The sequence below is a fragment of the Eufriesea mexicana genome, unplaced genomic scaffold (assembly GCF_001483705.2).
Source record: "Eufriesea mexicana isolate 0111107269 unplaced genomic scaffold, ASM148370v2 scaffold3780, whole genome shotgun sequence".
NCBI classification, from domain to species: domain Eukaryota; kingdom Metazoa; phylum Arthropoda; class Insecta; order Hymenoptera; family Apidae; genus Eufriesea; species Eufriesea mexicana.
Window position 1 is genome coordinate 626,188 of NW_016911795.1, and position 70,156 is coordinate 696,343.

At 30.6% G+C, this 70,156-nt stretch overlaps 9 protein-coding genes and 1 long non-coding RNA gene across 19 annotated transcripts in view; 4 read left to right on the forward strand and 6 right to left on the reverse strand.

The window, feature by feature from the left end:
- Positions 1-4,410, reverse strand: part of Ms (neuropeptide receptor myosuppressin) — a 6,676-nt gene extending 2,266 nt beyond the window's left edge. Inside the window, exons 1-2 of the mRNA XM_017905364.1 lie at positions 4,344-4,410; positions 3,941-4,252 (exon numbers count right to left, since the gene is read on the reverse strand). The gene's annotated coding sequence lies outside the window, so the exon portion shown is untranslated. The remainder of the gene's footprint in view (positions 1-3,940; positions 4,253-4,343) is intronic.
- LOC108551141 (acyl-CoA synthetase short-chain family member 3, mitochondrial) overlaps positions 1-13,309 on the forward strand; it is a 13,765-nt gene extending 456 nt beyond the window's left edge. Inside the window, exons 2-14 of the mRNA XM_017905182.1 lie at positions 3,898-4,077; positions 7,098-7,254; positions 9,807-9,972; positions 10,133-10,422; positions 10,582-10,678; positions 10,756-10,964; positions 11,457-11,685; positions 11,827-11,937; positions 11,999-12,198; positions 12,274-12,419; positions 12,522-12,744; positions 12,821-12,996; positions 13,214-13,309. Coding sequence (XP_017760671.1) covers positions 3,898-4,077; positions 7,098-7,254; positions 9,807-9,972; positions 10,133-10,422; positions 10,582-10,678; positions 10,756-10,964; positions 11,457-11,685; positions 11,827-11,937; positions 11,999-12,198; positions 12,274-12,419; positions 12,522-12,744; positions 12,821-12,996; positions 13,214-13,309 — 2,280 coding nt within the window. The remainder of the gene's footprint in view (positions 1-3,897; positions 4,078-7,097; positions 7,255-9,806; positions 9,973-10,132; positions 10,423-10,581; positions 10,679-10,755; positions 10,965-11,456; positions 11,686-11,826; positions 11,938-11,998; positions 12,199-12,273; positions 12,420-12,521; positions 12,745-12,820; positions 12,997-13,213) is intronic.
- A 1,048-nt stretch (positions 13,310-14,357) lies between these two features.
- On the reverse strand, positions 14,358-18,884 carry eRF3 (eukaryotic translation release factor 3). Of its 3 annotated transcripts, XM_017905209.1 has the most exons (8): positions 18,785-18,878; positions 18,261-18,714; positions 17,029-17,216; positions 16,608-16,728; positions 16,057-16,519; positions 15,682-15,988; positions 15,172-15,604; positions 15,015-15,058 (listed from the first exon to the last, which is right to left on the reverse strand). In XM_017905209.1, exons 2-8 carry the CDS (start codon positions 18,499-18,501, stop codon positions 15,015-15,017), a joined length of 1,797 nt encoding a protein of 598 aa, XP_017760698.1. In that variant the 5' UTR covers positions 18,502-18,714; positions 18,785-18,878. The 3 variants fall into 3 exon arrangements, with proteins under 3 accessions (XP_017760699.1, XP_017760697.1, XP_017760698.1); XM_017905210.1 differs by having other exon boundaries at positions 14,358-15,058; positions 18,417-18,884; XM_017905208.1 differs by lacking the exon at positions 18,785-18,878 and having other exon boundaries at positions 14,361-15,058; positions 18,261-18,501.
- A 566-nt stretch (positions 18,885-19,450) lies between these two features.
- On the reverse strand, positions 19,451-23,549 carry Dis3 (exosome complex exonuclease RRP44-like protein Dis3). Its single transcript, XM_017905250.1, has 14 exons — positions 23,490-23,549; positions 23,192-23,365; positions 22,925-23,082; positions 22,654-22,841; positions 22,363-22,589; positions 22,001-22,279; positions 21,546-21,830; positions 21,243-21,480; positions 20,898-21,156; positions 20,588-20,831; positions 20,290-20,510; positions 20,054-20,222; positions 19,698-19,976; positions 19,451-19,615 (listed from the first exon to the last, which is right to left on the reverse strand). Exons 1-14 carry the CDS (start codon positions 23,541-23,543, stop codon positions 19,451-19,453), a joined length of 2,940 nt encoding a protein of 979 aa, XP_017760739.1. The 5' UTR covers positions 23,544-23,549.
- Positions 23,550-24,592: 1,043 nt separating this feature from the next.
- On the forward strand, positions 24,593-32,181 carry Sara (Smad anchor for receptor activation). The gene is made up of 13 exons (XM_017905463.1): positions 24,593-24,704; positions 24,938-27,199; positions 27,285-27,364; positions 28,911-29,088; positions 29,532-29,750; positions 29,828-29,950; positions 30,012-30,176; positions 30,237-30,396; positions 30,514-30,929; positions 31,002-31,245; positions 31,306-31,426; positions 31,513-31,674; positions 31,824-32,181. Exons 1-13 carry the CDS (start codon positions 24,647-24,649, stop codon positions 31,977-31,979), a joined length of 4,344 nt encoding a protein of 1,447 aa, XP_017760952.1. The 5' UTR covers positions 24,593-24,646; the 3' UTR covers positions 31,980-32,181.
- Positions 32,182-33,859: 1,678 nt separating this feature from the next.
- LOC108551226 (peroxisomal N(1)-acetyl-spermine/spermidine oxidase) lies at positions 33,860-36,155 on the forward strand. Its single transcript, XM_017905311.1, has 3 exons — positions 33,860-34,196; positions 34,596-35,136; positions 35,215-36,155. Exons 1-3 carry the CDS (start codon positions 34,013-34,015, stop codon positions 36,047-36,049), a joined length of 1,560 nt encoding a protein of 519 aa, XP_017760800.1. The 5' UTR covers positions 33,860-34,012; the 3' UTR covers positions 36,050-36,155.
- A 2,745-nt stretch (positions 36,156-38,900) lies between these two features.
- LOC108551320 (excitatory amino acid transporter 1) lies at positions 38,901-46,665 on the reverse strand. Of its 2 annotated transcripts, XM_017905455.1 has the most exons (9): positions 46,209-46,665; positions 45,984-46,107; positions 45,079-45,364; positions 41,204-41,604; positions 40,712-40,906; positions 40,426-40,609; positions 39,883-40,311; positions 39,674-39,808; positions 38,901-39,588 (listed from the first exon to the last, which is right to left on the reverse strand). In XM_017905455.1, exons 3-9 carry the CDS (start codon positions 45,096-45,098, stop codon positions 39,441-39,443), a joined length of 1,512 nt encoding a protein of 503 aa, XP_017760944.1. In that variant the 5' UTR covers positions 45,099-45,364; positions 45,984-46,107; positions 46,209-46,665; the 3' UTR covers positions 38,901-39,440. The 2 variants fall into 2 exon arrangements, with proteins under 2 accessions (XP_017760944.1, XP_017760945.1); XM_017905456.1 differs by lacking the exon at positions 45,984-46,107.
- On the reverse strand, positions 44,473-45,067 carry LOC108551321 (uncharacterized). The gene is made up of 3 exons (XR_001890472.1): positions 44,992-45,067; positions 44,814-44,892; positions 44,473-44,726 (listed from the first exon to the last, which is right to left on the reverse strand). It is a non-coding gene; the product is annotated as an uncharacterized LOC108551321 (long non-coding RNA).
- Positions 46,666-52,300: 5,635 nt separating the features above from the next.
- On the reverse strand, positions 52,301-56,531 carry Atg10 (Autophagy-related 10). 4 transcript variants are annotated; one of them, XM_017905428.1, is made up of 5 exons: positions 56,461-56,531; positions 53,540-53,661; positions 53,205-53,445; positions 52,470-52,638; positions 52,301-52,391 (listed from the first exon to the last, which is right to left on the reverse strand). In XM_017905428.1, the coding sequence occupies exons 2-5, from the start codon at positions 53,645-53,647 to the stop codon at positions 52,301-52,303; spliced, it is 609 nt and encodes a 202-aa protein (XP_017760917.1). In that variant the 5' UTR covers positions 53,648-53,661; positions 56,461-56,531. The 4 variants fall into 4 exon arrangements, with proteins under 4 accessions (XP_017760917.1, XP_017760918.1, XP_017760921.1 ...); XM_017905429.1 differs by lacking the exon at positions 56,461-56,531 and adding an exon at positions 54,893-54,959; XM_017905432.1 differs by lacking the exon at positions 56,461-56,531 and adding an exon at positions 54,897-54,954.
- The window catches only part of Ssdp (Sequence-specific single-stranded DNA-binding protein), a 17,387-nt gene continuing 2,240 nt past the window's right edge, over positions 55,010-70,156 (forward strand). The window contains exons 1-14 of one of the 4 annotated variants that reach the window (XM_017905425.1): positions 55,010-56,048; positions 57,089-57,161; positions 57,240-57,301; positions 57,515-57,599; positions 57,678-57,719; positions 57,936-58,022; positions 60,501-60,608; positions 61,343-61,417; positions 61,508-61,556; positions 62,303-62,332; positions 63,494-63,705; positions 63,826-63,996; positions 64,170-64,370; positions 65,837-66,202. In XM_017905425.1, the coding sequence (XP_017760914.1) occupies positions 55,993-56,048; positions 57,089-57,161; positions 57,240-57,301; positions 57,515-57,599; positions 57,678-57,719; positions 57,936-58,022; positions 60,501-60,608; positions 61,343-61,417; positions 61,508-61,556; positions 62,303-62,332; positions 63,494-63,705; positions 63,826-63,996; positions 64,170-64,370; positions 65,837-65,845 (1,260 nt within the window). In that variant the 5' untranslated portion in view covers positions 55,010-55,992 and the 3' untranslated portion in view covers positions 65,846-66,202. Of the gene's footprint in view, positions 56,049-57,088; positions 57,162-57,239; positions 57,302-57,514; positions 57,600-57,677; positions 57,720-57,935; positions 58,023-60,500; positions 60,609-61,342; positions 61,418-61,507; positions 61,557-62,302; positions 62,333-63,493; positions 63,706-63,825; positions 63,997-64,169; positions 64,371-65,836; positions 66,203-70,156 lie in introns of those variants that run through there. The other 3 variants (XM_017905423.1, XM_017905424.1, XM_017905427.1) reach the window with 3 other exon arrangements.

A 70,156-nucleotide genomic window follows, 5' to 3' on the forward strand; every position in this document is an offset into this window, starting at 1 on the left:
TTAGCTATACTTCAACTTAAACTTGTTCAAGAACATTCAAACGTTTCTTTTATGATAAATTGCCTTAATACATAATCATCAGCTACAAGTTCTTCCTTCAATAAAAAAAAAAAGAAAAAAGGCAACTGCAGTAAGAAATTAGGAAAAGAAGAAAAGTCACTGGACTCGTATCCTTTAAGAGGTTTTGGCAATATGTTTCGTAACAGAGGGTCAAGATGATACATTAAATAAATAATTCGGACACGCAACAATAATTAATCAACGGAATGGAATTACTTTGAATTGCTCTAGTGACCTTGTACACTCCATCTCCTGTGGCGACATCAAGAATTGTTTGTTTTTCCTTTCCACCCATCTTACTGGTTCAATTAAACCTATACTTTCGTATCTAATAATCAAACTTATTAATTGTAACATTCAAAAGGACAAACTACTGGTCATAAAGTATCTTTAATTTACAACCAACTTTTTACAACTACTGAAATAGGAACAAACTTTGTTTAATGAGAAAAATGTAATTTCGTAAAGGAAATCATTTCCACAAGTAGCATGGTTTTTATAAATTTCAATTTGCCCAATTGTTTTTATAGTTTCTTTCCAATTCCATGAAATGTAAGATTGTTAATTTACTTCACATAAAACAGTCAGCGATAATTGCATGACAAAAGAGTTATGTGATCTTTTAACAGCTGGAATAGCTTTTAATCAATTTAATCTATGAAATATTAAAAAAAAACACACGTGAACATTGTTGTAAAGAACTGAATTTTTAATGTAATTTGATATTTATAAGATACTTTTTCCCTACTTATTCAATCGAAAAATTTGTTCTACGGTACAGAAGTAAATAAAGATCTATGATGGAAGTCATGCAAGTTTTATGCTGTGGATTCAATTAAAGAGAGAAAAGTGGTTGAGACATACGAAACCGGCTGACCTAAGCTAGCGTTTACTACTTAATTTCATCAACTTTCAACGCCAATAAAATAAAACACTGTACGTTTTACGATTGCCTGTTACTTTTCAAAATAATCATGCACGTCCATACAAGATCTTAAATATTTGTAATTTATCTTAATTTAAAAAAATATTGGAAATGATATACAATTAAAGGACGTACGAAAAATAGATCTATAATTCATACCGCATTTATAACAAGAATAAAAGTGCTCAGTAGTCGACTGTTTAACTTATGATATCTATATATAACAGATAAAAATGTATAAAGGCGTGGGCACTGCGCTCGTTACGACTGAAAAACAAGTTCTTCTTCCTATCGATCTATTTACTATGATCTTCCCGTGCGCCCAAGACTTTAATTTCATCACTATTCATCCTGCACGTGTTGCCAATGAAAGATCCACGATTCTCCTTCACGTAGCATCCTCTTTCTCATAAAATTTCAGATCGAATGGAAAAACAACGGGCGTTTATCCTCTAAACACTTTAAACCGAGCAATGATTAAAATCGGAAAGAGGGAATGTGTGTAAAGGTTCATTGGGATTACTTACAAACGGGGGTTTTAGGAGGACCTATGTAAATCTTGATGAACCGAGACATCTGATGAGCAATTGCTCGACCACCCTTGTGACAGATCGATTAAGAAGCCTGGGAGATAACGCTCGAGGGATTTCAAGAGGAAATGAATTTCAGTTCTTAATCGAGTTTGTATCTGAAATATCACTGCAGTAGTTCATAGTCTGCTCTATTGTATGCTGAGAAGACTGGAACAAAATGGAGAAAGAATGGAAAATTAGGGAAGAAATTTGAAAGGTCTTTGGATGATGATTTGTAATAAACTTAATTTGAAAATTTGATGGAAGTAAGTGTAACACTGTATGTACATACTCACTGATATATAGATAGAATTAAAAAGATATATACACAAGTATTGCATAATGTGCAAGATTGAAAATAGATAGTGATCAAATATCCAATAAATTTTCAGAAAACAAATAGTATTAAGTATTAAATAAGTTTTTAGAAATATATAAAAGATAGTGAGTGATCGTGATTATTAAAGGAAGTACGAATTCGCATAACAAAGGCAGTTAGGATATAGCAGAAATAGTGGAAATATTTGGAGCAACGATGTAGAGTCTTGCAGAGAAATCGAGGAATGACATTTTTCATCGTATGATTTCTCTCCTATAAGATACCAAGGAGTTGCCTGGAATATCAGCACTGTACAAGTCATGATACGGGCACTTATGACATCTCACTTATATGCAGTTTAGCAGACTGAGTCCATCTTCCGTTTTGAATCTTCTTTTATTATTAAATTATATTTTCCTTTATGCTACGTGTTAAACTTTTCTAAAAAATTTCAACACAGATGGTGCAATTAATAAATCATTTAGAAAGTTCAAGTAAAATTGCTTATTTCTTGACTTTTGCCATTAAATATTCGTTACAAATTTTTTAATATACACTTTGTATAGATTCTGCGGCTACAGCTTTGAAACTAATTAATCCAATATCACATTTAATCTAATATTGCCAGTGTTCAAAAATGAATGAACACTGGCAGTATGGGATTAGGCAGATTTATGAAAGATTGTTGTAATATAATGTTTAATAAGGAATTATGCTTAAACCATGTGAATTTAAAGTTTTAATCGTTGTAATCTAAAAGTTCAGGGTAGGTACGCTTACGGGGAAATTGAATATTAAATTTCCTCGGAAAATCCCATTGTAAAACAGAACTCATAGGGAGGAAGTTATAATTTGTGTGCATCCGTCCGATTTTTAAGACCACTATGAGATGACTTCTACGTGTCAAAGAATATCTTCATAATCGTGAAAGATTCGACCGTGTGAGAACTTTGTATGGGATTTATTTAAAACTCACGACATGCATAATGACATTTCTCGTAAAACATATTCTCCTTTGCAATGCGATGAAAAGAAAAAATGGAGATAATGGAAATCTGTATAGTGGAATTATATGATTTTATAAATTTGCTCGTATCAAGAACATTTTTATTTTACTTCGTTACAATATCTAACACTACAAAAGTTGCAATGGTTTAAAGAGCATTAAATTTCTATCATTTGTCTTCCTCATCAGGGATAAGAAGGGAGATAAGAGATAAATTATGAATTGGAAAATGTTCGTTGAACATATGTGTCTGCGATAATTCAAAATAATAGTAAATTATAAATTATATATAATTATATATAAATTATCTAATATGAAATAGATAAAGGATAAAAAGACTACGAGATATATTAACATTGCTTTCGATGAACAAACATTTCACAAATATGCGTTCAGTCTTCCTCCGCATCTTTTATAAAGACAAACTACGGTGCAAACTATTCCTTGAGATAGACTAAATAAATATTTCACAAACGCTGTCGACCAAAATTAATGTTTGCATTTGGAACGAGCTCACTTTTTATCTGTCAAATAAAAATTGATTCGTGCATGGGGGTGTAGCTTCGAGTGCAATTTACGTAACTCCAGGACCAGAAATTACAGAAGTTGTGATATTAAGGCAATGAACATGTTAAAATATTTAAGAGATAGTACGACAATTTCGTGCAGTAAAATCTGCATGAAAGAGACACGTGAAACACCTAACAGAATTTTTAATATAAAATTGAATCAAAGTTTTAAAAGATTAATAAAAAGCAAGCTTGGAACTTGAATGTGGAGCTTAAAGGAAAACCATTTCGTAACTCAATTTAAAAAATTCATTACAAAGCTTAACTAGGGTTGGATAGTGAGACGTGACAAGTTTTCTTATGCAACAAGTAACAAGCGTCAAGGCTCGATGAGATACCTCGCCCAAACTTTCTGTCACGTTTGGCGATGAGAAAATATCCTCTTTTCGAGTCTGCTCTAAAAGAATGTCGATATCCTGATTTCAGATTTAATTTTGCGGTATTAGATAGAACGAGTATCGGGTATTTGGGAGCAAGAATACTACTCACCTGTTGCCTGTTCACAAACACAGAAGTCCAAGATATTACACGACTGTCACAGAAACTGCGAAGGGGATGGTCCTTCTGGATGCTGGCTCACTGGACACTTCGTGACAAATGGAGAATATAAGGAAAGGTGGTTGGTGGTAAGATCCAAGGCAACGATGATAGTGGCGACATTCGCGAGGGATCAGCCCTTAAATATGTACGCGCCGTTTCCTTGGCCATGCGCGTTTCAATAAGGCGCCAGGCGAAATCGCACGCATATCACACCCTCTCATACTACGGTTGATGTACATTTTCAATTTTCCTGTCGACATACTGAATAAAAGTTTCATGAAAATGCTGGTGGTTGCGCAATACAGGGGGTCTTTTCTTACTCAACCCCCTTCGTTCCAGCCTGTTTTCTTACTTGAACGCGCAGCTTGTAAACGAGATTTTTAACGATCAAATAGTTGTTCTGAATGACAGAACTTTGGAGACAAGAGGCGTCTTATCAACTCTTGATTAGATCTGCTTGCATCCTTACTGCTTCTTACGGGATTTCTTCTTTTTCGCAATTTCATATTGCCTCATTAAAAATGCTTATAAACAATACTTCAACTTCTGGTACTACCTGCAAAATATATTTTATATTAAAGGTACTTCTTACTGCATTTCCCTTGATCTTTTATTTTACTTTAATTTTTAAATGGTTTTTGTTTTTACTGAACCTGTTGATATTTTATTTCACCATTGATCAAGACTATTGAGTAACTTACGAAGAGGTAATAAATTTAACGAGGTGATAAAAGTCGTAAAAATTACAGGGCAATAAAACAATAGAAGGAATTAGTGGAACTTTATGAGTTGTCATAGAATTTTAATATTCTCTTTTCTAAATTACCTTTCCTTATTTTCTCTCTACCTTTCAAGGATATTGTTTCATTCTTAGAATATGAGAGAGACGTATTAGAAAGAGTTACCCCAAATTTTGGACGTGCACCGAAAAAGCAACAGGTCCATTTGTACTGCAAAATTTGTATTCTATGCTTGTTTCTTCTCACATTTGTATACAACTTCGTTTCTTTGTACGTGATTCCGTGTTTTCCTTTTATATTTTTGAAGAAATTTTCTTCGTTTCTCACTTGAAGTTCATACTACAAAGTTAAAAAATTAATTACATTAATACATGAAATTTTCTTATTTTAAGGGTGGAATTATTTAAACAAGGAAATCATTAATCGTAAATCATTCAATTGTATGTTATAAAATAACTTTATAGGTAATATACTGGTATTATTAAAAGTTGTCACATGCATTTGATATCTCTTTTGTTAATACCTGATGTAACAACATATGTAATGGAAGAAAGAAGAAAGTACAAAACGTTTGCCATAAGTAATTTAATAGTTCTGAAGAAAATAATCTGAAACAAAAGAAATATTTATTTTCCTAGCAATCAGGATGTTTATACAGCCTTTTACATGTCCGGACAGATTCCATCCTTCAACAATTTTCCAATGTGTTAGACAGTCGAGGTAGAATTCGAATCAAAGAACGAGGACCACCGAAGCAAGAAATATGAAATGAAGTCTGTCCGCTTCTATGGTCATTGTCTTCGGAGAAAACGAATTTTTTAGAAGAATGATTTTATACGACATGGCTAATGACAGTCATCCTCAAGATAAAAATTACGGTCGTTAATTGTAAAATGCATTACAATAAAAAATACACTTAACTTTAAAAATTTTAGAAGATTGATTTAAGAAACGGAATAAGACATTGTTGAATAAAATCTCAAAGTGGGAATCTTATTCAATGGATTTTAATTTATTAACCATGTTTCTTTTTTAAATTAAATGCAACGACCCTTGGATCAAGATTCATTTAGGAAGTAGATAGGTCACGTGACTACGTCATTTTAACATATCAACCAACTGGAATATAACAGCGACAATTCTCAGTTTCAATAGATGTATCGATCGTGTTGCAAGACTCTGTGATTTCTTTGCCAAGTTGAGCGTTATTTTCAACAAGTGTAGTTATTATTTGAGTTCCGTTTAACACTTGGGGTTGACTCTCAAAGAGTTTAAATTTAATCATGATGGATTACTTTTGTAATAATACTCAGGGAGTTTAAGCGGAGATACCTTAAATTCTTTTGATTCAACTGTGAGAGGTTACAGTTTGTGAAACGTGAAGTTAAGAACGTACAAAGACGTCGGTTCCCTTGGTCCTCAATAACAGTTGCGTTAACGAAGTAATAATATACAGAAATTTTCGCGTTATCCTCCCACACGGTCAACTTCTGAAGTTTTGTTTAGCATTAAATATTAGTCTACGACAATCCTGAATTTCCTTGATAGTACAAGATTAAATGTACAAAATCGTATCGCAATAAAAGAGCCTAATTTTTTGCTCTGAGTATCGGCAAATATTTTCCCTTTCGCTGTTAATTATGTTCGTGACCGACGAGCCTGTTAAGATAAGAAAAAAGCCACAGTAAAAAAAGTGTTATTTATTTAATAGAAGGCGATAACATTTATTTAATACACGGTATTATTCAATTACCTGAATAAGTGATCGTTAATTGTACAATTATAATTGCCTGCATTACGAAATTTGTCATAAATTCGAATTCAGTGCGACATTTGATGAAACATATTCTTTGGCTTTGGTATAGTTAAAATTGTGTGCTGAAACATATTTTAATATCATTAATATAACATATCGATGCATAAATGTACACCTGTGGATACAACGAACATTATTGTATCGTACAAGGAATATATATGTAGTTTTAACACAGAGGGAAAATTTTGTCATATTATAGTCTATCATTTTTTTCAAAATGCGGAACCTCAGTGAGAATTTATGAAATACATACACTCGATCAAGAAATTAAGGAGGAGTTACTTTCGGCTGACCTACAATTTGATAGAATCCCATCAAAATCTGAAGGTGGAGGATTCTATGATTAGATAAGATATTGGTCTTCCCATAATATAGCCGGCCTCTTGTCAGGGTAATGTTTGCTCAAGAAGAATTGCACGAAAGACGTGTTTATCTGTTTATTCCTTTAGTTGGACATTCCGCAAAATAATTAAGGTATCACGTGCACGAAAGTTTTGTAACGTGGTTTACAGCATATTTCCAACAATCCTTCCAATTTAAAAAATAAAAGTTTACTAAGGTGAACCGTGAGTGGATTCATTTTCAAAGCGGATATATAAGTGTTGTACGTTCTGCATCGATACCGATTACGTCTCAGATCTCCAGCACAATGAGTTTTCCGACATTAATCAGCAATTCGAAGGATCTGCAAAACAATGATGGGTTAGGTAAATATTGATTGTATAATTCCTGCTTTTAAAATTCAGATTATATTAATATATTGACAATCGATAACGGGAATTGTCAATTTTCATACGACATGCGTCGACGACCGGAAACAAAAAATTGCGTTTTCAAGCATGCATATTTTTTCTTTATTACTTTCCGGATAACGATATTTATAATCTGTGTGCTAAACTATTACACGAAGATAGCTGATTTGCTATACGTATTTTAGAGCGACTAAAATTACTAATTCCACAATTTTCATAAGGTTTTAACCGATGTCAATGTGTTAAATGGAAAAATACCCTGCTGGCTTCATTTGAATAAAAGTTCTATAATGTCTTTAACGAGTCTTCGATAAAGGAAAATGAGACCAAGGAACCACCATTTTTATCATCATAAAGTTCCTATCGCGGTAGAACTAATTTTCTCTGGAACTGAGGTGTTTTTTCTAATAACTGACGTTCATATTTGCGACACGTTTTATCAGTAATTAGATTTCTGGGAGTTGGAACATTTTCGCTTACAGGTGCGATTAATGTCGACGTGGTAGGTGTAAGAGTTCCCGTTCCATGAACGTCGAAATTTCATTGTTAAGGAAGTCTACGGATAATACCCATTACTTTGATCAAATTATCTGACGCAGCTGCTATTTTCCAGATGCATTCGCAGCTACTAAATGTTGACGTATAATTAAATGTGCAGAGAGGAAAATGAAAGAGAGAAGAAATTCCTATATGGAAGCCGTAGTAAACAAAATTGTATAATACTTAATCGAACGAAAAAGATCGCATGTCGATCATTACGCATTCATTGTGTCAGATTATGATACGAAAAACATGAATGTTTAAATTGGATATTTTTGGGTCACATATTTATTTAATTTCGTGTAATTATTTAAGCTATTATATAAATATATAATATTAACTATAAAATTTTTAGTTTCTTAATTTTAATACTTCTGAATATATTTTTCCAATTTTAATATATTTTTAATCCTTAAACGATTTAACTTTCAAATTAATAATTCTTTTATTTAACAAATTTTTTACGAATTCAAAAAGATACGTTGGATTCTTTTGCGCGCAAAATACAATACTTTTTCATATAATCTGACACTCATTATTTACCCCTGCCTACATAATTATCGTGATTTATAGTTTGCACATATACTCTATTTATTTTGTTCAACTATATATGTTACTAACACGTTTGTCAAAAATTCATTATCTTTTTTGTTATTATTTTTCGAGTTTTATCCATAATTTTCTCTTAGGGTCTTGGAACGTTATAAGTTCCTTTAGAAACTTATGTTGCATCGGTAAATCCATTTCGAAAAACGAACAAGTTATAACAATCTAAGAAGAAAGAAAGATATGTTAAGGTTTATCATACGATAAGCAAAGTGAAAGTAAAATTTCGATGTGTACGGTGGCGCTAGTAACGAAGTATTAAAATTGTTTTCACACGATACTCGTAATTCACGATACACACGGAAACACAGACACTTAGAAGACATGTAAAAGGGGCGCGTATAGCATAGGAAATTACTATGAACTTGGTACCGGCGACTTGTAATGAATTATTCATTGGTGAAGGTAAAAAATATCGGTAAGACAGCAGTTTCAACGCGGGACTTTTAAATATTCATGAAATATAATCACATGACGCAGATTATAGAAGTCAATGTTACCTTAATACATCGCAATGGAATCTTCATGCGATTAAGTTTACGGAAGGGCGCCAAATTGTCACAAATTATATTTTTGCATATTTACTCTAACAATAAGTTTTACACCTGTTATAAGAAATACTGTATGAAAATTAATTGATAACTATTTTAACAAAATGTTCTATTTACCTTTGAGAAGAATTTATCCCTAGGGATTGTATCATGGCGCTTAACCTGCTTAATTTCAACAAGTGTAAAACGACTGTTTTCCCTTCTATAATGTTTATTGGTTAACCGGTACCTACATAGTCAAGTTCATCTATAAAAAGCGACATCTTTGTTCTTAAAACTTACAGTTAAATTTTTCAATAAAATTTATTGGTTAATAATTACATATTATTTACGAATAATTTTTTTCCTCAATTTTATGAGCCCTATTTACAAACAATACATAAAACTAAAGAGTACATACTATTATAGAGGTGGTTTGAAACAGCAGGGTCCAAAGTTCCTTAACCTTTTAACGCGTTCCTTAACCCTGAACGCGTAGTAAAATGATTAACTTTTATTATATGTATGTAGTCTGTGTTCGAGAATAATAGAATTAATTATTTTGTACCTCATAAGATGTCAATGATTTATTTCCAAAGCATCAATCTTCAATGAAAGAAGTACTAAACTTGTGTATTCAGAAAGTCTAATGTAAGGGATAAAACACCGATAGATGGCACCCTTTCTCAATTCTAATTTCCTTTTAGATCTGTATTAACATTTATCGATATCGTATAATATAGTTCATATTAATTTTTTAGCGTTCCGGTCTTGTTCCTTATTAAAGAAAGTATTTCTTAAAAGAAGATTTTGTAATACCTCTTTCCATAGATTACATCGTTAATCCTCATCACATTCCCTGTCCGAAGTATGATGAAGCTTATAAAGAATCTCTAGAGAATCCAGAAAAATTTTGGGGAGAGGTTGCACAGTGCGTAGATTGGAGTAAACCGTGGACAAAAGTATTGGATAATAGTAAACAACCGTTTACAAAATGGTAAGCATTTACTTTTTATAAAACTTTCACATTTAATGTAAATTTAATTTAATATTTAATTTGAATTCTTTGAAATCTTTAAGAATCTATATCAGTATTTAATATTTATCATTGTATAATAAAAAGTGAAAGAAAGTAATATGTTGTGTTTATTTTATAGGTTCATTGGTGGAGAATTGAATGCCTGTTACAATGCGGTAGATCGTCACGTTTACGCCGGAAACGGAAATAAAACAGCGTTGATTTACGACAGTCCTCAAACATCAACGATTCGAAAAGTAACTTATAATGAGCTTTTAGAAACAACATCCTTATTAGCTGGTGCACTAGCTGATATGGGTGTAGGCAAGGGTGACGTAGTGATTATCTATATGCCATTAATTCCTGAAACCATAATGGCGATTTTAGCAACTACGCGACTTGGCGCGGTTCACTCTGTTGTATTTGGCGGTAAAAATATTTCAAAATTCATAAAAGTAATACACTACAATATATATTAATTGAAATTGGTACATACTAAAATTTAAAACGTTGCAAACTGAAAGAGATTTTAAATCATAACATTAAGCTATTTAAAAGAATAATGACAAAGAATTATATTTATTTTAGGATTTGCTGCGAATGAATTGGCTACCAGAATAAATCATGCAAAACCAAAAGTAATAATTGCAGCCAGTTGTGGTTTAGAACCATCCAAAATTATTCAGTACGAATTTTTATATTCTCTGAAATTATAGTACATTGCAAAAATCCATAATTATACACATTTTATACTATGCGTAGGTATACTGTTATGTTGAATGGCGCTATGAACCTCATTTCTGTAAAAAAACCAAAATGCATTATATTTCAAAGAAAAAACATCTGGCAGAGTCCTCTTTTAGAAGATCAGTTCGATTGGGATGATGTAATAAAGAGGTCGAAACCTCATTCGTGTCAACCAGTTGAGGCAAATGCGCCTTTATATATTTTATATACTTCAGGAACAACAGGTAACTTCCTGGTATTTACATTATAACAGGAATATCACAATAAAATTAAGTATATTAAATTTATGAAATAAGTAATTTACAATACTGAAAGATGTAAAATTTATCGTTGCAGTATAATAGAGAATTTGCCTTTCTTTTCACATATTATACCGGAATATGTGTTTCGTGTAACTATTTTGAATTGTTTCCGAGGCATTATTCCATCGAAACTCATTAACTTTCAAATTTGAATTATACGATGTGAATTTCACTCGCCGTGAAACTTTGTATCAAATGTATATAAAAATTCTTATTACGCTTCGCAAAAGTCATTAAACAGTTAAATAGGCAGGCGTGACGTACTTTTAATTATATGCGCGGTTACTGATTGTAAGGACGTTTCAAAGGAAATATTCGTTCAGAATAACAAATACAAAGACTTCACAGTGAAAATAGAAGCAATAAAATTTACTTCACAAAAAGTATTACCTCAAATAAACTATCTTACTAAAGGTCAACCGAAAGGAATTTTGAGGACAGTCGCAGGACATCTCATTGCTGTTTGTTGGACGATGAAAACTGTTTATGGTATGGATAAGGACTCCGTTTGGTGGGTAGCCTCGGATTTGGGCTGGGTCGTTGGACATTCTTATATTTGTTATGGCCCACTAATCTATGGTTCGACCAGTATAATGTATGAAGGAAAACCTGATAGAACACCAGATGCAGCTCAATATTTCAGGTTTAAATATATAACATGAATTATGATCAGTTAATATCAAAATACAAATCTTATTCCATTATTAATTTGCTTGAAATGAAACGTTTCACTCATTCAGCTATCTGATATATTAGACCACATAAAACGTTTGTCTCTTTGTAGGCTAATCGATCAACACAGCGTGAACGCATTATTTTGTGTACCTACCGCACTTCGCGTTATAAGACGTGCCGATCCAGATTTATTATTGGGTCGAAAATACTCTATGAAGTCGTATGTATTTTTATAAAATGATATATAATGAAAGTTCATTAAAATATGTTTACTTTTTTAGTTTGAAAACTGTATTCGTGGCTGGAGAATTCTGTGACTATGAAACGAAAACATGGGCAGAAAAAGCGTTTAAGGTACCAATTTTAAATAATTGGTGGCAATCGGAAACAGGTCACCCTATTACAGCATTGTGTTTGGGATACGGACATAATTCTAGTTTACCAAGATACAGTACCGGTCTCCCAATTCCTGGTTATCATAGTAAGCTTAATACTTCATTATGATAATGCGTGTTTAAATAAAGTTTTGTACAAACAAAATTTGCATATCACCTAGTTGACATTTTACGGGAAAACAGTTGCAAGGCAGAAGCTCATGAATTAGGTAGAATTGCAATAAAGTTACCATTACCACCTGGTTGCCTGTCAACACTCTATGAAGACGATAAGAAATTCGAAGAAGTATATTTCTCCAGATATCCGGTAAGTCTTATTTATGATATCAGGAGCTTTTGATCTTACTCTTGTATTTAAAAAATATGTTGACAAAATTTCCTGAAAATGATTTAATTTATGAGAAAATAGGGATACTATGATACGATGGATGTTGGCTATAAAGACGAATTCGGATACGTTTATGTGATGGCACGTGATGATGACGTTATCAACGTTGCTGGTCATAGATTATCCACGTCTGCCCTGGAAGACGTTGTCTTGGCTCACCCCGACATTGTAGACGCCGCCGTAATCGGCGTACCAGATCCGACTAAAGGAGAAGTACCTTTGTGTCTTTATATAATGAAACAAGGCAAATATCCAATGCAAATATTTTACACTTCATTGTTTGAATACGTGAAAACCATCATATTTATCTTTGCATACAGATTCAACGAAAAATGAGAGACAAATTAATGAAGAACTAGTAGCACGAGTAAGAAACTTAATTGGTCCCATTGCGTCTTTTAGAATAGCTGCCACTGTGAGAGCACTGCCTCGAACACGTTCAGGAAAAATAATCCGTAAATCTATCGCAAATTTAGCTCGTTCTAAACTAGTTAAGGTAAATGTAATCATTTCTATCGGAAAATTAATGAAAATTTATTCTATTGCATATTGAAGTTTATAAATATGAAAAAGATGAAAAATTTCTATATCAATGAAAAGTAAATATATATTGGAACGAAGAATGAAAATTCCCACATTTTTGTACAAGATAAGAGTATGTTATTTATTCATTCATTATTTGCCAATGTAAAATATCTGTTCATTTTTTTCAGATTTCAAGTACAATAGAAGATGCATCAGTATATATTGAGATCAAAGAAGTACTTCAAAAACTTGGTTACGCCAAATTAGCACCAGATCCTCAATGATAAGTGTAATTAAGCTTTTACCATTTTTATTATAAACGTTTTAATAATCATATATAAAATGTAATAAACCTACGTACGAAAAGATCGATTCAATAATTATTTCTGCCAAATGCAAAGAATAGTAGAGTTCAACATCATAAATAACAAATGAAGTTGAAATCTAAGCAACCTATATAGTCTCACTCACCGTTAGGTCTTTGCTGCAATTATAATTTTCATTAAATAGCAAATATAATGTATTTTCAATTATAAAAAATCTAACTAGAACTGATTTTTCAAATTGTTCTAATATTATAAAAGAAAAGAAAACAAAAAACTAGTCCTATAAAATTCGTCACCTTCGATGTAGAACGTAATGTATTCCATGCTACCATTTCTACTTTGTATTACTAAAATTATGGTAAATAAGAGAAAAGAAAAATGTATTAGCATTTTTGTTTAATGTTTCGACTGTAATAATATTAACAATTTAAAAAATGTAACAACCATAAAACAAACGTTGCCGATCAATTTATAGAAATAAAATTAATTGCTTTTGAAATATGTTTTGTTAGTAAACAGATTTGATACAGAACGTGAAATAAAATATAATAAACGTAAAAAGTAAAAAGAATAGGACAAAAGATATAGATGTTTAGTATCCATAGAAACTAGCAGCAAAGAAAAAAAGAAGCAATAATACATGTAAAGAAAGCACTCACAAAATGTCTGCTTTGAAAATTCTCTATATTAACTTCCTTTCGATTAAATCTCGACATTAATTTTCTTTTATCGCATATAACACTATAAATCATCGAAACTTTTTTCTGAAAAAGCACAGTGTAAGAATATCTGGTGTTATAGACACGTAGTACATCGATACAATACACGAACCTTGGCGCTGTCAAACACCAATCATATTAACAGAAACAGTACGTGCAAGAAAAAGCAAATCAACCATACACATGAAACCTCTTATCAAAATTAGTAGAGCACATTTTTGTTGCAAATTTGTTTTTAATGACAATGTAATAAGAAACAGTATAATAATAGTAATAATAATATTAATTTTATAATTATAAATTGTCGTGTAACACTATCTGGCTGATTTAATAAATTTCTGTTTTTTTTTTTTTCATTCCTTCACTTCTTACCACCAATTTAATAATAATTATTCAATAATCATTATAATAATATTAATATTTTTCCTTAGTTTTTATCTCGTAATCGGTATCCTCTTCTTTTACGTTCATTAATGTCTCGCACCTCAGAAGAATAAAAATATCGTGTTTTACAATATTAAGGAGACACTGTTCGTCATTTGATCATTAATTCATTTGTAATGAACTCAACATGAGTGCTGTCGTTCGGCTTACCTAGTTAGAAGGAACACGCGCTCTTGAGTTTTTTTTAGTGGTTTTGTCTCCTTATCTATATAATCAAATCTATTTGCTTTTTTATTTCAGGTTATAAATACCCACCCTCCCCCCGTAACCCCAAACCCCGACCCAACTGTCTGTGCATACGATGTATGTGCTTTTCTTTGATGTAGAACTTTTTTTGCTTCTTGTGTAAGATGAGTGTATGTTACATTAACAGTAGTTCGCGAGTAATCACGCTAGTTCCGTTTTTTTCTCGTGCGTACTGTATTCGGCTTGCGTCTTTTGCGTATTCTTCGTTATCAAAGTTGATTATTATCCCAATCTGTGGTCACAGTTGAGCAACTTTACTCCACCACTTTCAGCACCTTGCCAATTGCAATAGTCTTATCTGAAAATTGCAAAATCAAACCGGTTAAAAGTTGATCATTGATAGGAAGACATGTAATCAGCTTAAAGTTAAAATATATCAATTTTATTCAATAATTAATGATAAAAACTTACTTTCATCCCTAAGGGTGAAACGTCCCATCTGTGGAAACAGTTTAAATTTTTCAAGGCATATGACACCTGCACATTCGATTCTCATTATTGCAACTTGATCCTGTTTGACAAACCTTGGCCTGGTTTTACTTTTATCGCCGGTTTTTTTATCGACCAAACAGATCAATGCTTTTACTCTAACTTCTTCTGCGGCACAATGAATATGCATTACAGCACTATAACCAGCACAAATAATGCTCTTATGCTCCAAAATTACAACTTGAGCGTCAAACACTTTTCCTGTTTTTATCGGATTGTTACTGTCACACAGAACAAATCCAGGACTTACGTCTTCTTCTTCGATACCTTTTAACTTGATCTTTACATTTTCTCCAGGTCCAACTGATGTTACTTCTTCATCATCCGACCACAATTGATCTACCGTCACTGCCGTCTAATAAAATATAATGAAACATAAGTTATGATTGAATAATATTCAAAGAAATATATATTAAAATAAAGAATGTATACCCTGTTTGGCATAACCAATAACGACTGTCCTTTCTTTGCTTCTCCAGCTTCGACCTTTCCCATTACCACTGTTCCCATATCCTTATACTTATCAACGATTGGCATAATGAAAGGTCCGTTATTTTTACGATTAAGTGAGGGTAGAGAATCTATGAAAGATATGAATGGTGGACCAGTGTACCACGTACAAAGGTGTTCTGGTATTGGATCTTTCAAACCATATCCAAGTTGCCCTGAGACTGGCATAAATGTCAGATCCTTTGCAGGATTGAATCCCAGTTTACGAAGGTATGGCAGTATTTTGTCCCTAAAGAATAAAATAATTAGTTTACTATTATAAAGGAGTATTAATATCCCAAGTTTTATACAACAAACCTGCACTCATTGTATCTTCTTTCATCCCATTCTACAGTTGGATCGTCCATTTTATTTACTAGCACAACCAGATGTTTAACACCAGCAGTTTTAGCCAGCATAGCATGTTCTCTCGTTTGACCGCCTCTATCGAAACCAGTTTCGAATTCCCCTTTTCGCGCGGAAATAACTAATACCGCAAGATCAGCTTGTGCCGCGCCACCAATCATATTAGGTACAAAACTCTTATGACCAGGTGCATCTAAAATTGTGAAATGCTTTCGTTCAGTTTCAAAGTACGCTCTACCGACTTCCACCGTTTTTCCTTTTTCTCGTTCCTCTTGATTTGTATCTAGAGCCCAACTCAAGTACCACGTTTCTCTACTTCTTTCTTTTGCTTCTCTTTCATATTTTTCTAAAGTTCTTTTATCAACCATTCCCGTTAATGCCATAATTTGACCTCCAATTGTTGATTTTCCTGCATCTGTAGTACAAATAAAAAAATGATTAATGTTTATTCAAACTTATTTTTATTTATTTTTTCTTTACCTTTTCATAGAATCAGTACATACCAACATGTCCTATAAAAACAACATTAACATGTTCCTTTTTACTTTTAGTATCCTCTGTTACTTTAACAGGCTTTTTCTTAGGTACTTTAACAACCATTTCTTCATCTTCTTCATTTTCAGCCTAAAAACAGTCCAAATAAACAAAGTCAAATGTAATTAATAAACAAAGTGATAAATATTTAATTATTTATTCAAAGGTGTTTTCTAAGCAATTCTTTTCTAAATTTCCAACAAAATATAATTTATATTGCATTTATTTTCGAAAAAGTACTATTTTTTGCAATATAGTATATATTTTTTTCTATTGTTGTTAGAAACAATAACAGAAATAAATCTATATCACAATAAAATTTAAATAAACGAAAGTTTTTAAAAAGTACCTAGTACATATGTTAAGTTATTTATAAAAGCTTTAGCATACTTCTTCATTTTCAGGAGTTAAGAGAGGATCACCATCTACTGCTGCTTCTTCCCATGAATCAGCTGGTTGATGTTCAGGGCTACTATTTATTTGATCAGTAACATTCGGAGGTGGTGCCCCTCCTCCAGCAGGTGGTTCTTCTACACGACTACCCACTGGATCTAATAGAACCTCTGGTGTAGTATTGCCTGCAATAAACATACACAAAGTTTAAATAAATGTAAAATTTTTTGACTAAAATAAAAATAAAAATATGTTTACTTATTCTTAACAAGTTAGAAAAACATTAAAAATGTTTTTTATACTTCACACTATTTCTATAAAATATTCCATATCATTTTACACAATTAACTTTCCATTTTCATTAATGTTAATGGAACACCTAATATAGTAAGTTGTTGTCATTGCTAATACTTATTTATTTATTGATCACAAAAATAATACATTTTTTTGAAAAAATACTTGAAACAAAATCAAAATATAATACTTTATTGAAATCTAAAGTTTGCAAAATATTTTAAAATTGATTGTATTGAAAATAGCATTTTAGAATTTATATCTTATTTAATAATTATCAAAACTTCTTTTTTATCCAAATGTAAATAAATCAATAAATTTACTAATAAAATACATTCATAAATAATATAGGATTATGTTAATCAAGATATTTTTTTAAGTTCATCATTAATATTTTGTTACTATACATAATACCTTTTCTTATCTATCCGAGGTATTTTTATTGATGAAGTATTAGAATTGGTACATAAATGTTTTGATTAGTAGCAATTTCATTACATAGGAAAAAGTCATTATACTATACATAGGTAACTCATTTTCATGCCCTTGATGGCATGAATAAATGCTGTGAATTTAGTATTAGTTTAAGCATTGCACAATATTGGGTTAATGTTAAACATATATGTATCATGCCTAAACATTTTACATTTACATTTGTCCTTTTTCCAAAAGCATGTTAGTAATGACAACTTACAATGGGAGTATAGACATTATTCTAAATCTAAAGATCATCTGTCAACTTATATTCTATATTAACAAATATATAAATGGTCAAAACTAGTATGCGAGTTAAGTATTGGGGGTTAGCCGCAACAGTTATATTACAGATGACTTATAATAATAATAAGCTTAATGCTAACTCTTTATGTTAAAACCCTGTAAATTGTTTAAAAAGACATAATTCATGGTTAATCGAGTTTTATCTCAAGACTAACCATGATGTATTTCAGGAGGCATAGAAGTGGTTACAGTATTCATCATGACATCGACATTGCAGGAACTGTCGGCCGTATTACTGTTCCGCGATGAAGAATTAATGCAGAAGGAAGGCACGAATTCCGCAGCATTTACGTTCAGGGTAGAAAATTTACTTTCGATGGACTTATCCTGTGGTGGAGCGATGTCTCCGTTATCCGCCTGCTGTTCCCATGAATCTGGTGCTACACTGTTCGCCATATTTATTAGAGTTCAGTAGTCAAGCCGGCCTTGTAGATTAATCGAATACGGAAATCACGCTACGCTACGTGCAGGATTTCGATTAAACCGCAATTACAATTGGGACGGGGTTTAAAAAAATAATTATTTATGATATCCGCGCACACCGTACACGCGTATCGGTACTCCGCGTGCGACCCCCGTGGTCTGTTTCGTTGTTCTACTTCGCCGGAACTGCAAACATCAAAACACCAACTTTCAACTCGAGAACGTTCCGTCGTTTTACCGCATTCAACCGAATTACCGTCGCCACAAATCGACAAGAAATAAGTGGCACGTACTACGCCAGCACAACAAATGACGTTCTAATTTTTAAGTTCGATTTTGCTAAAATATCTCTAGTCACGCGATAATGTTGGTACTACGAAATTCCATTCTTAGCGTATCCAAAAAGTATCATAATAAGGTGGAAGTTTCCACAAAAATATATAGGAAAAGAAACATCTCCTTTTTACGACACTGCATTTTGCTGGAAAAATAAAGACTTTTTCATATATTTTAATTTCAAGACAATATAGTTTAATTTTACAATGTGACATCAAAATTAAGTTACTTATGTGCGGTGTACGCACGCATATACATATATATATATATATATGTATACGTATACGTGTAAATTTTCTTATCAACTTATGAGTAATCGACACATTTATGTTATAAAAAATAATATTTAATCTTTTATTTTTAAACTAGAAAAATATTTTTATTAAAAAGATTCTGTTTTTTATATTTCTTAGTCATTTTTTATTCACAATAAAAATATTCTTTTTTACCATTTATATTTTTTATCATACATAAATATATATAAATATATATATATATATATACACACACACACACACACACATATATATATATATATTTATTAGTTTTTATATATTTATCTTTAAAAGTAAAATGTATAATAGAGCTAATGTTTCCTTTTTTTTTGCTTTTTTTTGTGTGCTTTACTTTTAGTATTATCGTCTGATACTTTCTTTGTTTCTATCTTTCGTTTTACCGCTTCTTTCGCATTTTCTTCTAACATAATGTTAGAAGATTTTGCACTTACTGGAGTTACACTGAAACCTGAAATCTATCCGAACATAATTTTATAAGTATTGAAATGTATAAAACAATTAATATTTATTTGTTTAAAGTTATTATAATTTACTTACAAATGGATTAACCAATTTAAATATCAATTTTTCATGCTGCACATTGACTCTGTCTAAACTTATTTGCACTATGACGGGATCAAAAGTGCGAAATACCACGTTTCCACAAGTTTGTGAATGATTTTCGCTATTATATATAAATGTAACAGATGATTCTTTGTTTGTGTTTAAATACAATGTTCCCTCCAAACCATATTTTGGAATCAATATTTGCAGCGCATTTTTTCGTACAAAAAGTATATATCCTTCTTCGTCTTCAAATTTTTCTCTAAAGAATATCTGAAACAGAAGAGAAATATAATAAAATATATATAATTAATTAAATAATAATTTCAAAAATATAACCAAATACAAACGTGTGTATATAGAGCAACAGATGCACGATGAGCATATTGAGCCATTTTATTACGATAATTCATATAATTACAAAGCGCGTGAATTTTCTTTTTGTCTAACAAATCGGGATATGTTGTATCACTTCCAATACAAACTGCCAATAAACGATGAACCAACACATCTGCATATCTATGAAATTACGTAAATAAATGCATTTAAATTGAATATTATTTATTTATATAATAAATTTTCTTACCTACGAATAGGTGATGTAAAGTGAGTATAAATAGGACATGCTAAACCATAATGATAGTAGTCACATGGTTGATGCATTCCACTAACAAAATATACAGCTTGCATCATACAACGTGTAGCAAGTATTCTTAACATAGTGTTAAAATAAGGATTACTTTCTTTATGACATTTATCCAATGATTCTGCTAATTCTTTACCGCTATTAACATTTATAATGAAACCCTGTCGAAATAAAATTATAATTAGAACATTTTATTATTCTTTATCTAAATGATCACTTTTAAGTAGGTTTCCCATACCTGATTCTTTCCAGCTTTTATGAGAGGCTCAAAATTAGCAGATGGTGGTTCAGGATGCCTCCTTAATACAGCAAACTCTGGGAATTCTTCTACAATTTTTTTAGCAACCGAAATATTTGCAAGCAACATAAATTCTTCCACCATCGAATTAGTATCTCGCAATTTTTTCACTTCTACTTCGATAGGATCGCATGTTTCGCAATCAACTTGAAAACGAATTTCTGGAGATGCTAATACTAATGCCCTACAATAAAGAGGATATTATGTACTTTTTATCATTACATTATTATTGTGGGATTACCATACATACCCATTTTCTAGACGTTTTGCTTTCAATTTTTTAGCTAAGTTGTTAAGTATCCTTAACGATTTTGCAAGTGAATCTTGCTGAGTAACATCGTCAATCTTTAGTTGAGCTTCTTCATAAGTCAATTCTGCTCGTGAACAAATTACAGACTTACAATATTTAACATTAATTACATTTGCGTCTCTATCCATTTCCCATATACAAGAAAATGTTAATCTATCCTGCTTTTCTCGTAAAGAGCAAAGATTTCCACTTAATATATCTACAATTGTTAATTGTTAATATTACACGGTATAACAATATCTTTAAAATTGTATTCAATGAAAATATTATTTAAATAAGTTCTACCAGGAAGCATGTGAATTCTCGTATCAACCAAGTATATAGTTCTAGTTCGCAATGCTGCTTCCTTATCTAATGCTGTTCCAGGTTTCATAAAATATGTTACATCTGCAATATGTACACCTACTTCTAGATTACCATTTGGTAGATCTCTACAATGAAGCGCATCATCGATGTCTGTGCATCCTGGTGGATCCACTGAACATATATCTAAATTTCTCAAATCTTCTCTTTGTACTAATTCCTAAAAATTATTAATTCAATTGCAATAAAATTTAGACAAATTATTTTTTCCATATTAATACATACAGCTTCCGGAATTCGCCATGGAATTTTTGGCAATGAACTAAGAACATCGTTAGAAAATCGACTATGAGGAATATCATGCTCTAATAAAATTACTTCATTTTCCGTAGTTTTATCTCCTATTTCACCTAATGCACGTACAAAATGACCAAGAGGATATCTAGAATTGCGAGGCCATGAATCAATGGCTACAATAATTCTCTGTTTGCTTAACACTGTATATTGCCTAGTTTCGATTCTTATTTTAGGTATTTTTCGTTCGGCCGGCACAAATAAATGTCGTACGTTCTAAAGGAAGAGAAGATTATAAAATATATATATTGTATATACATATGTATGTGTGCATGTATATTTATATGAATATATATGTATATGTATATACATGCGTGTATATGTATATATACATGTATATGTGTATACAATGATATTATAAGCATGTGCTAATTATGGCAGTTTACCCCTTCTATATTGCTAGGCTGTAATATTCCACAATATTGTCTCCAATTTCTTCTAATAATACCAACAATTTTACCAGTAGATGTCCTTTCCATTTTGTTTGATGAAACAGATTTATCCAACACTGTCTTTTTTTCTAAAATATCATCAACACCTATCTCTTCTTCATCTTGCAAAACAATATCACTAGGAGATGACCACTGATCCTCTGGTAAGAGTTCTAATGCAACTACATCACCATCAACAGCTCTATTAAGGTTACTACGTCCTTGGATGAAAATCTACAATTAAATATATGTAATAAATACATATGTTTATTTATATATTTATACATATACAGAAAATATAGGGAACAAATACTTGCAGTTTTTTCAACTCCATCCACATTCACAAATCCTTCAAGAAAGTTTTCTCTTGAAGCTGTAAATGTTCCCTGTAGAAGTTTTCTATTTTTTATACCATCATGTATCTCAGATGGTGTAAAATGACATGGAAAAAGTTCTGGACCATCAGATATGATTCCATAACTTTTTTTGCATAATTTATCAACTAAAAAACCTGAGTTTTCTAGCGATAATATATAATCTTCCACTAAAGAATGATATTAATGTATTATTTAAATTATTATTTAAATTATTAAACAAAAGAATTTTACTTGTAATAGTTGGAATTCCTTCTTTTTCTGCTAACTCTCTATTCCGTGCATCATCTGTTAATAATATAGTTTTGATTTTATTACCATCTATATCTAGATGTGCATTATACCACTTTGTTGCAACCCTAATTGCTCTATCATTTCTATCATTTGTGCTTTCACCAGGATTACGTTCTACATAAGTGTCTCTATACCAAATTAATAAAAAAAAAAATTAATAAAAAGACAAATAATACGAATGACATCTACAAATATAATTTTCTTAGCATACTTATGATGCTCATTGACAAATATATAAAATTTCCTTTGCGTATTACTGATGATAGTCTTTAATCTTTTATATACATTAGAACTTTTATGTTTTACTTCTTCTAACACAGTTTGTACAATTATAGCATTACGAATAACATCTTCTTCCAAAATATCAATCTGAAATTGTACTTATATATGTTAAAAACTTTATAACAGTATATTATTGTAATTATATTAGGAAGAACAAAAATTCATAATTAAGATCATATTATTTAAATTCACTAACCTGATCTAAAATAATGTTAGTATCAATTAATAGGTAGTAAGGTTGCATTATTTTAGAACAATTTATGTTGGAATTATCGTCATCTAAAACTATGTTTCTGGTTTTATAAATGCACTTTTTACAGGCTTTAAATCCACAGTGAATATCATCTCTGAGATAATGTTCTCTAACCGTCTAAAGAAAATTTCATATAAATTATATTTTTATAATCATCTTAATAATATCATTAGTTATAAAAACATATAATTTAATAAAAATATCAGAGAGTTAAGTACTTTTGATTTTGTTTATAATTTACCTTAAACACATTTCCTCCTTTAGTTTTTCTAAAAAATATTTTTGTTGTCAACATATTGTTTCTTTTGTTATACAAAAATATATTTAAATCATTTATTTATTTCCCTGTGAAAAAGAAGTAAAGTATTGTTTATTAAATTCAAACATATATCCATGTATGTATATTAACCACAAACTGCACATGTGCATTAAAGCAATATCCATAATATGACAAATCAAGGTAGGCAACCGTAACTAATGTAAATTAAAGTTTTATAGTAATATTAAGTACACACATATTTTATTAATAATTTAGAATATTTAGAAAAATATTTAACCAATCATAATTAAAATAATTTTATATGTGAAGTATATAAAATTTCATAATATTATAGAATGTAGAAAAAATATTCGGTAAAATAGGAATCTTTTTATAGTAATTTTTAATAATAAATTTTTATTACGATAAGTTAGATTATTTTAAAATTATAGTTTATGTTATCATATTATCTTATAATAAAATCAAAAATACCAAATATTAAACTTATGTAATTATTTTTTTTTAGATATTTTTATGTATGAAAATAATCGATTAATCGAAAGTAAGATATAACTTTCGACTTATCGATAGAAAAACAGTTGCTCTGCGCTTGCAGAGAATGACAGTTCTATAGGCAAGTAGTGTGCAAGTATGTACAAGTACTTATTCCACTGTCAATTAATCCACGTGATGATCAAAAATTTATGGTTATTTTCTTGATTTTTACGTTTTCTTTACTCGAGTGTGATTCAAAGCATTCTAATCATTGTCTTTTCTATTGATGTCATGATTGCATATCATGGATTGTAAAAGGAAACCGATTTACGAAGATATATGTACTGATTGAAGACACAACTAATGCAAAGTGATTCTTTCGTTACGCAGAATGACTTATTCATTGTAAGAAGTTTTTTTGAAAAATTGAGTATGTTGTACAAATAACGTGTCAGCTAATCATTATTTGACATTTTGTATTTAAATACATTTTCGACGAATAGTTAGCGGGAAATTCTAAAATTACGTCGTATTTTTCGTTCGGACGGATACCATTAATGGAATCATATTTACTTTTATCAGAAGTTGGATAGGAATGTTTATTAAATGACTTCACAATTTGCGTAACTAATTTTAACGACGCAATGGAAAAATTTGCTATTGATTTGGACAAAGTTTTAGATGATTTCGAATTTAACGAAGGTAAAAATTAACATTTGTTCTTATTTTTATTCTAATATATTTGATGTTTTAAAAAATTTGTGTTTTTATCTTTTCTCAAATAACCAAATAATTTTAATGTAAAATATATAATCAAATTTGATGACAAAATAATTTATTGATATTTAAACAATAATGTGTTAAAACAGTTATTTTTATTTTTTAATATTGTTGGAATTATATGTTAAATCTTAATACAATGAATTATTTTGCAGATTGTGCAGAGCAAATAGCATCTGTTAATCCTTCAACGAATAATGCATCATCTTCTTCTGTTAAGTGTAATTTGGAATCTTCAGCTTTAAAAACTTACAATTATCTTCTAATAGAGCCTAAAAAAGCTAATACAGAGTTTGATATTATATTACCTCTAGAAAGACGCAAAGATTTACAACAGATAGATACAAAAATTAAATGTGTTAATGAGAAAGATACAATTTCTGAGAACCTGAATTATAGTGCAGAAAAGTCAACATTTGAGAATACAGATGTAAATCAATTTTACACACAGGAATGCACAAATGATAATAAATCGATACAAAAGCAATCTGTCCCATCTTATGATTCTGAACAGGTTCCTTTGGCAATATATAATGACATATCACAAAAATTAATGCAAAAACAACAAAATACCAGCAGTAGTCCAAAGATTGACAATAGGTATGATAAGAAATTAAATCAATCTAATTTGAAGCCTAGTGTTAGTAATGTTTTCAGTAGTCTGAATGAATATATTAATGCTCCACCTGGAAGTTCAGATTGTATTCATTCTGTACTGGATGATTCAGAAATACAACCTAATATAGAAGCTAAAACTATTTATCATGTGAATGAGGTACCTCAATTAATCCAGAGCACCACTAAAGATAGTGATAAAAATGTAATGCTTAAAGAAACAACTGACATAATTGATTCAATTCGAGAAGTTTCTGTTTCAAGTCATGAAGATGTTACAGTACCCATAACACTAACAGAGTTACCTATTACATGTGAAACTAGCATTAAAGAAAATGTAAATGATGTTCATGTAACAAATTTCAAAACTTTGGAAAGTGAAACTGAACTTTCTAAGGATGTTACAACAAATGAAGCTTGTACCGAATTAAGTGATAAAGCAGAAATTACAAACGAAAAAACAAATAATTATAATTTTGATAATGTGGATCAAGAAAATAATTCTATGCTTGAGTGTACCTACACTCAAGATAATTATTATGGAAATGAGTCTACAATACAATTACAAAATAGTGACAAAAAATTAAGTATGGAAAATATTAGTACAGTTGATAAATATGAAAATAGTTTAAAACCAGAACATAAACCAATAGGATTTAGTAATATTGATAATTTATCAGAGGATGAATTGACCAAGTATTTAACTGAATTAGAAGAAGAGGAAAAATTAAGAGAAAGTTGTAACAAACATGAAAATATTACAAATACAACACAGAATATTTCTCAAGATCAAAAGAATGAAAATAAACAGAATGTTCAAATTTGTACAGATACTGTTATAGAATCTTCCAATGTTATAGAATCAGAATTAAATGAAAAGGCAGAAAGCATTTCGGTATCTGGTTATAAGAATGAAAAAACAGATGCAGAATTACTAGATAATACATTAAGAAAACAAAATGTACAACATCATGATGATCAATTAAATGATGATAAACACAGAGATATTTTAAATAATTCAAGTAATAAAGAATTAAAATTATTGCATGTGGCTAACATAACGCAAGATGACGAAGTGAAATTAGAAAATGAATGTGTGCCTAATGCAAAAAATACTAAAGACAGTCAAGAAAATTCTATGTATAGCTTAAATATTAACCAGGGATCACTAAGTAATAGCAAAACAGAAATACAATTAAAAGAACAGAAAACAAGTTGTACACAATATAGTCAAGCTTGTGAATTAAAAATGCCAAGTGAAATTGATAGCATTTCTGAACAAAGAACTTTAGTGACACCTGAAGTAAAAATATTAAATGATGAAACAAAAGATAATGATGATGTAATCCCTACATCTATGGAAGTTTATACAAGGCCAAATGTAAGTGACATCAGTGATTTAGAGAAGCCAGTACGCCCCCAAACATTAGATATTGTTTTGACAAATAACAGTAATGAACACCAAGCACTTAGTTCTATAAATGATACACCATCCTATCAAGTGCAGTCAGATGTTGATGGTCCGAAGGAAGAACAAGGATCTTCACCAGATATTTTAGAGAATTCTTTACCAGAATCTAGTTTAGTTTTGGGGAAACAACCGCCATTCTGGGTTCCTGATAGTGATGCACCTAGTTGTATGCTCTGTGATGTTAAGTTTACAGTACTCAAAAGACGACATCACTGTCGTGCATGTGGAAAAGTGTTATGTAATAAATGTTGCAATATGAAGTATAAATTAGAATATCAAGGAAACATTGATTCACGCGTTTGTGTTTCCTGTTATCAGCTTCTTACTAAAGGTAATTTCTTTATTTTAATATTATTTTAGTTATTTAAATATTTTATCATTTTAAAATATTAAAAATTTGATCTTTTCATTTTTAGCTGAAACAGAACAAGGTGTGGGAGAATGGTTTTCTGATTATTCTATGTGTGTTAATAATAATGATATCAATTCACCTCAGGTATGTTGGATATAATTTTCTAAAATGTTGTTATGTACCCTTCTTGTGTATATATCTATCATTCTATTCAAGAAAATATCTTGAATATTATTCTTGCTTTGTAATCAGCTGTTAACAGCTCTTAAAACGTGTCAAAAAATTTTTGATTTATTTATAAACATTTTCAATTTATTTATTTATATTTTCATGCTATTTGCTTATTTTCTTAATTAGTTTATATACATTACATCTGTTTATTTATATTTTGGATTATTTGTTTACATTCCAGGTTTGTATGCTTGCATTTTGTTTATTTACATTTTTTATTTGTTTGTCTACATTTTCATATTGGTGAATTCTGCAAAATAGTTTTAATATAATAATTGAGGGCAATACTTTTAGAGCTCCCTTTATCAACACAAAGTATATACCAATAGTAGCTTGCCATATTTGTTTTATTTTAATGTAGCATTCAATACTTTCAGATGTTTATAATTTTTTTGTTTCTTTAATCTGGTCCAATTGTCTACAAAAATTACAAAATGAAATATTATAACATTAAATCTTTAATTGTGAATTCTATTACATTTCTATAAATACAAATATTTAATAAATTTTTGTTTATTAATTTCTTAATTTCTATTGAAAACAGCACATTTGCAATGGAAACTTGTAAGACATTAAGTTTTTATATTTGATCGGTTTTGATCGCGTTATTTAAACAATTTTTTTCTAATTTGCAAGTATTGATTCTTTATTAAATTTATTGAATAAAGATATAAATTAAATTTAAATATTTTCCACTTTATGAATTAATTTAAATATTAGTATAAGTTTTATGACCACCTATAACAACTTGTTGAATACTTCTTTCTTGCTATTTAAAATAAATTTACAAGATTATATTAACTTAATATAAATATTTTATAATATTTTTCTAATTATGAAAAGAAAATAAATTTTGCTGTTTAAAATTTATTTTTACGTCATTATAATCATAAATTTACAGTAATTACCTATTTGCATTATATTCCTTATACATTATGAACATTTGTTATTTCTTTTGCCATGCATTGCAAACACAAGGCATGCGTTTGAATAATTGTAGTATTTTCATGAAAAAATTATTTGTTTGCTTTATAATTTAATAGCAATTAATGTCCAGTAAACACAGAAAATTTTTTATTATTTGCATTATTTCAGTTGTACAAATTTATTAACAGTAGTTGCTTGGAATTCTATATTAAGATTTCTTAAAAGTATATACCTTTTACCATTTTATTGATTTTATTGCTAATATTGCTTGTATATCTTATTAAGCTTCTTGGGAATTTTGTTAAAACTAAATAAGATAATTTTTTAAAATTAATATTTTTATATTAAAGAATATTGATTGAACATAATTTTAAGGTATTTGGCAATGTATAATATCATTACCTTGCTGCATTAAAATGTAATTAAAGTATAATTAACAAAAGAAGTACTATGCTACTTTATGTGCATGATATGTGTTTACTGGATAAAGAAATAAATGTGAATGTTAGGAGTATTCGACAAATGGTTATAGGGGAGACAGCCTAATCCAAATAATCCCATGGAGTATTGTTCAACTATACCACCCTTGCAACAGTTAGCTGGCGGATTGCCTCCACCTCCTACAGTTATGGTACCGGTTGGAGTCCTTAAAAGGGAAGATGGTACAAAAAGTCGGCCTGAAATTTCAAAATCTGTTATGTTCAGTGATGGTAGGTAAAAGCTATTCATATTATATTAATGAGTTTTACTGAAACAGAGGAATTAACTGCATAGAGAATCAGTCAAAATATTTTAGTTTTGATGTTGTATAATGATATGATTTGATTTATTATGAAAATTGCTTTTAGTCAAATATTATAGAAAAAATTTGCAGAATTATACTCTGTGCCTGTAATCCACTTTATAACATTCAATATTTAGTAGTTAATATATTACAGTACTAAACAAATGTACTGCAACTTTATGTAGTAACACTACACTTCACTCTTATCACACTGTATTATAATATTTTTAGTTTTTTGAGTTCAAGTTATACTCCTATATCCAAGCCATATTATTTTTTATTTTTCGACTCCTTCAAATATTTTACCCCTTCATTGGACCTGTTCCCTCCTGTTTGTTTTGGTTTTATGCACCTCTAACTAAAACACAGGAATAAGGCCTGGCTGTGACCTGACAGAACTAGACATGTCGTGGGACTTGAAACCACCATACCGGAAATCTGGCAGCAAGAGGATATCAACACCTGGCACATCTGTGCCAAGTACTTCTGTTAAGAAACAGAATTTACCTCGTATGGACCCAAATACTGATAGCTATGTGCCACAGGATCCTAGTGCTCTTCCACCAACTGTAACGATACATAAAGGACGTAAGCAATGATTTTATTCACAGGATAACAACTTGTTAATATTGCATTACATGAATTTATTTAATTATATAAAATAGAAGTATCATACCATGCTGTAACGGATGAGAATCTTCTTTATAAGACATTGAAAAATGAATGTGAACCACCTGTTATGTTTGCGGTCAATCGAAATCTTTATGCTTATGTCAAAATAGTGACCTGTAAGTATATATAATAGAATAAAGGTGTATACAAAGTTATTAATGAATGCATCATTTCTAGTAAACTGTTGTGTTAATAAAACGTGTTGGAATGTAACGTCGAAAGGTTTGGATTGTGTTGGACAGGATGAAGTTATCTTGTTAATTGAAGTGCTACCTGATGAAACCCGGATACCCAAGGATCTTCTTCTATTTATTAATCAGTTACATCTTGAAGCTATGAAAGGTATTGCTTACATTTTATTCTTATTAACTTACAATGTTATGTCATTGTGTTCTTATTCAGGAAATACTATATCTGAATTGGGCTTCTCAATCTATCAAGGAGGAAATTTCTTAGATTCTCGAGAACATGCCGGATTCTTATTTATTCGACAAACATTGCAATGCTTACAAAAAATTATATTACCTCCTGCCCCATATTTAATTGGTCTTTTAGTTCACAGGTTTGTTTTCTTAAGGATATAATATGTATTTTATTATTTTTTTATAATAAGTATATAAATTTAATGATTATTGAAATTTACTAATTTACAACTTTTAATTTTTTTTCATATATATAGATGGGAAACACCATGGGCAAAGGTATTTCCATTACGTCTTATTTTACGACTTGGAGCAGAATATCGTTACTATCCCTGTCCATTGTTCTCTGTTCGATTTCGAGATGCGTTATACTTTGAAATAGGTCATACAGTTATGAAAGTTTTAGCGGATTTCAGAAATTTTGCATACACGTTACCAGGAGTAAGAGGACTAACTATTCATTTGAGAAACAGAATGACGGATGTGATGTTCCCGAAAAATCGATATGATCAAGTGATCAAAGGTTTAAATAATTCGAATGATCACGTACTAGCATACGCTTCAAATTTTAGCATCGCTGCTGATTCTCATTTAGTCTGTATACAAACTAACACTGGTGATGAAAGCAGTTATCAAACACAAGCTATAAGCATAAACAATAATCTGAGAACAAGTAGGTATTCGATTTATAAATATATACATCATTTCTTTGAATACTTTAAAAAAAGTTGTTTAATCGATACAGTAACAGGTACCAGTTTTATTGTTATTAACGGAGCTTTAAAATCATCAATGGGTCTCTCAGCAAAATCTAGTATAGTTGAGGATGGACTGATGGTAGAAATAATGCCAGAAAAAATGGAAGCCTTGAAAGCGGCTTTAAAAAATATGCAGGATTTCTCTATCGGATGTGGTCGACAAGGAGCACCGGAGCCAGATGAAACAGTGAATATAAAATGGGTCGATAATGACGTGCAGTTTAACCTAGGGTAAGTGTTCTTATGATTGTTATTTATAGCTTGTTATTCAAGTTTATTATTTATTTTCAGAGTTAAAAGTCCTATTGATGGGCAATCAATGGATGGTATTCCATCAATCAGAGTACATAATGGTATTGATTATAAGGGAACGAGTAGATTTATTCGGTGGACAGAAGTATTTATTATTAATGTACGTTTAAAAAAGAATATAATTTAAATTCTCGATTGCTTATAATATTAATAATATTAAGTAACATCAAACGTCTTTTTTTAAAGTCTGATGATCATCCGAATGGCGTTTACGACCCGGTAGATATAAATAAATTATCAGGAAACATAGCGAAAGCAACATGTACAGCTTTAGTGAAGCTACTAGATTTATTAGCTAATGCTGGTTTAATGAAACTTGGTGTAAGAACAACTATCCATCCCGACAACGTAAGTTTACTATGGTGTAATTTAATACCTGTATATGCTCTGAGAAAATATATAACTTAATCAATCTTTAACTTTTATTAGATAGTTTTTAACAATTTAATATAATCTCCTCCGAGACGAGAAATATAATTAAATTGTTATAATACTAGGTGGGATATGAAGCTGGTAGTGAGGGTATGAAGTTGCCTCCAATCTACATGAACAGTTTGGACAATGAATTAATTCAAGTTTTACACAAAGCAGCGCAAAGCAGTCAAGATACGCATACTGTGCTTGAATTAATTTTTTACATACTCGATGATTAAAATCTTGCTCCGTTCACTCTTGTTTTGTTAACAATTTTACTAAAATAATATAATAGAAGTATACAGGTCACGATACAGTACACGCCCGAAATGTACAATTTAAAAACTCGTGAAACCACTGAAAAATAGATCTTTTAGGAAGGAAATATTTTCTATCTGAGTACTAACCATCTATATAAATAATGAAATACAAAAAAAAAAACAACGCTTACATTATAAAAATATATCAAATTATATTCGAATATAATTATAACAAATGATAAAAAAAGAAATTGTGAAATTTAAAGCTAGATAATAGAGGTTGCTTTTAATTATATTAGCTTTAATCCTTTGGGTTCTGGAACTTGAATCTGTTTGCTTTTTATGAAGGGAAATATTGATAATACCACATTTTTTGTATGTTATATATACATATACATTTTATATAAAAAAAAAAAAAGAAATTGACGAAAAATCTTTTGCGACCAAAATCAAAATGAAATACCATTATCTGTTATTATGTAAATATATTTGTTTTATTGTTATTTGTGTAATATGTGTATAATAATAGTTAATAGTACTTTTTGTCAAAAGAGTATTAAAAAAAATTAATATAATCAATTAAAACTTTTATTTATCTTTCCGTATTATAATAAGCAAACGAAGTCCTAAATTGCAAAAATTGTTTAAGATAAATATATGTTATTAATATATATTAAATATTTTGACAGCAAGATATCGAATTTTTGTATTTTAAAAAATTTAAGGACTTAAGGTTTAAAGCTAATTTAAATACCACATTCATGATACGAAAAATCATGTAATTTGATTCAGTATAATTTACACAATCGTATACTGAAAATAAGAAAATAATTCAGAGAATCTTTTTTCGAACTTAATTTTGTATTTAAATGTTCTATCAAGTTTGGTAATTTTTATATCAATCCAAATTTTCTATTTTAAGTTGATTTTAGCAGAGAAATAAAATTTACGATATGTTAAAAGAAATAATCTAAATATAAAAATATTTATAACGTGAATACATTTATAATAATTACTAATAATATTCTGTAAATATGTATAAAAATTGAATATTATATCTGTTTTATTGTTACATTATAGATTTTGTTTTTAGAAATAATTAACAGTAATTACTAAATTAAAAACTTTTGGTTTAGAATATAGTATTTTTGTGACTTAATTTTTCAACGATTTTTGCGCCATCTTATATTTTAGTAAGTTCAGTTACATTATAGAATTTTATGCTTTACCGGATAAATGGTAGGTATATAAACACAAATTTACTGAAATACCAAAAGTTTACAATAAAGATGTCCAATTTTAATTAGTGGAACAAGAAAAGATGCAGGTTGTCTCAATTGTTATACTGAATATGATTGTCGTCACCATATAAATGTTTATAATTGTTATTAAATATTTTGAAAAAAGAAATCCATATGTTTGAAAAATAGATTCTTATTTTTTATTGCTTTTGTTACAAAAACTTTTCTGAAAATCGCTTTAATTGATAAAGTGGTGTAAGAAAGGAGTAGAAATGCAATAAATTTACTTAAGTGCAAGGAATTGTGCACATATTTAAAACATTTAATCTGTTAATGCAAGATACAACTCAAATTAATAATAAAGGTAATGTTTGTAATTCGATAGAAATTTTTAATGTAAATAAATAAAAAATGTTGTGTCGGTGATTTTTTTATATCTTGTTTTTAAACATGCTTAGATAGTGAATAGAATTATTCCTTATAATTAGAAAAGAATTATTTACGTGATATATTTTTGAATTATATCCCCTAAACTATGACATGCTAAGAATTAAGTGGTAAAAAATAAAAGTAACTAGTACGAATTTGTGTTCCCGTATTCTCTGATGTACATTAAAATGATCTTTGAATAGATTTCAAAAATGTACTTTCAAGTAATAACGCTAAAAAATAAGGTGGTTTGGTCAAAATTAAAAAGAGCTTTTGTAATTGTTTTTTCCTAAATAAAAATTAATAAGCTATGCAAGTTTTACTATTGACAACTGATATGATATGATCATGGCGGAGACTACGAAGAAGACAGAGGATGATAAAGTTAAGTGTAAAATTTTAATCGTCGGGGCTGGAATGGCTGGATTGTCGGCCGCAAACCATTTATTGAAAAACCACGAAACTGATTTTTTGATTGTCGAAGCACGGGGTCGAATAGGTGGTCGTATAGTCGCTACTAAAATCGGTGAGTTTATACTTAACCTATTTCAAAATTTTGTTAATCAATAAGTATTCGTTTCCTCATCTTAATTTTTGATTTTTATAGGTAGATTTATCTGTTTTTGTAATATATTTTTTGCATTATTATATATATTTAAATTGTTAATTTCTTATATGCATATCTTACTTTTATGACAGAAAATGTATGTTAAAGGTTTTTTCATTTTGTTTCTATTTTATTCATATTAATTTTTAAAAATGATTTGTTGAACTAAATAAGGATGATAATTCTATTACAAGAAATTAAATTTTAATATAATAAATTATAATAAAATTAAACAATAAATATTTAAGTTATATGATAAATATCCAGTTATAATTATGGAAATAATTACTTAAAAAACTTTGAATTTTAAATATACAGGCAATGAAAAGGTAGAATTAGGAGCAAATTGGATCCATGGAGTCCTAGGGAACCCAATGTTTGAATTAGCTATGGCAAATGGATTAATAGATATTGTACATGTACCAAGGCCTCATAAAGTTGTAGCTGCAATGGAAGATGGAAAACAATTACCTTTTCCAGTTTTGCAAGAAATTTATGAAGCTTATGTGTGTTTTTTAAGAAGATGTGAGGAATATTTTTTAAGTACTTATAGTCCCCCAGATGGAATAAATAGTGTTGGAGCACATGTGGCACTAGAGGCTAAGATTTACTTATCAACTTTACCAGTTGAAGAAAGAAAAATTAGGCAGCTATTGTTTGATTGTTTACTTAAAAGAGAAACCTGTATTACTGGCTGTGATAGCATGGAAGATGTTGATTTATTGGAAATGGGCTCATATGCAGAACTTCAAGGTGGAAATATTAGTCTTCCAGATGGATACAGTGCTATATTAGAACCAGTTTCAAAACACATACCAAAAACTAGCATTCTGACTAGACATGCTGTCACTAAAATTAGGTAAACAGAGCTTGAAATTGGTTTCTTATCAATATTAAATTTATGCTGTGGATTCTTACACAAGTATATTAATTATAGGTGGCAAAGAAATAAATGTATGGACAACAAAAATTTTAATAATTGTCCTAACACAAACCCATCTGTTGAAGTACAATGTGAAAATGGGAAAACAATATTAGCTGAACATTTGATTTGTACATTGCCATTAGGAGTACTTAAGGAAAAAGCTAATGATATATTTGAACCACCTTTACCAAATTACAAACTTAAAGCTATAAATAGACTTCTATTTGGTGCTGTAGATAAGATATTTTTAGAATATGAAAGACCATTTTTAAATCCTGGTGTGTCAGAAGTAATGCTTTTATGGGATGACAGAGGACTACTAGAAGAAGAGAAACAAGACATCAGTAAAACATGGTTCAGAAAAATATATTCTTTTACGAAAATTTCTGAAACTCTGTTGCTGGGTTGGATATCAGGAAAAGCTGCTGAATACATGGAAAAATTAAGTGGAGCAGAAGTCGCAGATATATGCACAACAATATTGAGGAGATTTCTTAATGATCCATTTGTGCCAGCACCAAAAAATTGTTTGCGCACTTCATGGCACTCACAGCCATACACACGTGGTTCCTATACTGCTATGGCTGTTGGTGCAAGTCAATTAGACATTAATTGTTTGGCTGAGCCTATAATACAAGAGGATGATCCTTCAAAGATTGTAATAGCATTTGCAGGTGAACATACGCATTCTTCCTTTTATAGTACAGTACACGGAGCATATTTGACCGGCCGAACTGCTGCTCAAACTCTTTTAGAATCGAGAAAGAACGAAAAAAATTCGTTGAGTCTGAGTTGCGAAGACACAAGTGATCTTAGTTCGTGGATACAAGGAATTTCCTTAAATTAAACATTAAGAGCTACTTAAAATAAAAAGGCGAATCAGAAGTTGTTCTCTATATTGAAATTTTCACACAATTGAGCACAATTTATTATCGTGGTACGAAGGATATTTTACACGCTGTCAAAGTCGATGACAATTGTGATTTATAGATGTTTAGTATTAACGCAAAATCTTGTGAACTGTTTTAATTTTGTATATATTATAGCGAATTGTTTATATTATGTACATAATAATGCCTGTTTAAGGTTTTAAAATATCATAAATATGTATTTTACGATTTTATTCACTATCATTCTTCTCTCTTTAAATAATCAAGAAAGGGATGACAGTTTTAAAATCGTATCGCAAAAAATGCTTCATTTTATGGGATCATCTAACATCAATTATACAAATTTTATATATTTAATGCCGTTGGAAGTGCTTTTTATCTTTGATAGAAATTGAGTCAGACGTCCGTAATTGTTAAATATTACATCGAATGTTGAATTGATTTCCATTCATAAAATAATAGACGAAATAAAATTAGTACAATATGATTTTAATTTGGCAAAAATTGAAATGAAATATTTATATCTGCATAACAAATTTAATCACATTGATTGTATGCATATATAATTTGTCATTATACATATACGATAAAGGGAAAAATAGCAAAATTATGCAAAAATTCCGAAATTGTCGATTGTTATTTCAATTGAATTCCTTTCTTCTTATTCGTATTCTTATGCATTGTTACTTCAAAGTATTATATCAATGTGCATTTTATCTAGTCATATTGTGTTATTAAGCATTATAGTTTTAAATACGCAACAAAAATATTTTCTGTTTTTTTGTTTTTTTTTTTTTAATACAAATAGTGCATTAATTTACAATAATATTGATCAGTGATCTACAATATGAATTAATGTTGCATATCCATTTGTAATTAAAACAATAGTAATAGATGACTATAAGTTGTGTTTAAAATGTGATAGAAAACGTTGCAGTACTATTATTTTCTTACATGTATTTAATATTTCTCAAAGATTCTTTGCAACATATACTTCAGATTTTTAAGATCCCAAATATACATTTATTTTTCTGCAACTACCACTTAATATTACTCATGACAACGTAAATCGAAATGTAACTGATGAAACCAAAAAATGTTATAATATGCACAGATAGAACTACGATTGAAATAAATAATTTTCAGTAATTATCTTAATAAATTAATTTATATTCCAGATTAACCCAAATATTTTTCACGTATTAAAGAATTATATTTAAAAATTAGGTGTTAAAAATATGTGTTCTTTTATAACATAAAATATTCTAAATAATTCCTCTTAACTATATTGTTTATGGCAAAATTTATACTGATTTTGCTGGCACAATATTGTTGAATGTATTTTTTGGTAGAAAATGAAGAAGTTATAAGAATTTTAACATTTTTATATAAATATCTTTGTTTAGACTTTGTTTAGAAATAAGCAATAACTTTATTGTTGTGTCAGTTTGTACATTTATTGTACAAATAAATATTATACAATATACTTTTAAGCAACTATGGCAATTACTTAATTACGTACAGGTACATAAATTCCACTAGTAGAATTTGATTACAAAGTGTAACTGTACATCAATTCACGGGATTAATTATGATAATACGAGTATTAGTTTAAATCATGCCTTAATAATAAACATGTATTGTAACTTCATTTCATTTCTATGTTATAATATTGAGGAGAAATTAAATTTTTCCTGGACATTAGTAAATGATAATTATTTTTCCTTTATATAAAATTTTGTATGATTGAAAGATTAGTATGCATATTCGTCAAATTTTTTAAGTAATTTATCAATTTATTTAATAATGTCGCCTTCATATTCTTATTTTAATTGCCGTTAAAAAAAGGTGTAAAATTTCCGAGTAGGAAAAGATATCGGTATAGTACTTAATTATCTTTCAATTCACATAAATTATACCTACACAAGGATAATGTAGTAAATAAATTACAAATATAAGTTGACTATTCAGTTACGTTCATTGCATGCACCAATGTAACTATAAAAGGGTACATTTTCAATCATTTCTTGTTAGAGAGTAATAAAATACATTTTTCCACTTTCTATTTAATAACTGAACACTTCTTCATCTAATGCAGTGAGGTATTTTGAATCCATAATCTTGTTACTGGCTCTCTATAGATAGTACTAGTTGGAAACAACTTCTCTTCTGCATTTTTCTGTAATTTTTTACAGACATATAAATCTATAGGGTATTGAACACAATTATGAATATTTTGGTGTATTTCTAAGGATTTTAGAAAACGATAAAAAGATTATAGATAATAACGTAGTAGTGGAAGACAAAGATTAAGATATAGATAATACTTCCATATGTATAACTATCGGTTACTACTAGTGTTATGTCTAAAACAATCATATACAATGGGATTTTATATATATCTACTACATTTATACCGTTTCGGTATTACCTTAAAGTACCATCAAATTTTCTAAGTATATTTAAGAAAATTTTCCACTAAAACAATTCTTTTGGAATTAAATGTTTGCATAGTAATTTTAATACTTTGCGAGAAGAGAATGATGTTTCGCCGTAAACGAGTTCAGAAGTAATAAGATAAAAAAGAATACTTTTAGAATAAATTAGAACACTAAGGCAGTAACATATTCATTATACCGCTAGCTTTTTTTTACGCTTTTATATAACAACAAATAAATTCTTTTGAATAAGAAATAATTATTCGCAGGAAAAGAGATTTTACAAGTTTCTAAATGTTAGAACAGTTTAAAATTTAACAACGTTAAGCTACAATTGCGTCTTCTAACATTTTGAAGCATATGGCACGTAATCAATTAATTAGACAAATCGATTAAAAGCTCGATTTATTTTGACTCACATTTTTCTCAGAATATCTATATGTTCAAACTTGAACAGATATAGATTTTCCTATTCCGTTGTTTGGCATCATTTTAATTGGACTTAGCAACTTATCATAAAATCAATTGAAAATGATCATTAAAACATGATCAGATCATTTGATTATTTTTGTACTCTAATCGAACGAATCTGGCAGCGGTGCAGTTAAATACAAAAAATATTGCTCTAATTCTTCTAATAATGTTATACAAGAATCATCAAAGTCTCTTCTTAAAGAATGGAAGACTGATTGCTACAAACAGAACGCAATATAGTAGCAATACTGTGCTAGTGTGTATTATCGTTGCTTGCTTACTGAATTATTATGCTTACTGAACTTCGTCTTCGACTTTAAAATTTAAAGTTCAATGGGAGTGTGCAACATTTAACGAGCAAAGTATTGGAAAAAAGCGAACGTTCATTGTTCCTGCCAACATTTATAAGTTCTGCCAATTACTAACAACTTCATTCTCATATAGAGGTCGTGGTGTGATGATCCGCTCCATTCTGAGACTGTGAATTATGTGGTAACGAAGCCAGCTCGTTTCTGCTTAAATAGTTTAAAATCCCCGCTCCAAGCGAATCGCCCACTACGTTCACCGTTGTTCTACAGCGATCTCTGAAAATTCAAGGATTAACATGTCATATAAATTTGATATTATCTTAAAGGTGAGTTATACGAATGATTCTAACGGAAAACTTACAATAACCAATCAACAGCGATAACTAAAAAGACATCATCAGCCGGAAGACGAACTGTATCTAATACCATTACCATCGTTACCAAACCTGCCTGTGGAATTCCAGCTGCTCCAATACTTGCAGCAGTTGCTGTAATACTAAATAGAAACTTCAGTATAAATAGTAATGTTTTTTAACTAAATAAAAATTGTACTTTTTTTCTTCTGCCTACCTGACTGCTACCAGCTGTCCAAAAGTAAGACTAACTTGGCGTACTTGTGCAATAAAAATTGCAGCTACAGCTTCATACAAGGCAGTGCCATCCATATTGATAGTGGCACCAATTGGTAGGACAAATCTGGTAATTCGTGGATCAACATGGTTTCGCTCTTCTAAACAATTAATTGCAATCGGAAGCGTGGCAGAACTCGAGGATGTACCAAACGCAGTGACTAACGCTTGAGCCATATTGGATATGTACACATATGGGTTCTTTTTTGTTATTAGAAAATATAACAGAGGTAGAACTACGAAACCATGTATAAAGAGACCTAATAAGACAGTAAGGAAGTACATTCCTAACTGAGCAACTACTTCGTCTAAAGATTGCATCTCCGTTATCTTGGCTGCTACCAGAAACAGTACACCTATAGGCGACAACCTGAAGAAAAAGATATCATTATTGATACAGATATAATTGAAAATAGTGTAATCTACAATTAAATATGCCTTTAACAAGTTTATATAATATTTAATATGAACAATTGAAATTTACCAAATCACCCAATGAGTAATCAACATCATGGCGCCAGACAAAGATTCAAAAAATACGAGTAGTGGTTTGCCTTGTTGTTCCATTTTTCCTAATGTTATACCTAGCGCTGTGGCAAAGACGACCAAGCCCATGATGTTAGTTCCAGATACAATCTTTTGTACTGGTTCCCACTCATCCATATTATCTGTGCCAGCAAAAGAATAATTGATATTATATCATTTATATCATTATACCTTACTGGACGTTGTCAATAAAAACATGTGATTTATTTAGGAAAAATTTCAACCTGATGTACTGTTTTCCGGTTTCTGCATTTCCGTTCTATGTTGAGAGATACATGCCTCTACTAAATTTGGAGGAAACATGTTCCGAATCAGATCCATCAAGGTATCAATAGTCGATACGTTTTGAGGTTGTTCTTTCGTTTTGATTTCCGGATTGTTACCTACACCTGGCTGTATAGTGATTACCAAAATTATACCTGAAAATATAATTCAAAATAATGATTTACTTTTTGAATAGTGCTGAAAGCGTATACTGTTATATATTATTACGATATCCTTGTATATTGATGCTATACTTTTACTATACACCACGTGTATTGCCACAATATTACTGCTTTCTTGTCATTACATTTCCAATATATTATTGCTATAGTGTTATTATAGCATTATGTCATATTATATGAAATAGTAAAATGTATCTGCTCTATTACTACTACTTTATCATTTCAGTACCTCTATTATATTATTTTGCAACACCAAAATCTGTTACTGACCTAGTATAACAGCGCTAACAGTAGTCACCATATAGTACGCTATAGCACGAGCACCAATTTTGCCACTCAATGACAAATCAAGAGATCCAATGGCAGAAACCAAACTAGATATAATCAGCGGCAAGATCAAGCTCTTTAGCATCCTCAGAAACAGATCTCCTATGTAATTGATGTACATGATCTCGCGGGGTGTCCATCCTTGGGTCCGAATGCTCCGCAAGAAAATACCGAGGATCACACCTCCAAACACACCACCGACTGTTAAAATGGTCAGGAAATTGTGTCTGAAACATGCTCGAATCTTCTCCTGTCTGGTCTTCGGCCTCTTGTTCGGCTCTTGAGGATAATATGAAGTTCGTTCGACGATTTTGCATTGTGTGTCCGATTCTGATAACGGCGACCTAAAACAGTAGGATTTATGATTGAAGAAATGATTCTTTGTAAAGTTAGACTAGTATACAAACTGTTAATTCAAAACTATATCTTTGTTAGCAAATAGAAAGAAGAAGCGATAAAAGCTGATTCATGCGAATAAAGGTATGAATTCTGTTTCTATTACATGAAGTAAAAACACGGAGGAATTGCAAATGAGGTTTCATTGCAGCGTGTAACATTTAGCATATACATCGTTTCCAGTTTTCTAACGCAAATAAATTATCGTCAAGGAAACAAAAATTTTCGAAAGAGAAGCAACTATTCCGAAATAAGTCTATTCGCTGCTTTAAGGGGTTAATTGCAAGAGTTAATCCCTTAACGGTGTTAACGAGTCTGATAACTCGGTCAGTTTGACTAGTTGATGACAACTAACTAGTCACAGCGACTATTACAAAAAAAAAATGCATGATATTTGCGAAAAAACGACAATGTCCTTAATATATGACTCTTCTATAGCGTGACATTCTGTACAATTATATTTTTACATTGTAATTGTAAACTAGTTATAGTTTCCTATTTTTCTTCTAGATATGATGCGTCATTATCTATTTGAATTTACATTGGCATTGACTACGTGTGATGAAAGGATAGAGCTGCAATGAATTTTATATTTCTATTCAATTCATGAATCTAAGATCGAGTTTGGAATTCCAATATGTTTAATCGATACATCAGAGTGCTCTTGGAAAAATCATTTCAGTAGTGTTTATGTAGATAATTAAGTTAATATAAAAAATTGTTACTTAGATTACCGAAGTTGTTTAAAGTAAATTATTTAAGTTATGCAAATCGTGTAGCTTGAATTATTCAAATCGCTTGAGTTTCTGAAGGTAACTCATTTAAATTATTTATGTAATTAAAAGTTAGATGAAGATAATTAAAGATCGATTAATAGTTTCCCTATTCCCCAATTTTTTAATGGAATAAGTATTCTGTTTCATAAATTGTATAAGCAGTTTCTATTTTCGTAAAGCAATATTTGTATAATGTATACGAACATGTAGTAACAATATTTTTTATAGAGTAACATTTTGGAATATACACTTTTGAATATACAGGTAATAGACATAATAGAATTTTGATTCTATATATTAGTGTCTAATTACATTAATATTTTTCACTTACTATTGGAAAGTATACTACTAAAGTAAGTATCATCTGTTTATTACATTAGACATAAAAGTCTTAAAAATGAATTCATGAAAAGCGTTATTCACTCAGTAAACGCTAACAATTCACTCTTAAAATATATATAATGATCTCTAAAATCTTTCAAAAACTTTTGTTCTCTTTCAAGAATCTGCTTAAACTTCTCAACATCTTCGCTTACATTATTTACATTATTTATTGATCGTGATTAATAGAACACTAAGTACTTGAAACTACATGCGTTGCGGGTGTACAGGAAAGCACGATGATTGACAATGATTTCTTCTAGCTCTATTATTGTATCCCCGCACACGTTTCGCTCCGTCTTAATTCAGCCATGCACGAATAACGTTTGATTCTAATCGAATTAAATAATCAGACAACTTGTCTGACACATAGAATTACATATTACTTAAATAGTTAATAGTAATTCGACAAATTTTCAACGATTATTGAATGAAGACTTAAGATAGCAACTTAATGTTATTATCTTAATGTTATTTCTTTTCACAAATTTCTTCATTCCTTATTTTATTATTTTGTTATTTTAAATTTGCAATATGAATCGCTCATTTCCTTAGTCACATGTCAAATGCATAAAGAAATATGCTAATTGATATTTAACTGCTTACTCGAGCAATCTTATCTTTATCAATCTCACATATTTGCCAACGTTATCCAAAGTTGTTCGTTATTATAAAAGGAAACGATCATTCAAGAAAATTATCGTTACACAACAGGCAGAGATTTTTCGATTAAAAATTGAATTTTTACTAAGGTCCCATTCTCATAAAATCGCGTTCTATGTCAAACCGTGACACACCATTTACAGTGACCCTGAAGAGTTTACCAGTTAGCTCGTTTCGATCAAGATTTTCCTCGTGTGTTTCACGAATTCAGAACAAAGCAAAAGGCGCCGATACTTATCGTAACCCATCACTTGAACCAAGGGTCAGTAGTCTTCGTTATGATTTGATTGAGTCTTTACGAGTGACCTCGTGTTAAGTAGGCCTCAAGAGAGCTCCTGATCACTCTTGAAAGTCTTGTTGCTCGCTTGTCGATGACCTTGCCGGGCGATACGTCGTCGCCCTTTCAGCCACGTGTCTTGACTGTCCTAGCCCGATCACGTGAATTTTCGAAACATCAAGAATTTCCTATTGAATCGTGCAAACATGGCTCAGCAGACTTATCAATCAACTTATTTCAAATTACGGCTTTTGCTACTTCATATCCCATATACTTTGTGGTATTAGTGTAGTATCAGTTTAGATAACGATGTTCCTTCCATTTCTTTATTTGCTGCTAGTCCTGTAACTGTTTGTTATCTCTTTCGTAATAAATGCAACACTTAAGCGATATGTGATATTAAATTATATAATAATTCGATAGAAACCAAATTGATATAAAATTTCTCAAACCTTAACATTTGAACATTGTGAAAATTAAATGAAATATTCGTAGACAAGGTCACACTACCATGAAGCATTTCAACAAACTGGCATCGACGTTAGCCAGGATTAATCTTAACTGATCCGGCAATTATCAAATTGTATACTTTCACGGTACGTCTTCTGGAGTAACTGGTTGGATCGCCGCGAAAATTCTGGATCAGTTCCAATGCTTTCTAGCATCACTTATTATCCTTTGGCGCAGTCGTTTGGGATACTGGAAAAGGAAATGGATGGCAAAAGTGAAAGGATTGTTTACTCTTCGGACGGATAATGTAATCCAAGAAATTTAATGGGTTTAATAGAAACACCGAGTAAACCGACGTTCGGTTTCGCAAGTGTATCCTTTTACGCGAATTCATTAGCTGAACTGGTGATGCAACTGAATTACGCGAAGGAGAAACTTCATCTGCCTGTCAATGTCGCCTTAATGGGCCCGCGTCTCGCACGATTTTAGCGCAGATTGACAAATCCAAACAACCTTTATGTCTCTAAAAGTCTCAATAAAATTCATAACGATAAAAAATGTTGTCAAAGAGTTTATGAAAAAAAATGTCAAAATAATCTATTAGTATTACCAAGTTACCAACACTGTCCAATATCCGATACTCCAACATAAATCACATTTCAGTGATGGAATCCAAAAGCAAGGTCCACCTTTCAAAATGAATTGCATTCTAATAATTCAATTTTAATGATAAAACCCAGTAGAAACAAACTCAAAGTTTCATAATGAAAAAAGAAATCCAAACTTACGGTACTAGATGAGAAGCGAAGGCAACGATGGCAACAAAAAGCAACAGTAAGCAAGAAAGATTAATGGAGAGAAAACGTGATACATACAGTTCAGTAGCGACTTCCATGATGCCTGTCTGGAGTGCTGGCCTACGTTTGCGTGGTGTTGGTATCCCGACGAAAGACGGTGGTCACCCGTTCGCATAGAGCGTCACTTCCGGTTAGCCGGAAGCGGCTGCTGTGTGTCGCGCCCCAATGGGGAAGGGAAGGCGGCGTGGAACGAGTAGGAGAGGTCGAGAGGCTCGAAAGGGATCGACGATATCAGATCCGTTGATTCGTTGATCTGTTGATCGCCGACAGTGGTATTGGCTTCGGTTTCTGACTCCTTGGATGGCTGTTATCGGGAAAAAAGAATGATAAACGATTAAAATATACGTGGAATTTATTTACACAGGGATGATAATAATGGCACTACAAGTGTAAGTCGCGTGATAGTACTGGTATCGAAGTGCACGCTTACTTTAGGGGTTGATATTGATATTACAGCAATAATGAGTGCATATTATGAAGTTTCATAGGAAATATAAGTATGAAGAATATTTAGAGTATGATTTTACGAAATCCTAGAATAACTAGTTACTATCTCTACACAACAAACTATTCTAATTATTTGCACCAAATATTTCACAACCGTGTCATAATCATGATATTACAATAATACAAATAATTTCATTCGAATAATAACGTCATTTAATTGTCATTGTTTATATGGAGACAAATTACACGTGAAGTCAAAACTTTCAGCTCTCATCCCTATCTACATCACAATCAGCCCCTAAAAAATGATCACCACTCATCCAAAGCAATATAATTAATGTCTAGAAGCTTGCAAAGTATTTTGAATACGAATGCAATGAATGTATTGACAGAAGTGGTTTTAATTAAAGCTTAATAGAAGCTTTCAAAATGTTTCAGAAACATTCAGTCATAATCCATTATAATCCAATTTGTACCCAATACAGATAATCCAATAGAATGTATTCGCCAATCCAAACGAGCAATAATTGCACCCTCAAATCTTCAAGTTCTTCACACCATCTTACTCTGTATCCATGAATGTGCCAAAGGTCGCACCAACTAGCAAAAGAAAGGCAAAGAAGGGCAGAGTTTGTGCAGTGTAAACACATGGGGAGAGAGTGAATCAAAGCGAAGCTAGATTTTAATGAAAATGTACGTACGTAGTTAGGTGCGCGCGTACTAGCTGCACGTCGATGGGTACTCGTGCTCGGCCAGGAGAGGATGTGAGCTCTCAATCTATGCCACCTTGGGTGGTACGATTAGCTATGGCGATCCCCCTACGACGATCTCTTCCTGCCGTGCTGGCCTATCATCGTCAGATACATTACAAACACGTGCAACTACGACCCCATCGGGAGCACCAGGTTACGCGTCTATTGTTTGTTGTCTGGCCTGACTCTCTCGTTTCTGATCAGCTCTCTTTTTCTCTCTCTCTATCTCTCTTCTCAAATCACCTTCCTCCGATCATGCACACCGATCCCTCCCTTCTGACTTCCACAATAAACCTCCTCTTCCTCCGGCGTCTCTTTTCGTAACAGGATTAAATCGACGACGATAATAATAATGATGATGATAATGATGATGATGATGATGATGATAATGATGATGATAATGATGATGATGATGATGATGATGGTGATGACGACGATGACGATGCCGATGACGATGATGATGATGCTCTTGGATCTTCGATTGAAGAGTGAGTCGCGATGTGGGTCTTCTTAATATTCCTGGTTCTTTGATTAACTGCAAAAAAAATTGACGGATTAGTGTCGAAGAATATTTTAGTTTTGAATTTCTTTTTTCCTCCGTTATACTTTAGCACACAGATTATAAGGAGAATTAGACGAATTAACACGTGCTGAGTTACATTGGATTTCAAACATTCCCTGTGTTTCTTCAGTTAGACGTTGATTGGTAAAGAGAATGGCAGAAACAAAAATGGCAGTTCCTTTTCGGTAGGCGGTCGTTCGAAAGGAGGAAGGAAGTTGTAATACTTTTGAGCGTTCCTCGTTGACAAAGAGGGTCGAGATGGGTCAAGTTTATAATTGATTTCGCTTGATTCGTGTGCCAAATTGAATGAAGAATGGTTACTCGTAAACTTGTAGATCTCGCATCTGAGAGTCCCAAATTGCAGAAAGTCCTTTTAAGTAGGATTTCGAGGCCAAAGAGTGACGGATAGCGTCATTTTTGCTGTTTCGTGTCGAGAGCAAACAAGTATTAACAGGTTATTCGCACGATACGACAATCTTCACGGTTATTGGAGCCATTAGATCGTTTCTGCCATTCGACGTAACCCAAATCTGGAGGTTATGCGTTCCATTTGTAGAAGATGCGTTATTCTTAGCTGATTTTTTTTTCGAATTCACGAAATTTTGCGTGAACGCGTGTATATTAACTTATATTAATTCGAACGACGCGCTGTTAAATTTTGTTAATATAATGTTAATAATTGTCTTGTATAACTATATATAACGAAGAAGGGCGTAAAGAATAATTAAAGAAACTGTTAATATTAAAGAGATAATAAAAGGAAATAAAAAATAACCATTTCTCGACCGCATTACGTCATTCTATGGCAATGCGTCATCGAAACGATTACGTATTCACCCATAAAGAGGCACGACCAATAATAAATGAAACAATCGTGTATTTGCGAAAATATACATTCGACATTCGTTTCAGACGCGTATTTATTACCTGATCATAACGTACGTTACGTGGTAATAATTCTGTATAATTCAATGAGCAAGAGAAGCTTAAGAGAAAAGACCGTTAATTATCTTATCTGATTGCAAGACTTGCTCAAATTTCAAGGTGAACTAGCCACATTATGAGCAAAAAAGGTTTTCATACAGGTATAAAAATAAAGAAACAAGAAAAATACACATTGAAAATGAAAAATCATAGATCAACGGACATGTAAATTGACTTTAACCTAGACCGGCATCAAAGTGTTGCACGATAATGTTCATTCATTTATACTACATAAAATAGCCCCACAACTACGAATTACCGGCAATTTAATGAACTATTATAAAACCAGACCGTGACGCAATCAGCTGATGATATACAAGTAGCGATGGGATCAAAACGTTTCTTCGTTTGAAGTAAACGTGTACCAGTCATATTAGTCCATCATGTTGGCCTTCAGTTTGTCAAATTGACCAATAATGGTATCTTAAGCATTTATCTTATTGTTTTATGAAATAAAATAAACAATATGTAAAAATCTTCGTCTGAAATCGAAAAACAGTAAAAATGATAATTAGGATGTATTGAAAGTCGAATTACTTAGTATTCTACTTCTTAACGCTCAGTTAGTAGTAGTAGGTTTAATGAAATGGAGATTGCTTTTACCATTATGTTAAACAAGAAGGGTATTTTCATTATTACGTTAAGCACACATGGTAAACGCTTTATTGTAACATTTAACCAGGTAAATGGACTACTTTTGCCGGTATATTTAACCAAACGAGAACGCATCACCCTTCTCTCATTACGTGCAATTATATCAGTAAATTGTTCATCCTACGTGATCTAAATGAAGTTTCGTAATGTGCTCAGAAACATCAAGAAATGTAATAAACAGAAACTGAATGGTATTTTTTATACGGTAGTAAAAATTTCCATACTTTTTATTCAAAAAGTTTTGAAAATTAATAGTCTTTCTTTGTTACAGAATTCATATTCCCGCGGAGTAAAATTAAATTTCGCGCGGTTATAGTTTTAATACGATCTGGACTTTAGCACACGCGCAGTTTGTTCTCTGCTTTGAACTTCCCTTAATAATAGCGACGCACTAAATTTTGCAACTGTTTTAAATGCTATACAATTAATATACTTTTCTTACTGATTAACTGTGATTAATGATCTTTAATTTTGTTATAAATCTTAAGTTATCCAATTGAGTAAAATAATACGATTATTATAATTTACAAAACCATTTATTTTAAATGATGAATATCATTTAAAATAAATTTACTATTGAAGGACTTCTATGAAAGTGAAGCAAACTGAAAAAGATAGTTTGCATTTCGAAAATGACTGTCCTTGTTCTTGTTGGAGATAATGATAACCTTGATCTCCACTGAACCTCCGAAATCTAGGAAAAAGGTTAGGAAAACTGTGTTTATCAATTCAAATAACAATCGAGTTTTTATTATCGATATTTTCAGTTCAGTTGAATAATAGTGACAAAATATCATTTGAAAATTGAAAAAATGGTTTATGCAAGAGGATCCATCATATTTTTGGTACTGAATAAAAATTAATAATTTTTTTCCACAGAACTAAGTGAACTAAATGTTCTAAATTTTTATTTGAAATATTATCAATAAAATAGGTATACAATTATTGAGCTATATTGATTATTACAAGTTGATACCTTGATGTTAAAAGGTAATGTGCAACAAATATACAAATACAAATTTCAAAATGAAACTATATATCACCAATAACATGCAATTTATGTAATTCTCAGACAGGATGGAGTCAACACTACATATTAATGGAATACACTGATAAATGTGATTCAAAAACGTAATTACATTCTTATGTAATGCAACTATAAACGATGCCAATTTTAATTTTTAACGTATGTTAAAAAGCTTTTTTTAAATGGTAAATTTCAAACATACATAACTTTGATGACTTTTTACTTCAAATTTTTTTTTATTTATTGAAGATGTCTTATTTTTCTAAAAAAATGCAAGGAATAACATTGTTTAATAAAACCAAGAATAACAACGTTACATAACCGTAATCGATAGTGTAGCATAATCTATAAAATTAAAAAAATAAGAAGCAAATAATAAAAGATGTATCTATTGTCGATGGAGTTATCTAAAGTTGTATCTATTCACGATTACATCTATTTTCGATTATTTGTCTTTGATCAGAATCATTATTTTTTGATACTAATATAATTGTCCTTTCAACAAATCAAAATCAAATGTCACTGTCGTCAGTTTTTCTCTAACTAACAATAAGTACGTCTTGGCTGGAAATATATTTACAACATGGTCTCCTTTCTTGTGTTATATATTATGATCTTAAGAGAAACATATGCGGTCGAACAAACCACAGTTTCGTTCCTACTTATTTACTTACATAATACTGATATTTTGATTCTGTTATAAGTTTCGATGAACAATCTGAATTTTTTCATTTAGAAAGATGAAGCTGCAGCAATAAATAAGTCAAAGAATTAAATACAAGTGACAATTATTGTAGGCACGATAATTATTGTAGGAACGAAATAAAAAATTATCTTTAAAAATTGATTTTCTATCACAGAATAAAAAGAAATTTTCGAAAATGTATAAAAGAAATCACAGTACTTTTCAATATCTTTTTAGTAAATAAAAAAATTACTGAAAGCATGAGCAATTTAAAGCAATTGATACCGAAATTCCTAATGTATCTTATATTGCACATTGTATTATTCTTAGTTGTAAACATACCGACAATGAAGTAAGAAAAGATTTATACGAGAACCACTTGTCTGCATTCAACAATGAAATTATTACGCGGTAAGAATGTCAGTGCCATGATTGAGCAGGTAGCAGAGAGTACTCTCCAAGTTTTATTTTTGTCAGTAAATAACTATTTGTTGAAAAACATTGTATGAAAGTCAAACTACGTTCCGATGTTCTATATTTTGTTCATTGTGTTTGTGTATATTATAATTAATGTATTTCTTAAATAAGTATTATAAAATGCTTCCCAATTTATTGAGATAAAAAACATTACATTTTATACCCATTTCGTACTAACACTGTTTGTCATTAGTTTCCATAACACAATATGGTTATATTGCAAAACATTTAATGATAAGTGAAATTAATAATAACATTATAATTTATATATTTTATCATTGAATTATTTAACTATTGGTGATATTTACAACTTCTAATCAATTACGAATGTACAGTCTCTGTAAATCCTGTCATAATTTCGATAGCATCATCAATAATTAAATCATAAAGTTCTTTCTATAATGCCGTATCGAAAATAAAGATAAATTTATTGTCTTGCATTTTATATTTGTAATGAAAAATAACTATAAAACATACACCTCTTTTTTTAATAAATATGAGAATAATTTCATTATTCTTACATAATACTTAAATTTACGTCTATGATGATATAATTTTTCAAATGTACACAGATATAGGTAAATATATCGCATATTTTGCATAATATAATTGGCAAATTTTTATTTGAAATTAAATTTAATGTTTTGCATCTAGTCGTTATAATTAACAAAAATTACAGTCAATAGGAAATAGATTTTAATTCTTTTTCGTAATTATTTTTCGATTGACACTTTAATTTGTTTCTTATATTTTTTTGTATCTGTCATATTAAGTACCCATTGTACATTCTCTCCTACCCACAAATTATGAAATTTATCTCTATTTCTTGCTTTGTAGACATTTCTCTTTATAAATTGCAATTTTAAGAAATAAGGTGTTACATTCTAATGTTAGCTACTACTTATACATTAATGTAATCGTGAAAATTAGAATGAGTAAAACAAATCATACAATATAACATTAAAATAGTAATTCAATTTCTTACCTGGACCAACTGTGATGTTGATTTTGCTTGATTTCTATATTTAAAACAAAACACTTCGCGTGCACATTAAATACGCACCGATTTTATTCATAATAGAATGTTATCATAGAAATGATTCTAACAGTTAATTGACAAAATTATAACGAATTTGTTTTAGCTCAGGAAATAGGAAGAACAAAAGAGCAAACACGACGATCCACACGTTATATCACGTTTTCGTGTACACCATACGATGACAGTCGCGGGACTGTACTACAACTCGAAGCATGTCATTTCAGTCAAATGTTCGAAAAGCGCGCGGGTGGTGGGGAAATTAAAAGGAAGGGTGAAAGGAGCGAGTTCTATAAGTCATGTAATGTGATTGGTGCTCGGATAACTTTTAACTGTTGGCTTGACCAATCATATTGCTCTACTTGAATCGAAATTCTACCAATTGACGCACATTTTCTGCGCAGAGGCGGTAAACCGTAAGCGATTCTAACAAAATAGTAATCTCTTTGATAATTACAATTGTTAAGAATGAAATGAAAATTTAAAAATATAAGGAAAGCAAAGTAAAATTTTGTACTGAAATAAGAATACTTTTATTAATTATTTTTATTTGTTGCATTCTTTTAAAACTATAAAATATGTTACACTTTAATTATAATGTCTTAAAACTTCCATATCAGATAGTTAGTTGATAATATTCAGAACGTAGTTTAAGGTTAAGAGCAGCAGGAGCAACAGTACTCAACCAACTAACTAATTTATTTTTACTAAAATAAAAGAAAATAATTTATTCGTTTCAATGTTACTAAATATTTACAGGACGAATGTATTTTTATGTTTCTTACCTCTTACTTGTAATTTGTAAAAGCTCATGAGACATACAAGGATGCAAATATAAAAAAGGTGTACCTAAAATAGGATGTATTGCTTGAGATAACTCTTTGTATCTCATCTCCGTATTATAAACCAATAACTGTGCTTCTTCCACGGATACGGGATTCATACCTGCAAAATCTAAAAAAATTAATCATATACAACATGTTTGAATATGTATAACATTAAATATTTATATAAAAAGATACTACTGAGACTTTTATGAAGGAATTCATAAAAATAATAATAGAAGTAAATAATTTTAGTCAAAGAAATTAAGTAATTTGAAAATACGACAATAAAAAGTTTGCAATAATCAAAATCTAAATGATGAACAATATTGAAAATTTGTTCCTGAATACATGCATTGCTATAAAACATAGATTTCCTTTGTTTCTCGTATCTCTCTACTTCAGTCACTCTTGATCTCTTTGCTGACTTCTTAGCCTAGTTCGAGATAGGCTACAATCGAAGGAACAATCAGCATTATGTCGCCTGCCACTTTCAACAGGCTGTACATACCAGATTAAGGTCTAGAGGTGATCAGAGAACGATTGTAATAGACGGTCCGTATTTTAATGAATAGACATTATAAAATTAACGACATTCACAAGATATTATTAAAAATGAATCACCAAGATGATCTTTTTTTTTTATAGAACTTCTTTAGAACTTGGTTATAATTCGAATGAATATGGCGCGTTCACCTGATTTCCATCCATTAAAATAAAGCACTGGGACGCTATAACTCATCGACCACAATACATGATGTTCTGTAACTAATGGTTTCTCTATAGGATGAATAGCTTCAAATGGATCTTGTCTTAGCACAAAGTTGAAATCATCGTCGGAGACATTACTTTCCGGTACTAAATAATTGTTTGAGTTACAACTATTGGAAATATATTGTTTCTGTTGTCGGACAATGTATGCCCCTCCCGGTATATTCTAAAAATCATATATAGGTATTTGCTATTTTAAAAAAAATTTGTTATTTTTCTTTTTATTTGTGGATTTAAAAACGTTAAAAAATAACAGCCACCTTGTTACCATGCAGTTCCCATCCGTCAGAAATCTGAGTCGACAGGTTTATAAATCCCTCGGCATTTTCGAGAAATTCTTCCCATGTAATCGTACCTGGGCCATCCATTGATATTCCTCAAACTATAGAAGAATAATAGCAATTATTTCTAATAATTTTTTGCAATTTATAAATTTTAATGCAATTTCATGCTCCTAAGAATTCACATTCTTAATGACAAGTACAAAATTCACATAAAAGATAAAAATTAAACGTGAAAAATTGAATTAAAATTGCACTATGTTTATTATGTAATCATAATCATGTATATATTTAACTTTAATTTATATTGTAATAAATTTAATGCATTTAATTCTAAATACAGCCTTATGCATTACACAATTCATTATATAAAATATATAAGTATTTATTTAGTAACAAATGATAAAAATAAGCTATAAATCAAGAAATTTCTTTGCTTAATACTATGAAAATCGAATACTTAGTCAGTAACAGAATTAAAGATAAAATTGCCTTTAGGGACTCGGTATTTTATAATCGTCTTTATTAGCTAGAAAAGTTTAAACTAATTTATAGTACACAAAATGACTGAAGATATTTAATTATAATTACTTCTACTTTTTTCCTAAAACGAAAGACCTTTAGAAACAATTGTTCATGATTTATAAAAATCAATGATACGTTAATTCCATAACAAGGTTGAGAAAGGGGAAGCTGTACACCCGAAGGAATGGCTTGTCTCTTTTCTGTCCGACCCCTCGACGCTCAGTCAATTGTCGGCTATTTTGCATCGGCAATGTTCGGCACTATTCGGTCGTGTTCGGTTATCCCCGCTATCGGTAACATGCGCCGATAGCTGTATAATGCACGCGCAGAGTATATACAGATATACCTCACATGCAACGATCGGCGTCCAATAGCACGTAGAGTTGCAACCAGGAACGTAACAATAATTGTGCAATTGCACATACATATCTCTCCCTATTACTAATTTGCGAAAAACATTTTTGACAAATATTTTATACTGATATCTACTTTTTATATAATTATTCTACATTCCTGTTATATTAATAACTGGAAAATTAATTCTATGATTTAAATAAATAAACACTTATTTTACGACATGAATGTATCCTTAGAAATATATTGCACGAAAAATCTTAATTTAATACATATTACATATTTAATACATAATACATAAAAAAAAGTAGTAAAAAATAAATTAGATCAAAACAATGTAGGAAATTTTTACTGAATTCGAGCTATTCGATATGTAATTTAATGAATGTAATTGGCCAAAAATGTAAAAGTATCCAAGTGAGATGATAAAATGGGTAGTAAAAACTAACTTACGTACGGTCCTGATGTGGAAAGCAATAGCTGCGTGCGCAGCTTTTATGAGCCATAGATGAGACAAAGACGGATAGTGAGAATAAGAGTGAAGGAGATGACAGTATTTCCCGTATTGTGTATATGGTACGAGCTGCGCGTATGCTTAACGAAACACACTTGCAAACTTGTGCGTGTTTATGTAAAAATAAGTTCACTTGTGTGCTTGCGCATGTGTGAAAACTGACACCGTATTTCTCGTTCACTACCGGATAGGTAGGTGTGATAGAACAAGAAAAAAAGAACAAAGTAGAAACAAAATCGTCTACACACGGAACGATAGAAACGAGGACGTGTGCATACGCATCAAGGATTGTGGAAGTACATGTCGCTAAAGTGAACTTCACACAAGGTGAAATACGAATGTGTCTGTCTGTCTGTCCATATCTTTAATGAGGTGAGGTGGGACGAGGTGAAGCTTGGCGAGGTGGGACGAGGTGAAGCTTGGCGAGGTGGGACGACGTGAAGCTTGGTGAGGTGAGGTGAGGTAAGGTGAGTGGCAAGCCGAAGCTAAAGAGAGTGAAGAGAGTGAAGTGACCGAGCGCAACTTGAGCATCACGGTGAGAGGACGCACGGTCGTTTATATTGAATTACAAGACGCAACGGTTTAGACGCATAGCTTTCGATAATCAGTGAAAAAATTGAAGAAAAGAAAAGAGGACGTGAGGCAAAGTGAACTGCATTAGGGGGGACAAAGAATATAGTGGGAAGTCTGCGAACGATGACGACGCGCGTTCGTTCCGCGGTCATGCGTCCACAATTCGTCAAGCCATGATGCGGAGTACTGTATCTAGTATAGGCTGCTGGCCGCAGCAGTGGTACGTGTTCGTGACGTGTGTGTGACTGATAGAAAATAATTTTTCAATTCAATAAGTTTCGGTTTTTTCCCGTGAAAATAAGTGTATACGATTTATTAATTGTTCCTTATAAGTTAAAAACATTCAAGAGTACATTCAATTCTTCCCTTTCCTTATTCGTGTGGGACTACGACGGTGTCGGACATTACTATCTGTGGAACGAAACGGTGGTTCTGTTTACACTGGAAAAATTGACAGTCTTCGAGGATGTACGCGAAGGGGAAGGGGTCTACAGTACCCTCGGACTCGCAAGCAAGAGAAAAGTACGTATTATTTGGTATTAAAAAATATACTATTGTGCCGAAGGAGACAAAAAGTCGAAGAAAAAATTTACCGATTGATCGACCAGTGACTCCATTTTTTTTTCTTTACACCAAGCGTGCGTATAGACATTAGTCTGTTCGAAACCGGAGAATCAGATTCGTCGAATAATTACGGCTTCCTGATTATAATATTCGTATACTTTATTACCTATAATATGAATGTGAACAAATTTGTTCCTAATGCTAATATGAATGAGATAGAACAAATTTAATATGTACTCTTGTAAAGTTCTTCGCGATTTATAAAAAAAAGTGAAATGATAGTTGATCTAATTTTAATTAATTTTTAAAAAATCGCATTAAAATGAATTTTACGAAATTAGTTCTTGTAAAACATTTATTAATTGTTTACCTGACAATGTTCTTTGCAATCTGCTTTCTCGTAAATTCAACTGAACTGTATGCTATGACTCACTAAAGTACTTGTTTCGCAAAGCAGGCCGATCGGGCGCCATGTTTTTATCGTTTGCAACCAAGAAGCAGTTTACGCTAAATATTATTATCATAACACCTTGCAAGACAAGATTGTTTTGTTTATACGATGTAATAAATATGAAAAAATATTCCTTCCTTATGTCGATAACCAACTGAAATTTTATTTTTTTTATTTAAAAAATATTAGTCTTTGAATACAATAGTAAACTTGTTGTATTTAAAAACATTTTTTTAAACATTATACGTTTGGTATAATACTAATTATTTATAGAAATATCATTTGGTTTTTTGATGATATGAAAATATAAATATTTATATTTATATTTATAAGTTTGCATATCATATATTTGAAATTCAATATAACTACTTACAGAAGAAAATATTTATTATTTCGAATATTTTTTTTCTTTTGAAATGCTAAATAATACTTTTATTATATAAAAACTGTGTTATATGTAATACCAGAATACTTTAATAACAAATATATTTGCATTCTACATAAATTTTATCTTGCATTTATTTGAAAATTATTTACAATATTTCAGGTTAGCCTTGTACGTGTATGAGTATTTATTGCATGTTGGTGCACAAAAAGCAGCACAGACATTTTTATCAGAGGTAATAATTTTAAACTTCTTTAAAAATTTTACAAATCCTAGGAAAAAATAATTATGTCTTACTTTATTATATGTGTAGATACGATGGGAAAAAAATATTACTCTTGGTGAACCACCTGGATTTTTACACTCTTGGTGGTGGTAAGCATATTATGCATTGTTTTATTGTCTGTAGGAAAAATTATCTTTTATTTTGGAAATGTTAAATTTTTTTAGAAAATAGAAATGATAGAAACTCATAATTTAAAGTATTTTTTTAAATATTTTTTGTCTTTAATTGTTATTTTAAAATATTTCATTATATGCTTACATATATAAAAAAATAATCATTAAATAATTATTACAAAATTTTAGTGTATTCTGGGACCTATATTCAGCAGCACCAGAACGACGGGATTCCTGTGAACATAGCAGTGAAGCCAAAGCTTTCCATGATTATGTTAGTATAGTTTTAAAATAAAAAATTGTATTTATTGTAAATATATGAAAATTTACAAGAAATTCTTTTTGTTATTAGGGATTTGTGAATAGTGGTTATGGTGTTAATGGCATTGCTCATGTAAGTTAAGTTGCATTAATGTTGATACTTACTAATCTTATTTATTCAGTTACATATTTTACATAAGTATTTTAACATGATTTAATTTCATGTATTTCTAAATTAAAATTGATTCTTTAAATTGCATTTGTTTGTATGTGGAAGTAGTATTTAACTGATATTCTTTTTAATCATCGGATATAATTTAGCTGTTAGATAACTATCAGATGATTACAGAATGCTGGTCCAGCGCCTTCTCCCATAGGGCAAATGCCACCCAATGATGGTATGCCTGGCGGTCCAATGCCTCCTGCTTTCTTTCCAGTAAGTTTTTTTATATCTTTATTCTGATAACAATTTTATTGTTTTTTTTTTTTATTTCATTTTAAATATATAATTTACATCTAAAAAGTTAAATAGTACTTGGGTCACTTGTGTATATTTATAAATTTTATTAATGATTATTATGTATAAGTTTTTTTATTATTTAAACAAACAAGAAGAGTTATATAAATATCCATTTTGGATACAAGATATTATTTATTAATTACTCTTTTTTTTATTATTATTATTATCTTCTTTTTTCTTACATTTAATTATAAACTTGTAAATTCTTCTCCTATGGTACATAACATAATTAATAAGTTATTGTAAAATATATCTTTTATGTCTATATGTGCATATATACATACATACGTGTATGTATATGAAGAAGGGAAATAAAAACAACTTTCACTATACACAACTATATATATATATAATAACTATATATAATATAATATATATATATATATATAAACGCAATTTAGGGCGAATCATTAAAATTTCTAAACTTAATTCATTTGGTAATTCTAAAAGTTATGAAAATATAATAATTATTACAATTTATACTATGAAATAATTAATCATATTAATTATATATAAACACATATCACAAATATTTATATGTATATACATAAATATATATAAATATCTGTTATCATTGTTATGCCTAGTTACGATTCTCATGCATTATAATTCTACACTTGATTCAAAGCTCTTAACATTCTCTTGAATTCATTAAATAAGATAAGCTTTTAGTAAATAAAAACCATCCAAAATGTTTTATACGTTGTTATTAATTTAGATTAATTACTAGTAATTTTTAATTTAAATAATCTTTAATTATTACATTGTTGGTAAAGATCATATAATAAAACATTAAAGATGGAGTAATAGTACATAATTGAATTGTTTATAACAAAATCTCATAACAAATAAAGCTATATTTTGTCCAAAAAATTCTATAAACACAATTATTTATATATTAGTTGTAAGAAATCGTTTGTATCTAATTTGTGTATAATCAAATATTAATGTTATTAGTTAGTACTAACATTTTGTACATGTGATGTCATAGTCCTGTTCAATTTGACTCAGCTGATTACTATAAATGTACACAATAACATTTAAACATATATTGGTTTTGAAACAAGTGTACATTTGAATAAGATTCTCATGCCATGCTTGTCTATACTGTATCTATGTACTTATTTTCTCTCTGCTATGTATCTAACACTTGTATGTGCGTTCCTCTACCATTTTCACTGTCTGATCTCCTCTCTGCATAAAGCAGATTTCAGAAAATTACCAGAAAAAATTTTTGTTTAGATGTTAGAGAATAGTTCTAGTTCTAATAATTTTATATAGTAGGTCTACAATTGATAGTGTTCTACCTTGTGCTGACTTTAGTTTTGTGCAAGAATGTCACAGAGTAATAGACCATAAAAAATATTGTTTACTAAACTATATTTACAACATTTGTATTCTTTCACTTATCAATATTTTTAATCTACCTTGGTATCTTAATATTATAATTCTGAATCTAAGTTTTGTAAATAAAAGCATGTATTTGCTCTTAGAGTATATTTCAATATATGAAGATGATATTTCAAAGTGGATATATTTTGTCTAGTACTTAAAATATCAAATACTATAAAAGTGATGAATGTCAGCTAAGGTCACACTTTTTAGGATTTTTAATATATTTAATATAAAAGCCTGCTTAGATAGTAGTCTAGCATTCAATACAAGCGGTCTACGAATGTAATGAAACTAATATGTGTATATATATATATATGTAAATTATGTACATGTTATATATATTATGTACATATAAATAATATGTATCACATATATTCCATATAGTATGATAAGTGTATCTTTAGGTATTTAAAACACTGTATCCTGTATGAATGGATAGTATAATTACTTTACGAGAAAAATGTATTCTCGTTGACCGCTTAGCATTACATCTAAATAACAATATAAGTATGTGAAAAACGATTTCTAGTTATGCATACTTTTATTGCTTGTTTGAACGTTTATTATCCTCCAAATCATTTTACTTATACATTACTTATATATTTAACAATGTATAAGTTCAAGTAGAAATAACGCGGTTTTACTTTGAAACATCTATATATATTGTTTGAAAAAGAATATATTTTAATTTTTTATTAAAATTTTGTTTCAAAGTGGAGTGGGTTGTCTTCATGACATTCAATATCAAATTTTAATTCACGTACAAAGTCGTAATTACGAAATAATGTTGAGTTCACTATATAGGCGTAATCAAGTGTTATAAATTTAATTTTTATTGAAAACAATATTTATAACATTGTATTTTCGTAATTATAACTTCTAGATTTTTAAGATGCTGATCAACATAGTATTAACACAATCATACCCAAGCCTTCTAGTCTAGCTGTTGCCTGGATCGCAGTGTTGCTACATGTCTGTCGTTTGCGTTGCTTGTTGCAGAACAACTCGACAATGCGACCATCTCCGCCCACACACCCCTCATCACAGCCATCCCCCCAGCCCCCCCAGCCACCCCCGCCCCCACACTCGCAGATGATGTCCACTCAGGTAAGCCTCATTCGACACACACTATCACTCATGGAGAATCACTCGATCCACTCTCATTACACCATATCATCGTGTACCTATGACTGTTTGCTCGAAATCGCTTCTTTTCCTACCAGAGTTATTTCTACTGTACAATTTTTAACCTGTTAGTTTCTAAATATTATATAGAACACAAATAGGATTTGTTAAAGTGGATATAAATCGGTCGAAGCACAAATTTTCTGTATTTTTTACACACTTAAATACATTGATGATTGAAATTAACATATTTTGCAACATTATGTTTATTATAGATAAAAAGATAAAGTAGTTTTATTGAATGTGTGTAACAGCAAAAATTCTAAGGTAAGGAAAAAGGATTTCTTAATATTATACTTTGTAAAAGTGTTAGATTACCATTTATGTTTATAATGGGCTTACTTTAAGGTAAGAAATGTATTAAATGCACATCATACTTTGATTCACTTTAATCTGTCCTTTGTTGAATATAAATCCCTATTGTTTGCAATCCTATTTGCATATTAATATAACATAAGTTCCTGAAGTGCAGTATGATGATTTTCATTAAAATGCATATGTTATATGGCCTAATATGTGATCAACTGCTTGTCGCGGCTGCCTGATGTATCAGTTTTGTGATATATAATAGTTATAACATATTTTCTGGTTTTATCTACGTTATTGCACTGAAAATAGTTTCTTATTTAATGGTGTCAATTTCTGAATTGTTACAGTTTATGGGTCCTCGGTATCCTGCTGGGCCAAGACCCGGAGTACGTATGCCACAAATGGGAAATGATTTTAATGGGGTATGTATAATTATTTTATCAATTCATAGGACTATAAGAGATATAGTCTGAATTACAAATAATTATTGGTATATTAATATTTTTATTTAGCCACCTGGACAACCAATGATGCCAAATAGTATGGATCCAACTAGGCAAGGTAAGGGCTCAGTTATATGCTAGATTCACATTGATTTTTTTTCTGGCATTGACAATAATTGCGAGAGGAGAATGGCATAGACGCATGCATACCAAAAACCACACAGCAATAAATAAATCAGTAATTATTAAAAGTGGATTGGATTGCTGTGATGTGGAGTGGATTGGTTTTTGAATTGTCTAGTTACGTGCAGTGGTGTAGTTTTCAAGTTAAATAATCATGATTAGTATAATACATTTACATAATTTTATATATAAGTAAAATTTTCTTGCTTTCCTTTGTTGCATTCAATATGACGATATAAATTCCAGTGTTAATTAGATTGTACATCTTAATAATAATATAAAGTAAACTAATGTAAATCTTTTTATAATTATTTTTATTGTTTAAGAATCTTAGAAAATATTTAATATTCTTTTTCTATCTATCTCCTTCAAAGTATCAAACATAAAACATTAAGTGTTAAATACTGTTTTGAATGATCTCATTGTGTCATATAAATAAAGATATTAGTAAAAAGAAATCTAACACTGTATTGTAAAATAATTAGTATTCAGGAATAATTTTTGTTAAACTAGTATTTTTACATAAAATTTTTCTATATATAATACAACGATATATTTTCTTAGCATTAAAATAGTATTTACAACTTTATTCACTATGCGACCGCAAAGTAACTAGACCTTACCGCCATCAACCTGACCTTACCTACCTGCCGTACTAATGTGTGCTCTTGTGTTCCTCAGGCGAAGCTGGAGAATTTGTAGGGTGGCAAGGTAGGAAGCAACCCAGCAACCAAATCACACTCACATGACTTAGTCAAGCCTAACTTTTATTTTTTCTCCTGCTCGTTTTAAAGTTTCTGTTCTCACTTTTTATGAATAATTGCACTAGCTTCGTTTCTTTGTGCAATACTTGCTCACCCGATCTTGCATCCAGTATGTCAATGGCAATTTAATATATTAAAATAAGTGTGTTCAACTTCGCTATGAGAACAGTTTAAAAATATGTTTAAAAATACTCATATTTAAAGAAAAATCTATTTTGTGTGTGTGCGTGTGCGTGGGTGCGTGCGTGCGTGCGTGCGTGCGTGCGTGCGTGCGTGCGTGCGTGCGTGTGCGTGTGCGTGTGCGTGTGTGTGTGTGTGTGTGTGAAACGAATTAACATAGATATATTTACATTTCTAAAAAATTAAAAAATAGTTGTTTTAACATATTAAATTTTTTCATTACATATAATACATTAGCTTGTGGCTAACAAAATTGACCCGTTTGTATTTTCATTATGAGGAATTATAGGATGAACTTAACATATATTAAGAAATGTAATGCAGTTACTTTCTCCCATTTGAAGCATAGTTTCATCATAACATGGATTTAGAAAAAAAATTCATGTAATTTAAAAAAAAAAGTACTATTTTTTAACTTACATACAAGACATCTTTATAATATTATATAATTAATTTTATGTCATATATACAAATATTGCTGTATGATATTTTTTGATTAGGCATCAAATGAATGATTGTTTGTTGTGTATTTGGCACATAATGCATTATTTTATCTTTTTGTTGTCAAGTTTGAAGCTCAGACGTCTGTAAAAGTTACTTAGTAGCGCTGATTTTCATCCTTTGCATGAGCTTTGTTATTTCATTAATTTGTGTAGATGCAAATTATCAATTTAGCATGCCATCCACTCGCTTTACTATTATATACGACTTCGGCAAAACATGATTTAAATTTTTTAATGTAAGAATAAAAGGAGATGAGTGACTAAATAAATTAAAATACTCTTTATAATATGGAAGTATTTTACAGTTACATGATTTGCCGTTGATCCAGAGATTCACGATTAGCGTTTAGTATTAACATAAAACTAGAATAGTATTAATCCTTGTGTCTTTAGGAAAATGCATCAAGAATTGTTTTTATTACTAGCTCCTCCAGGCATGAATCCCATGAACCCAAGGATGAATCCTCCGCGAGGACCAGGAATGGGTCCAATGGGACCAGGAAGTTATGGACCTGGAATGAGAGGACCACCTCCTAACAGTAGTTTAGGTCCAGGAGGTCCAGGAGGTCCTGGTATGCCACCAATGAGTATGGCTGGAGCAGGCGGTAGACAACAGTGGCAACCTAACACATCAACGGTACGATTATAATCTGTTTATATTAAAAAAATTTATTTATATAATTTATTTCTGTATTATCAATGATATTATTGTAAGTAAATATCTGAATTATAATAGAAAATTTAATTTTTATCTTAGCCAATGAATTATTCGTCATCGTCGCCGGGTAATTACGGAGGACCACCCGGTTCAACAGGACCTCCAGGCCCAGGTACACCAATTATGCCCAGTCCACAAGATAGTAGTAATAGCGGTGGGGAAAATATGTATACCATGATGAAACCTGTACCTGGAGGAAATATGCCTGGTGTAAGTAATCATGTCTTACTTTTTACTAATTACTTTTGTACCACGTCGGTCATCCAATTAATATCAAGTACGATGATTTATCATGAAATATATATTTTGTTAATATTTATTTTTATTTAATAATAACATATACAGAAACATGATGATAATAATAATTTGTTCAATTGTATCAGGATTTTCCAATGAGTGGTGGGCCAGAAGGTGGTCCAATGGGTCCTATGGGACCAAATACAATGGGTCCAGTTCTAAATGGTGATGGCCTTGATGGAATGAAAAACAGTCCGGCAAATGGTGGTCCTGGAACACCACGGGAAGATAGTGGAAGTGGAATGGGTGATTATAATCTGAGTGGTTTTGGAGGTCCTGGAGAAAATGTAAGTATTAGTAAGTTTTTCGTAACGACTCCTTATGACAGTCACTCGACGTGTTAGTATGGACTTATATGTTATCATTTTTATAATATTGTCATAAATCACCTGCTTTATATAATTTGGTAAATGTATGTAATTAATAAATATATACACTTATAAGATAATAATCTAAAAAAAATTATCATTGATTATTGAAATTTTTTATTTAAAATATAAGTCCATATTATAACTGATTTTTCTTCTAATTATTCAGCAATTAACAGATTCAGGCGCTTTCATCAATGTGTCAATTAGTTAATTATTCTATTAAAATAATTTGGGTTTTATTACATTTAGAGGGCTTATCCTCAAGCTTACTCCAACCACCTGGTTAATGCTTAACCTAAAAAGTATCGACATTTGACAAAAATTCAAAATGCCTTATTTATAATTTAGGCTTCTTGGGAAATTTAATTTAGATTATTCACTTGCATCTAATGTAACTGTTTGGCTCAGATTGTGTCTAACTATTATCATACTAACAGTAGGGCTAATGATGAAACGTGAAGTGGGTATAAAAATCATGAAACGTTTAAAAAATGTGTCTAAAAAAAATATTTCTTATTTACTAAAAATGAAATTTCGTTATTTATAAAAAATTAAAAACTAGTAATACAATGAATTTCATAAATTATGGAGTTTCGTTAATTCGAATTATCGAAATCATGGTTAAACATTCTATAATAAAATGTTTCAAGTCCTTTTTTACCCACTTTATATAGAAAAGTATGAATCAATTTTCATACAATAATACACAAGATATTCCATAAGGTGTATCGCATACGATAACATAGAGAGTCTCGAGTCAAGATGATGATTTTTGATAACATTTCTTTATTTATCAATTATCAGTTTTAAATTTCTTTTCGATTATTTACAATAGACATGCAAAATTAATTTTCTTTACAAATTATATAATTTATTGATATTCATTTGTTTAAACGATATTTTGATTAAATAAACAATGTTTTTTGTATAAAAATTTGAATGAAACAGTTAAGAAGTAACCTTCGTTTAAAATACAAAAATATATATAACAAAAATTCACGAGAAATAGTGCGTATGTGTGAATAGCATCGTAATTACAAATGTGTATGAATGGTTACATGGCAGCTTCGATGTGACATTTGCATATGATACACGTTTAAAGGTAAAACTCCGTGGTTGTTATTTAAATAGTAAAATATCTACAATTATTTCGAATCAAAGATCCTCTCGTCTACGACTGTGTCTCTTATTATTTTTTTCAAGTACGATACGCCTTACGGGAAGTTATATATAATATAGCATAAAATAATCGATTTCTTTAACGAGCGCGCACAAACGGTATACCTTTTTAATCTTACGTTATTATTTCGGATTGTGAGTAGGATTCTGAATTAAAAAAATAATCAGTAATCTCGCACGTGCGCCTTCTGTATTCCCGACAGTTTTTTTAAAAAGTCAAGTCGCCTTGGATCCAGCCCCGAGTTCGTAGATGCCGTAGATTTCCCGGTTAATCACGCAATGTGGAAAAGGATCATACACAAACCCTGAGTTTTATGTGCACGTGCAATCGTCACGTGGTACGCGGTTCATAACGATTTCGTCAATGGCTCAAGCACGATTACTCGCTCGTTGCAAGATAGAGAACGAAAAGAAAACGAAAAGAGAAAAAATATACACACATACATTCGCGTCGACGCATCTCGACTTGCGTTCGTTAATTAATCGCTCCTAATCAGTTAGGTTAGCATTTAAGTGCTCATTACGCTATTCTTATGAAACTATAATATTTGAATCATTTATAACATGCGCGCGCGCAAAATACACTATATAAATATTTAAAAGTATATAATGGACAGTACGATGTCTTTTTTATCGACTCGTGTCAACGCCAACGTTTATTTATATTTATTTGAACATTAGCTTGTAAGCAAAGGTGCCTGAAAAACACGAACTACTGTGATTATCAATCGCATAATTGTTAATCGATTTCTAATTTTCTTCTCTATCCTATCTTTCTTCTTACCATTACTTTTTTTTAATCCTTGTTTTATCTACTATTTTTCCTCTTCTTAATTGCACCGCTAGCCCGCCGCTAGCTAATTGGCTTGTTTTTCATCCCATTATAGAGTTAGGATTCTAAGCAGTATTAGATTAGAGAACAATATACGCTATATTAAGTTCATAACAGGTAAGACGTGACAATTGTTAAAAGATAAAACCAAATTTTTTTACTTTTGCGATGAAATTTTTGCAAAAAGGCTTAATAAATGACCGGTTTACGATTTCAAATCCCTCAAAGCATTAAGCATGAATTCAGATGTTTCTTTCCACGTCGACAGACATACAGACACTTGTCTAATCGCTTGAATCAAATTTCTTTTTAATGAAGTAACGATACTCTGTAATGAGGTGATTAAATTAGCCGAACTCAGACCGAGTCCCTCCACTGTTTGCTCAGAATTCACTTTATCGATAGAAAAGCAAGTTTGTGCACCATTTATTCGCAGCCATTGACATCGCAATACTTCGCACAAATATATTCGTCGCTTGATTAAAATTAATGGATCATGTTTGTAAAAAAAATAACATATGTGTCATTGTGTACTTTAATGCAAAACACCGACATCTTGGTGAACTGGAAACAAATAAAGCGTACAAATCTAGTCATTCGATTACACAATCGAACACGTTTTGAAAATAGCGATTTTATCGACTATTGTCAACCTGTGCGAATTAGAGCATATAGAACATAACCTCAATTTCATGTCCGTTGTATTTTACTTTTGACCACTTGTTCCAGTTATAGCATTTTTCAAACTTCAAATATTCAATGATTCAGATGCTTAGTTTGCAAGAAAGTTCCTATTAAGATTTAATTTAAACGAAATAACTACGAAAAACTTCAGCAGTAAGTTCCTTGCTTTCCTTTCTTAACTGGAATTGATGTACAGCGACATCGACTTCCTACGCGAACGGTAATATCCTGTACTAGCGAGTATTGCGAGGTGAATGGCGTTGCGATTAACTTAACAAAAAGTACTTGGACAAAAACATATAAAGAAAGATGTTATATATATAACGTATGCATGGCAATAGACGATATATATATAACGTAATTATTTTTGTATCAAATAAAAGTCATAGACGGTGTAAGTACTGAACCTACATGAATGAGTGCGACAAAGATACAAAGAAAGAGAAAAAGATATACGGGCCGATAACGAAGAAAAATATATCGTGCGAACCTCCCGGAATCCATCCGTCCGTAATGGTTATAGGTCAGTACCGGACTATGCTGTGCTGCTGTTAGTTGTGTTTAAATTAACTTAAAATATTGAAAAAAAAAATAAAAAAATATTAAAAAAAAAAGAAAAAAAAATGAAGAGGTATTGATCGAATTATGTAAAACGATATAAGAGAGGAGAGAAAGAAAGAGCGAGAGAGAGGGAGAGAGAGGGAGGGAGAGAGAGCGCCAATTGCAAGTGCATGCTCTGAGAGCATCGGCAAGATCGATTATGATCTCGAGGATGATCGAATACAGGTTTTTTTTTACGTATACTTATTGCGACTTCTCGAGAATGGATTCAGTTCTTTTGGTACTATGTGTCACATTTGACTGCCACGTTTTTGTTACTTTTAGTTTTACATAATATATTCTCTCTTTTTTTATATACATATATACATTTATAATATTTCTAGAAATACGCATCAATACTTTAATTTATACGTTATACCATAATAAGAAAAAGAATCCGATGGCTACAAGGAATAAAGGAATAGCGATGTCGAGTATAAGAATCATGGCATATTTTGCTGTTCTTCTATAACCATAGTTATATACATAGTTACTTCATGAGGATAATTTTCAAGGTTTTCACTATACGGAAGAATCAGTAAACGTTAGTTGAATCATATACATACACATATTATTCTACAACTTGAAACTGACACTTTATGGTGAAAGAAGACTGTTTTATTTCGATACTTTATAAAGATGTCGTTATACAAATATGACTGCTGCTTGCCGTTGTTCCGGAGTATTCACCGTGCCAATAAAGAGCGTACTTTTAATTGGGAAAAAGGAAGCACACACACATACATATATACAACAGGAGATAACAAAATATCCGCTTGTACCAACTTTTGAAGGGTGCGAGTTTCTCAGAATACGAAGAGACATTCGTTTAATCTATTCGAGAATACGAAAAAGTTGGTGATAGCACGCGGTCAGGGTTCGAAGTTCATAATGGAGAAATAAGCCAAAATAAAGAGAGTAAACGCGGAATTGTTAACGATGATAAGAGCAGTAGTCTTTTCGTTGCTTGTAACACGACTCGTCGTCGTGCGTTGTTCAAAGAAATTTCAATATATTTCGAGAGAGAGCGTGTTTCGATCGAATATATACATATGTATAATATACGAATATACATACATATATACATATATATAGATGTATATGTATATATATATGACGTGAAGCGCACCATGATGGTACTTTTAAAAGAAAATCGTCGATTTACTTTTAATACAACCCCACGTTGTAAGCCACATAAACGAATGGCAATGAACATTACATTTATTAATATATGCCTAAACCAGGGGAGATCGAGACAATAAATGTAAACCTGTTACACTGAGAATACTGCGTTTTTCTTTTTTATTTGCGTTCAAATCCGCAGGGTGCTGGCTACTAGAACATTTATATATGACTATCTGTTTTCATATACACTTTGTCTTCTTTTTTCGCGCGATCGATTTAAGTGGTAATCACACGCTGGTAATCACATGTCACTTGTGTTTCACATTGAGACTTCGATGCCGAACGAATGTTTTCGCTCGTTATCCTCATGTTTTCACGTTAGTTGAGCTCACCGAAATCGACTCTAAGCCAATTCAATTGATATCTTACCATAGAAATCTATACCTTTGCAAAAGAGTTGCGTTATAAGACATTGTAGTTACTACACGTTTCTTATATACTTTCTTTTTTTTTTTTTTCCTAATCTATGCGTTATTTGTTCTAACATACACAAACGAAAGACGTTAACATTTGTTGCTTTTACGTTAAATATATGTGCAATTGAAATACCTGTCTTAACGTCGCTTCAACGTGGTCTACGTCATACAAATTGCCACTAATATTAACATCGAGAACACTTGCTTACATAATTAGAAACAAGAAACTCAGAAACTAACACGAAGCACGTATATACATTGCATAATTATGTAAATTACGATTTCGTTGCAATCGCGACTTCGATCAATTCTTCCAATATCTGATATGCATTAAGAGGTGATAAAAGAATGCTGTTGTATATTGTGGAACACAATGTTTGTGATATACTTAACGGTCCTAATCGAAAGACGAATATTTTCAATTTTTGTGTTTTGTCTTTTCGTCGAAGAACCGTACGAAAGAAAAACAGTGAAATCTGATAGCTGTATATAGTACTAGCCTGTACTGACCTGTAGCACATGGATGCGTGAGCGCAAAGCGATTGGTGGATTGCGAGATCGTATCGAGAAACGATTCAAACGAAAAAAAAGTACTTCAATCAATCAACAAAAAGTGAAAAAAAAATTATTTTAAGAACCCGTGAGGAATGACACGTCGAGTTTCTCTGTTACAATTTTTTCTTAATCTCTAAATAAGAATTTTTCATTGTTGGTTTACTCGGTGAGGTGTGCGTGAGTGGGGGGCAGGCGGCGCACACGGAATGCGCAAGAAATTTTGTTTACATCCGTATTTTCTTTTATTTATT

Excerpts from the sequence above, each read along its gene's own strand:
- eRF3 (XM_017905208.1), bottom strand. The coding sequence starts at position 18,501 with ATGGCGAACAGTGTAGCACCAGATTCATGGGAACAGCAGGCGGATAAC. Across the intron at positions 16,520-16,607 it reads TGTTTTTATAGGACATGTTG|ATGCAGGAAAATCAACAATT; the intron begins GTATGTACTGAT and ends TTTGTACTACAG. Across the intron at positions 15,989-16,056 it reads AGAAGATACAATGAGTGCAG|GGACAAAATACTGCCATACC; the intron begins GTTTGTTGTATA and ends TTTATTCTTTAG.
- Dis3 (XM_017905250.1), bottom strand. The coding sequence starts at position 23,543 with ATGTTGACAACAAAAATATTTTTTAGAAAAACTAAAGGAGGAAATGTG. Across the intron at positions 23,366-23,489 it reads AAGGAGGAAATGTGTTTAAG|ACGGTTAGAGAACATTATCT; the intron begins GTAAATTATAAA and ends AATTTTCTTTAG. Across the intron at positions 22,280-22,362 it reads TGGATGGAGTTGAAAAAACT|ATTTTCATCCAAGGACGTAG; the intron begins GCAAGTATTTGT and ends ATTTAATTGTAG.
- Sara (XM_017905463.1), top strand. The coding sequence starts at position 24,647 with ATGGAAAAATTTGCTATTGATTTGGACAAAGTTTTAGATGATTTCGAA. Across the intron at positions 30,177-30,236 it reads ACATCTTGAAGCTATGAAAG|GAAATACTATATCTGAATTG; the intron begins GTATTGCTTACA and ends GTTCTTATTCAG. Across the intron at positions 31,246-31,305 it reads GACGTGCAGTTTAACCTAGG|AGTTAAAAGTCCTATTGATG; the intron begins GTAAGTGTTCTT and ends ATTTATTTTCAG.
- LOC108551226 (XM_017905311.1), top strand. The coding sequence starts at position 34,013 with ATGATCATGGCGGAGACTACGAAGAAGACAGAGGATGATAAAGTTAAG. Across the intron at positions 34,197-34,595 it reads TATAGTCGCTACTAAAATCG|GCAATGAAAAGGTAGAATTA; the intron begins GTGAGTTTATAC and ends TTAAATATACAG. Across the intron at positions 35,137-35,214 it reads CATGCTGTCACTAAAATTAG|GTGGCAAAGAAATAAATGTA; the intron begins GTAAACAGAGCT and ends TATTAATTATAG.
- LOC108551320 (XM_017905456.1), bottom strand. The coding sequence starts at position 45,098 with ATGGAAGTCGCTACTGAACT. Across the intron at positions 41,605-45,078 it reads ATGGAAGTCGCTACTGAACT|GTCGCCGTTATCAGAATCGG; the intron begins GTATGTATCACG and ends CTACTGTTTTAG. Across the intron at positions 40,610-40,711 it reads ACCGGAAAACAGTACATCAG|ATAATATGGATGAGTGGGAA; the intron begins GTTGAAATTTTT and ends TTGCTGGCACAG.
- Atg10 (XM_017905428.1), bottom strand. The coding sequence starts at position 53,647 with ATGGATGGCCCAGGTACGATTACATGGGAAGAATTTCTCGAAAATGCC. Across the intron at positions 52,639-53,204 it reads TTTTAATGGATGGAAATCAG|ATTTTGCAGGTATGAATCCC; the intron begins GTGAACGCGCCA and ends TAATTTTTTTAG. Across the intron at positions 52,392-52,469 it reads TTACAAATTACAAGTAAGAG|TAAAAATAAATTAGTTAGTT; the intron begins GTAAGAAACATA and ends CTTTTATTTTAG.